We start from the raw sequence: 72,089 nt of genomic DNA on the forward strand, positions 1-72,089 counted from the left end.
AAATTTAAATAGTTTTAAAATAATGTTTAAATTGATATATTGAAAGGTTTCTGGTTTGCTCAGTTAATTTATTCAATTTCTTTATTGCTCTAAATTGAAATGTCCTTTTGCCTATTTCTCTTTTCTGTCTGGATAACGCATAGATGGTGGACAATCTATTCCTAGTATTTACGGAACGTCTGTCTCTTACCAACTGAATACCATTGTGAATAGAACTTAGCCGTTTTAAATTATGTATATTATGAAATAAAATAAGCATGTTTTTTTAAATTATCTTGTCGATTGATGACCAACCAAGAACATTGCGCATGACTGCAACAGAAGAACCATATCTCCACCTTAAAACAATCCTTGCTGCTTTGTTCTGTGCAATCTGCAGCCTCCTAACTTCACTTGATGATGCATTTCCCCAGACCACAGAACAGTAGTTCACCTGACTCTCAATTAATGCTTGTGTTATTTGCTGAAGAATTTTTCCTGGTAAATATTTAGCTATCCTTCTGATTATGCATGCTGTTTTAATAATTGTTTTACACAGATTAGTTATTTGAGACGACCATGATAAGCAGTTGTCTAGCTGTACTCCCAATAGTTTGGTTTCTGCCACTTCTTCAATTAGTACTCCTCCCATACTTAATTGTATCCCATGCCGTTTTGGCCTTTTCCTAGTGGAACAGACCAACATAACTTTGGTTTTCTTGGTGTTTAAAACTAGTTAGTTTTGGCAAACCCAGTCCGTGATATTCTCCAAATCTCCTTGTAACGCTTGCTGTACCTGTTGAACCGATTGTCTTGCTGCATAAATTGTAGTATCATCTGCAAATATAGTAGCTTGAGTTTCAGCTAGGCCATAGGGAAGGTCGTTGGTATATATTAAATAAAGAAGTGGCCCATGGCAGCTGCCCTGCGGTATTCCACAGTTTAACACGAGGGGAAGAAAATGAACCATTGATATAGGTGGACTGTTTCCTATCAATTAGATATGACTGTACCCAATTCAATGTTACCTCCTTAAAACCATAATGCATTAATTTTGTCAAAATTATTTAATGATCCACTAAATCAAATTCTGCACTGACATTTAAAAATAGTACACCCACAAACTTGCCATTATCCATAGCATTGAGCCACTGCCCACAATCAAATGGCCCAGCAGGCTCAGAACATGTGAAAGTCTGTAGACTTCAACAAACTAAAGTCATTGAACTATCATGGGACTATTCTGATAATCAACCATCTATTAGACTATTACCACTGGACTGATATATAATCAACCCTCTAGAGGACTATTACCACTGGGCTGATATATAATCAACCCTCTAGAGGACTATTACCACTGGGCTGATTGATATATAATCAACCCTCTAGAGGACTATTACCACTGGGCTGATTGATATATAATCAACACTCTAGAGGACTATTACCACTGGGCTGATTGATATATAATCAACCCTCTAGAAGACTATTACCACTGAGCTGATATATAATCAACCCTCTAGAGGACTATTACCACTGGGCTGATATATAATCAACCCTCTAGAGGACTATTACCACTGGGCTGATGTATAATCAACCCTCTAGAGGACTATTACCACTGGGCTGATTGATATATAATCAACCCTCTAGAGGACTATTACCACTGGGCTGATATATAATCAACCCTCTAGAGGACTATTACCACTGGGCTGATATATAATCAACCCTCTAGAGGACTATTACCACTGGGCTGATATATAATCAACCCTCTAGAGGACTATTACCACTGGGCTGATTGATATATAATCAACCCTCTAGAGGACTATTACCACTGGGCTGATATATAATCAACCCTCTAGAGGACTATTACCACTGGGCTGATTGATATATAATCAACCCTCTAGAGGGCTATTACCACTGGGCTGATATATAATCAACCCTCTAGAAGACTATCACCACTGGGCTGATTGATATATAATCAACCCTCTAGAAGACTATTACCACTGGGCTGATTGATATATAATCAACCCTCTAGAGGACTATTACCACTGGGCTGATTGATATATAATCAACCCTCTAGAAGACTATTACCACTGGGCTGATTGATATATAATCAACCCTCTAGAGGACTATTACCACTGGGCTAATTGATATATAATCAACCCTCTAGAGGACTATTACTACTGGGCTGATTGATATATAATCAACCCTCTAGAGGACTATTACCACTGGGCTGATTGATATATAATCAACCCTCTAGAGGACTATTACCACTGGGCTGATTGATATATAATCAACCCTCTAGAGGACTATTACCACTGGGCTGATATATAATCAACCCTCTAGAGGACTATTACCACTGGGCTGATTGATATATAATCAACCCTCTAGAGGACTATTACCACTGGGCTGATATATAATCAAACCTCTAGAAGACTATTACCACTGGGCTGATTGATATATAATCAACCCTCTAGAAGACTATTACCACTGGGCTGATTGATATATAATCAACCCTCTAGAAGACTATTACCACTGGGCTGATATATAATCAACCCTCTAGAGGACTATTACCACTGGGCTGATTGATATATAATCAACCCTCTAGAAGACTATTACCACTGGGCTGATTGATATATAATCAACCCTCTAGAGGACTATTACTACTGGGCTGATTGATATATAATCAACCCTCTAGAGGACTATTACCACTGAGCTGATATATAATCAACCCTCTAGAGGACTATTACCACTGGGCTGATTGATATATAATCAACCCTCTAGAGGACTATTACCACTGGGCTGATATATAATCAACCCTCTAGAAGACTATTACCACTGGGCTGATATATAATCAACCCTCTAGAAGACTATTACCACTGGGCTGATTGATATATAATCAACCCTCTAGAGGACTATTACCACTGGGCTGATATATAATCAACCCTCTAGAGGACTATTACCACTGGGCTGATTGATATATAATCAACCCTCTAGAAGACTATTACCACTGGGCTTGTCACAGCTGTTAGAAGGAGCGGACCAGGATGCAGCGTTTTCGTAGTTCCACATATTTATTCAACCAGGGAAACCGAATGCAACAACTGAACACTTCAAAATATAAACAAAACAACAAACCGTGACGCAGGAGGATCAAATACACTCACAACGAATAATCACCCACAAACACGTGGGACAAACATCAACTTAAAAAGGACCTCCAATTAGAGGCAACGACAACCTGCTGCCTCTAATTGGAGGTCATGCCAACCAACACCAACATAGAAATGCAAAACTAGAAACTGAACATAGACATACAAAAACAGACAAACACCCCCTGTCACGCCCTGACCACTCTACCATAGAAAATAACCACTCACTATGGTCAGGACGTGACAGTACTCCCCCCAAAGGTGCGGACTCCGACCGCGCCTAAAAAAACAACACTACAAAGGGAGGGTAGGGTGGGTGACAACTGTCTATGGCAGCGGCTTTGGTTCCGGGCGTGATACCCCCACTGCCCGCTGATCCCACTGCTTCTGTATGTCCGGAGGAACCAGACCATGGATCGTCGCCGGATGCTTCGGACCACCAACCGCCACTGAAAACTCTGGGCTAAAGAACGACGCTGAAGACTTGGGGCAGCAGGCCGCCGCTGAAGGCTCGGGGCTGCAGACCGCCGCTGGAGGCTCCAGACTGGGAGGCGTCGCTGGAGGCTCCGGACTGGGAGGCGTCGCTGGAGGCTCCGGACTGAAGAGCGTCGCTGGAGGCTCCGGACTGAAGAGCGTCGCTGGAGGCTCCGGGCTGAGGAGCGTCTCTGGAGGCTCCAGGCTGAGGAGCGTCGCTGGAGGCTCCAGGCTTAGAAGTGTCTCTGTAGGTTCCGAAATGGGGACCTTCACTGCAGGCTCCATGCCATGGATCATCACTACTGGTTCCGCATCATGGATAATCACTGGAGGCTTTGTGCCATGGATTATCACTGGAGGCTCCGGGCCATGGATTATCACTGGAGGCTTCGTGCCATGGATTAACACTACAGGCTCCGGGCCATGGATCATCACTGGAGGCTTTGTGCCATGGATTATCACTGGAGGCTCCGGGCCATGGATTATCACTGGAGGCTTCGTGCCATGGATTAACACTACAGGCTCCGGGCCATGGATCATCACTGGAGGCTTCGTGCCATGGATTATCACTGGAGGCTCCGGGCCATGGATTATCACTGGAGGCTTCGTGCCATGGATTATCACTGGAGACGTCGGACCATCATCGGACCACTCACTATGGTCACAACGTGACAGGGCAGATATATAATCAACCCTCTAGAGGACTATTACCACTGGGCTGATATATAATCAACCCTCTAGAGGACTATTACCACTGGGCTGATATATAATTAACCCTCTAGAAGACTATCACCAATGGGCTGATATATAATCAACCCACTAGAAGAAAAGTGGCCATCTCTGCTCCTGGTTAGTTGTAGTGTGTGGATGATTTAGTATAAACTTAGTACAGAATAAACTAATAGGGGTTTAACTAGAAGACAATGAGCTGATGAGTGGAATCAGGTGGGTTATAGCTGGGCGTAATCAGGTAGTATATAACTGGGCTGAATCAGTTGGGTTCTACCTGGGCTGAATCAGGTGTGGTGTACCTGGGCTGAATCAGGTTGGTTATGCCTGGGCTGAATCAGGTTGGTTCTACCTGGGCTGAATCAGGTAGTATATAACTGGGCTGAATCAGGTGGGTTATGCCTGGGCTGAATCAAGTGTGGTGTACCTGGGCTGAATCAGGTGGGTTCTACCTGGGCTGAATCAGGTTGGTTCTACCTGGGCTGAATCAGGTTGGTTATACCTGGGCTGAATCAAGTGTGGTGTACCTGGGCTGAATCAGGTGGGTTATGCCTGGGCTGAATCAAGTGTGGTGTACCTGGGCTGAATCAGGTGGGTTCTACCTGGGCTGAATCAGGTTGGTTATACCTGGGCTGAGTCAGGTGGGTTCTACCTAGGCTGAATCAGGTGGGTTATAGCTGGGCGTAATCAGGTGGGTTATACCTGGGCTGAATCAGGTTGGTTATAACTGGGCTGAATCAGGTGGGTTATAGCTGGGCGTAATCAGGTAGTATATAACTGGGCTGAATCAGGTGGGTTATGCCTGGGCTGAATCAAGTGTGGTGTACCTGGGCTGAATCAGGTGGGTTATACCTGGGCTGAATCAGGTGGGTTATAGCTGGGCGTAATCAGGTGGGTTATACCTGGGCTGAATCAGGTTGGTTATACCTGGGCTGAATCAGGTGGGTTATACCTGGGCTGAATCAGGTAGTATATAACTGGGCTGAATCAGGTGGGTTATAGCTGGGCGTAATCAGGTGGGTTATACCTGGGCTGAATCAGGTTGGTTATACCTGGGCTGAATCAGGTTGGTTATACCTGGGCTGAATCAGGTGGGTTATACCTGGGCTGAATCAGGTGGGTTATACCTGGGCTGAATCAGGTGGGTTCTACCTGGGCTGAATCAGGTGGGTTATACCTGGGCTGAATCAGGTGGGTTATACCTGGGCTGAATCAGGTGGGTTCTACCTGGCCTGAATCAGGTGGGTTCTACCTGGGCTGAATCAGGTGGGTTCTACCTGGGCTGAATCAGGTGGGTTCTACCTGGGCTGAATCAGGTGGGTTATACCTGGGCTGAATCAGGTGGGTTCTACCCGGGCTGAATCAGGTGGGTTCTACCTGGGCTGAATCAGGTGGATTGTACCTGAGCTGAATCAGGTGGATCTACCTTGGCTGAAACAAAAGCCTGCTGTTCACCCTTTCAACCCATTTGTCAAGCCCTGTTATGGAACTATTCTGATATAATTTACTATGTTCCATTTCTTGAAAAGATAATATTAGTTTCTAGACAAGGTGTTTGCTATACTTCCATAGACACATGTTCAGCCAGACAGCCCATGACCCACCTGGGTGATTTCACAGGTCTAGCAGCAGACTAGCAGATGTCCCTCTGGCTATCATCAAAGAGCTTCATGCAATCTCACGGCAAAAACACGTTGGCCATTGAAATGAGTCACATACATCTTGAATAAATATAACCAGGCTGGAATGGAACTCAGAGTAAAACATAGCAAAGTAAAACATAGCTTTTCATCTGAGTAAAATCTACTTCAAGTCATTTTTTTATTTTTTATTAAGGCTTTTATATATTTGTCAACCATTTTCTATATTAAATATTAGGAATAAGCAAAGGCTTTGATTTCTGTCCAAACACATGAGAAGGGGTCTTAGAAAACGTGTTATGATTTATGTCTAAACTGTATTAGAAATACATCAAAACACTATGATGTTGATGTAAAGACCCCTGCCAACTAATATCAACACCTATAAACTCAGCATAAAAAAGAAACGTCCCTTTCTCAGGTACCTGTCTTTCAAAGACACAAACCCAGCGTCGCTGGACCAGACAGGACTGGCAAAAAAATGCTCTTCACTCATGAGTCGTGGTTTTGTCTCACCAGGGGTGATGGTCGGATTTGCATTTATCGTCAAAGGAATGAGCGTTACACCGAGGCCTGTACTCTGGAGTGGGATCTATTTGGAGTTGGAGGGTCCGTCATGGTCTGGGGCGGTGTATCACAGCATCATCGGACTGAGCTTGTTGTCATTGCAGGCAATCTCAACACTGTGCGTTACAGGGAAGACATCCTCCTCCCTCATGTGGTACCCTTCCTGCAGACTCATCCTGACATGACCTTCCAGCATGACAATGCCACCAACCATTCTGCTCGTTCTGTGCGTGATTTCCTGCAAGACAGGAATGTCAATGTTCTGCCATGGCCAGCGAAGAGCCTGGATCTCAATCCCATTGAGCACGTGTGGGACCTGTTGGATCCGAGGGTGAGGGCTAGGGCCATTCCCCCTAGAAATGTCCGGGAACTTGCAGGTGTCTTGGTGGAAGAGTGGGGTAACATCTCACAGCAAGAGCTGGCAAATCTGGTGCAGTCCATGAGGAGGAGATGCACTGCAGTACTTAATGCAGCTGGTGGCCACACCAGAAACTGACTGTTACTTTTGATTTTGACCTCCCCTTTGTTCAGGGACACATTATTCCATTTCTGTTAGTCACATGTCTGTGGAACTTGTTCAAATTATGTCTTGTTCAAATTATGTTGTTGAATCTTGTTATGGTCATACAAATATTTACACATGTTAAGTTTGCTGAAAATAAATGCAGTTGACAGTGAGAGGAAGTTTCTGTTTTTGCTGAGTTTATTAAGTTTAGGATATTGTTTTCTGTCTTCTGTAATTTTAAGAAACATTGCCTTGTGCCTTGAAATTACGTTACCGGAAACCCGGTTGAGCTAACGTACAGTGCCTTGCATAAGTATTCACACCCCTTGGCATTTTTCCTATTTTGTTGCATTACAACCTGTCATTTAAAATGATTTCTATTTGGCTTTCATGTAATGGATATACGCAAAATAGTCCAAATTGGTGTAGTGAAATGAAAAAAATGTAACTTGTTTAAAAAAATACTACAAAATTAAAAACGGAAAAGTGGTGCGTGCATATGTATTCACCCCCTTTGATATGAAGCCCCTAAATAAGATCTGGTGCAACCAATTACCTTCAGAAGTCACAGAATGAGTTAAATAAAGTCCACCTGTGTGCAATCTAGGTGTTACATGATCTGTCACATGATCTCAGTATATATACAACTGTTCTGAAAGACCCCAGAGTCTGCAACACCACTAAGAAAGGGGCACCTCCAAAACAGGTCAGTGACAATGTACAGATCAGGGTTGGGTTATAAAAAAATATCAGAAACTTTGAACATCCCGCGGTGCACCATTAAATCCATTATTAAAAAATGGAAAGAATATGGCACCACAACAAACCTGCCAAGAGAGGGCCGCCCACCAAAACTCACGGACCAGGCAAAGACTGCATTAATCAGAGGCAACAAAGAGACCAAAGATAACCCTGAAGGAGCTGAAAAACTCCACAGCGGAGATTGGAGTATCTCTCCATAGGACCACTACAAGCCGAACACTCCACAGAGCTGGGCTTTACCGAAGAGTGGCCAGAAAAAAATAAGCAAACGTGTTTGGTGTTCACCAAAAGGCATGTGGGAGACTCCCCAAACATATGGAAGAAGGTACTCTGGTCAGATGGGACTAAAACATAGTTTTTTGGCCATCAAGGAAAACGCTATGTCTGGCACAAACCCAACACCTCTCATCACCCTGAGAACACCATCCCATGAAGCATGGTGGTGGCAGCATCATGCTGTGGGGAAGTTTTTCATCAGCAGGGACTGGGAAACTGGTCAGAATTGAAGAAATTATGGATGACCCTAAATACTGGGAAATTCTTGAGGGAAACATCTTTCAGTCCTCCAGAGATTTGAGACTGGGACAGAGGTTCACCTTCCAGCAGGACAATGAACCTAAGCATACTGCTAAAGCAACACTCGAGTGGTTTAAGGGGAAACATTTAAATGTCTTGGAATGGCCAAGTCAAAGTCCAGACCTCAATCCAATTGAGAATCTGTGGTATGACTTAAATATTGCTGTACACCAGCGGAACCCATCCAACTTGATGGAGCTGGAGCAGTTTTGCCTTGAAGAATGGGTAAAAATCCCCCAGTGGCTAGATGTGCCAAGCTTATAGAGACATGCCCCAAGACACTTGCCGCTGTAATTGCTGCAAAAGGTGGCTCTACAAAGTATTGACTTTGGTGAGGATGAATAGTTATGCACGCTCAAGTTTTCAGTTTTTTTGTCTTATTTCACAATCAAAAATATTTTGCATCTTCAAAGTGGTAGACATGTTGTGTAAATCAAATGATACAAAAAAAACTAAATCCATTTTAATTCAAGGGTGAAAGGCAACAAAATAGGAAAAATGCCAAGGGTGGTGAATACTTTCGCAAGCAACTGTAGGCTAATGTGATTAGCATGATGTTGTAAGTAACAAGAACATTTCACAGGACATAGACATCTCTTATATGGGCAGAAAGCTTAAAGTATTGTTAGTGTAACTGCACTTTCCAATTTACAGTAGCTATTACAGTGAAAAAATACCATGCTATTTTTTGAGGAGAGTGCACAACAACAAAAAACTTTTATCACGGCAACTGGTTTGATACATTCACCTCTGAAGGTAAATAATGTACTTACATTCAGTAATCTTGCTCTGATTTGTCATCCTTAGGGTTCCAGAGATAAAATTTAGCATAGTTTGTTTGATAAAATCCATTTTTATGTTCAAATGTAGGAACTGGGTTCTACAGTTTGAACCCTTGCTGTGTTTGCCCCCCACATCTAGATGTGTGAAGGTTAGTGTCTTTTCTGTAGGGAAGCTAATTGTCCATAATTTATGACATTCCTGGGAGTGTTTAAACTGATTTTTGTATTACCATATGATTGTTGTATGTTCTCTATAGTTATGTACTTGAAAATGCATCAATTGATCAATTCGGCACATTGGGGCAGACTTAATACAACATTTTGAACAGTAATGCAATGGTTCATTGGATCAGTTTAAAACTTGGCGCATACACTGCTGCCATCTAATAGCCAAAATATAAATTGCGTCTAGACTCCTAACTGATCTAATGGCCTTTCTCTTGCATTTTCACAGATGATGGAACAAAAAAAGGAATAGAAAATGCATGTTTTTTTGTTTGTATTATCTTTTACTAGATCCAACGTGTTATATTCTCCTACATTAATTTCCCATTTCCACAAATTTCAAAGTGTTTCCTTTCAAATGGTATCGAGAAAATCCATATTCTTGCTTCAGGTACTGAGCTACAGGCAGTTAGATTTGGGTATGTCATTTTAGGCAAAAATTGAAAAAAACGGTCCGATCCTTAAGAGGTGTCTGTGACCAACAAATGCATATCTTTATTCCCAGTCATGTGAAATCAATAGATTAGGGCTTAATTAATTTATTTCAATTGACTGATTTCCTTATATGAACTGTAACTCAGTAAAATCTTTGAAATTGTTGCAACATGCGTTATATTTTTGTTCAGTGCGGGGGCGCAACTTTGGTTGTAGAAGTGGGGTGGGGCATAGTATTATTGTATTTTTTAATCAAGTCGGATAAAAACTCCAAAACAGCCTGCCAACTGCTCGGAGGCATCTGCATGGTCCTAAAGTACACCGTTGCCTCATGTCCCCCCCCCCCCACATACTGAAATGCCTTGTTTTATCATTGGAATGTGATACAAAATGAGACAACGGTGTACTTGGTTCTGTGTATTATGTGTGTTCTTTGTGTGTCAGCAGCCAAGGTTGGAAGCAGTGATTGTGAACAGCAAGGCCAGGCCAGGCGAGAAGAGGAAGCAGCTGACATTATGATGTGCTTGGAGGAAGCAGCTGACATTATGATGTGCTAGCTCATCCTCCAGGGGAAGAGCTTTCCAAGGCCGTGAATTAGGAGGCAAACTGGCTGTTTCTCTATGGGTAAACATTTATAATTAGGAACCTCTTGACAAGCCTCCACAAATAATGTTGCTTATTCCCCTGAGAGTTGGGACTGCTATGTGTGTGTGTGTGTGTGTGTGTGTGTGTGTGTGTGTGTGTGTGTGTGTGTGTGTGTGTGTGTGTGTGTGTGTGTGTGTCTGGGGCCCGTGGGGCACTGGGCCTGTCTGTCAATATTCCCTGGTTGGGAACTTTCAATTTCAAATACCTCAAGATTACGACACCAATTCAATCTAGATTGGCACCACTGGGAGTACTATGGCCACCGCTGGCTGCCACTAAGGATTCTAATTGGCGTGGCAAATGGAAGGCCAGAGTAACTGTGACATTGAACACAACAAGCTAACAATAACTCCCTTCCCAACACTGTATAAGCTGTATAAACTATTATAAGTCTACAATAGCAAGTCCAGAATATTACGCACCGCTATAATGAAGAAAACATCCTCTACTCACTGATACCACACAACTCACTGATACCACACATGTTTTTACATCGCCCATTCAGAGTCACGGCATGATGGTTAAGAATAGGACCTGCACACCACCCTGATCTCACGCTCAAATCAAAAGCTCCAACGTACACCTTTATCGCCCGTTTGGATCGTAAACCTTCTCTTGTTACGAAGATAAAGGTATAAGTTGTTAGAGCATTTAGTGTACAGGCCATACATAATGGTATTCCACAGTTGCTAAGACATATGACATGTCCCATTGTTTATGCATTACTCTCTCACATAAACTAATTCAGTGAACTTGACATGAAACAAATCACACATTTGCTACATCTGTCATCTCTCTAATTCTTTCCATTTGAAATAATAACGGCACATTGAGATCTACTGCAGTAATCGTAACAGCACACTGTGACCTACTGCAGTAATCGTAACAGCACACTGTGACCTAATGCAGTAATCGTAACGACACACTGTGATCTACTGCAGTAATCATAACGACACACTGTGACCTACTGCAGTAATCGTAACGACACACTGTGACCTAATGCAGTAATCGTAACAGCACACTGTGATCTACTGCAGTAATCATAACGACACACTGTGACCTACTGCAGTAATCGTAACGACACACTTAACCTACTGCAGTAATCGTAACGACACACTTAACCTACTGCAGTAATCGTAACGACACATTGTGATCTACTGCAGTAATCATAACGACACACTGTGACCTACTGCAGTAATCGTAACGACACACTTAACCTACTGCAGTAATCGTAACGACACATTGTGATCTACTGCAGTAATCATAACGACACACTGTGACCTACTGCAGTAATCGTAACGACACACTGCAGTAAGACCTTATCCACTGTCTCAGCGGTCAGATCGCTATCGCTTAGCTAGTACGATAACAACCAGACACCTCTGGATGAGGGGCAACCCCTGCTCGCTTATATAAAGGCCCTTTCAGTTGGTACAAGCAAGGTGAAGAGGGCACCTAGGAGTCTAGCGCAGCACAAAGTAAAAGTGCAATCTACTTAAACCCCAAAGCACCCCAGTTAGTGTCGCCTGGCTCGACGCAGCCATTTATCATTCCTCCATTGAAAAACAATGGCTTGTTTTTTTGATGTCATTTGTAAGGCCCTGTTAAACACTATTGTTGCACACAGGGTGGGTCCATCCGGCATATTATGTGACTCGTTAAGCATATTTTTACTCCTGAACTTATTTATACATAATTCAACAAGTCCCTCTCCCCCTACACCCACCTCTCCCCCTCCACACACTCCAGCAATGCAGGTTTTCAACAGAGATATCCTTCCGAGAGATCCACTGTACAGAACCATCTGCTTCCTGCAGTCCTCTGCCGGCTAAGCTTCTGTTCATTTCACTAACCACCCTGGCCATCCTCTCCACAGTCATCGACAATCATCTCCCTTCATCTCTTCTCCCTCTCCTCCACTGCTGATGTGTGTGTGTGTGTGTGTGTGTGTGTGTGTGTGTGTGTGTGTGTGTGTGTCTAAATCATCCTAAAGTATCAAAAAATGTATTTTGTTACTCAAATAAATGACCTATAGATTTCAGCCAATCATTATTTTTCCTCAGAGTATTTTAGCTACGGTTTAATTATTTAGAATCATAGCATCATTGACAGGAAGTGCTACAGTGGAATTGTAATTTGTTTTATTGTAAAATTGACAGGTGATTGAACAGTTGTATCAGACAGAAATGTCATTATAGCAGGTTGATATTTGTTTATCAAATCTATGTGTTCTGTCAGTACATCTTTTGTTCACTAATTATTATTTAATAAAACAAATCAAAATATCTTAACAATATCAAAACACGTCGACAATGTGCTGCATGCATGTGCAAGATTATGCTATGACAATACACCCATCCACAGGACACGAGTAGTCACTGAATGGTTTGAGGAGCATGAAAACGATATAAACCATATGCCATCGCCGTCTCAGTCACCAGATCTCAACCCAATTGAACACTTGTGGGAGATTCTGGATCGGCGACGGAGACAGTGTTTTCCACCACCATTAACAAACCACAAAACAATGGAACTTACCGCGGAAGAATTGTGTCGCATCCCTCCAATAGAGTTCCAGACAATTGCAGAATCTATGCCAAGGCACATTGAAGCTGTTCTGGTTCGTGGTGGCCCAACGCCCTATTAAGACCCTTTATGTTGGTGTTTCCTTTATTCTGGCAGATACCTGATGGTTCTTCTATTTTAATGCACTAGTCGCTTCTTTTATCTTAATTCCTGTAAGGGTTGCACACCACTGAACCATGACATTTTAAAAAGCAATCACAATGATTGCAGTCCACCGGAGTGAAATGTACCGTGCACACACAGGTGACTGACAATGTAAAAATGCAGCTCATGTGTTTATGTGGTGCCTGTAAGTGGTTTCTGTACGTGGTTTCTGTACGTGGTGTCTGAACGTGGTGCCTGCATGTGTCTCTGTGTGTGTGTGTGTGTGTGTGTGTGTCTCTGTGTGTGTGTGTGTGTGTGTGTGTGTGTGTGTGTGTGTGTGTGTGTGTGTGTGTGTGTGTGTGTGTGTGTGTGTGTGTGTGTGTGTGTGTGTGTGTGTGTGTGTGTAAGTTGATCTCAGAGACCTGGTTCAGTCCCCAAACTCAGAGGACGTAAGGACAAGGTTATCTGGAATACACCTGATCAGCAAGACACACACAAGCTCAGCATTCCACATGGCATCGAATCCTTCTCCTCAGAGTGCTGTGGAATTCACAGAGTAGCAGAGTATAGGGAGGGAGGTGGGGAGGGAGGGAGGTGGGGAGGGATGGAGGGAGGCAGGGAGGTGGGGAGGGAGGGATGAGGGAGGCAGGGAGGGAGGGGGATGGAGGGAGGCAGGGAGGGAGGGAGGTGGGGAGGGATGGAGGGAGGCAGGGAGGGAGGGAGGGAGGGAGGGAGGGAGGGATGGAGGGAGGGAGGTGGGGAGGGATGGAGGGAGGCAGGGAGGGAGGGAGGTGGGGAGGGGTGGAGGGAGGCGGGGAGGGAGGGAGGGATGGAGGGAGGGAGGTGGGGAGGGAGGGATGGAGGGAGGGAGGGAGGTGGGGAGGGGTGGAGGGAGGCGGGGAGGGAGGGATGGAGGGAGGGAGGTGGGGAGGGATGGAGGGAGGCAGGGAGGGAGGGAGGTGGGGAGGGGTGGAGGGAGGCGGGGAGGGAGGGATGGAGGGATGGAGGGAGGTGGGGAGGGATGGAGGGAGGCAGGGAGGGAGGGAGGGAGGTGGGGAGGGGTGGAGGGAGGCGGGGAGGGAGGGAGGGATGGAGGGAGGGATGGAGGGAGGGAGGTGGGGAGGGGTGGAGGGAGGCGGGGAGGGAGGGAGGGATGGAGGGAGGTGGGGAGGGAGGGAGGCAGGCAGGCAGGGAGGGAGGGAGGGAGGTGGGGAGGGGTGGAGGGAGGCGGGGAGGGAGGGATGGAGGGAGGGAGGTGGGGAGGGATGGAGGGAGGCAGGGAGGGAGGGAGGTGGGGAGGGGTGGAGGGAGGCGGGGAGGGAGGGATGGAGGGATGGAGGGAGGTGGGGAGGGATGGAGGGAGGCAGGGAGGGAGGGAGGGATGGAGGGAGGGATGGAGGGAGGGAGGTGGGGAGGGAGGGATGGAGGGAGGCAGGGAGGGAGGGAGGGAGGTGGGGAGGGGTGGAGGGAGGCGGGGAGGGATGGTAAACAAATCTAATATGGTTGCTGTTGATAAGAACGTCAGTAAAACATACAGACCTTGTCATATCTACAATCATTTTCAACCAAACTCAAAACTGCCATTGGTAAATGTTGTCAATGATTTGTTGTTTTAAATCCTCTGCTTCCAACACTAACTAACATTTAATTACACTGATATATGTTGTCAATGATTCTGTTGCTGCTTTCTGCGTTCAAACAACTCCATGTGGTTTCTGCTGGGAGGAAGTGACTACACCCGTCGTGGGCGGAAGTGACTGTACACCCGTCATGAGAGGAAGTGACTGTATACTCGTCATGGGAGGAAGTGACTGTATACTCGTCGTGGGAGAAAGTGACTGTACACCCGTCATGGGAGGAAGTGACTGTACACCCGTCATGGGAGGAAGTGACTGTACACCCGTCATGGGAGGAAGTGACTGTACACCCGTCATGGGAGGAAGTGACTACACCCATGGTGGGAGGAAGTGACTGTACACCCGTCGTGGGAGGAAGTGACTGTACACCCGTCATGGCCTGCCTCTCCAAACCCCTTACCCCTCGTCAGGGATGTTGCGGCCTACCGGGTGACTCTCCGCTGTCTCCATGGCGTGCTCTTACAGTGTTGCTAATGAAGTCAATGAGAGATCAGACTAATTACACATTTGGTTTAGCAGAGCCACGGGGCTTCGGGCCACTTGCCCGTTCCCCACCCTGCTGTAGGAGTCTGGGTGACTCTAGCAGAACAGATTGGAGAAGGTAACAACTTTAGCCAGGAGCCAGGACACAAAAGAACCAAGCCACTGCGTTTTTGTGAGAGGGCCAAAACAGAGAGGTGAGAGGGTGTGGTCTAGGGGTGATGGGTTTAAAGAATGTTTATTAAAATTATAAATACGTCAAAGAATGAGAGATGAGTTCTGAAGGTAAAATTCCGGATCAACTGCGCTGACGTACGTGCCATTTTCCTGTGAACATCATGTAAAAGTCATGCCCCTGTCATGTGGTGGGGAGGGTTAAATGCTGCGTGCTTCTACTCTGCAGTGATACAGCAGGTATATCAGCTCTCTATACGTAGAGGAGGTTTTACAGCACAGAGGACAGTGATACAGCAGGTATATCAGCTCTCTATACCTAGAGGAGGTTTTACAGCACAGAGGACAGTGATACAGCAGGTATATCAGCTCTCTATACGTAGAGGAGGTTTTACAGCACAGAGGACAGTGATACAGCAGGTATATCAGCTCTCTATACCTAGAGGAGGTTTTACAGCACAGAGGACAGTGATACAGCAGGTATATCAGCTCTCTATACCTAGAGGAGGTTTTACAGCACAGAGGACAGTGATACAGCAGGTATATCAGCTCTCTATACGTAGAGGAGGTTTTACAGCACAGAGGACAGTGATACAGCAGGTATATCAGCTCTCTATACCTAGAGGAGGTTTTACAGCACAGAGGACAGTGGTGCTGCAGCACTAGACAGCAGTACAGAGGCCCCTCATGTACTGGATAAAAACCTGAATGGCCAAGGCCATTATGCCACACAAAGAGAACGCTGCATTCCAATAGATAGAGAAGGATCTTGAATGGAAAGCTATTCCATAGTGACATCACATCTATTCGATCACTGCCTGCACCAGCCCGCCCGTCCAGCATCACTACTCTGGACGGTTCTGACTTAGAATATGTGGACAACTACAAATACCTAGGTGTCTGGTTAGACTGTAAACTCTCCTTCCAGACTCACATAAAACATCTCCAATCCAAATCTAGAATTGGCTTCCTATTTCGCAACAAAGCATCCTTCACTCATGCTGCCAAACATACCCTCGTAAAACTGACCATCTTACCGATCCTCGACTTTGGCGATGTCATTTACAAAATAGCCTCCAACACCCTACTCAACAAATTGGATGCAGTCTATCACAGTGCCATCCGTTTTGTCACCAAAGCCACATATACTACCCATCACTGCGACCTGTACGCTCTCGTTGGCTGGCCCTCGCTTCATACTCGTCGCCAAACCCACTGGCTCCAGGTCATCTACAAGACCATTCCAGTGTTTTAATTGCTATATTGTATTTACTTCACCACCATGGCCTATTTATTGCCTTTACCTCCCTTATCTCACCTCATTTGCTCACATTGTATATAGACTTATTTTTCTACTGTATTATTGACTGTATGTTTGTTTTACTCCATGTGTAACTCTGTGTTGTTATTTGTGTCGAACTGCTTTGCTTTATCTTGGCCAGGTCGCAGTTGTAAATGAGAACGTGTTCTCAACTTGCCTACCTGGTTAAATAAAAGTGAAATAAAAAAAAAATAATAATAATATTTTTACCATGAATGGAAGTCACAATTGTAAGCCATTCCATTGGTGCTGGATTGTGAGGTCACATTTGATCCACTGTGAAGCCAATGTGGCAAAGTAATGGTGATTCCATCACCACTGTGGCATCACAGATGTTCCTTTTTGATTAAACAGCTATTCCATTGTGATGTCACAACCACTCCACTGTGATGTCACCGCCTTTCCACTGTGATGTCACAACCATTATATTTTTAGTATGATGCCACTTCCATTCATTCATGATTCCATTGTGATATGACAATATTTCCACCACAAAACCAGTTGATCTTAAACTAGCTTTTCAGAAACATATTCAGAATATTATAGTAAACCATTACAGACCAACATCTAAGACATTGTCCTCTGTGTTAGCCTTCAGGTATGATACAGTAGAAGCAGGGTTGGGGAGTAATGGATTACATGTTAGAGATTACAAAAAAACGGTAACAGTTATCTGTTACGTTACCAGCTAAAATATTGTAATCAGATTACAGATACTTTTTAAAAAGTTGATGATTACTTTGAGGATTACTTTTAAATTCAGAAAGGATGTTTGTGAACAAATTATCTTTGACACTTCTCTGTTTTCTAAATGACATTCAAATCAGCATTGAAAAAAGGTCAAGTTTAAGTTTGACCCACCTGAGTGAGTCAGACCACAAGTCAGAGACCACTATGATGACACGCCAAATGGGTTTGATGGATTGTGGGAAAAGAGCAGGAATAGGCTTTTATTGGCTGCAGTCCAAGCCATGTCTTCCAATGGTGCAACTGCTGTCGGCATCCAAAGATTATCCAACTTTAATAAACGCTTGGAGGTAAGGATGACAGCAGTCGTGTAGTCTACAGCAATACGGATATCACTTATTATTGATATCTACATAGCGCATTGATGTGAATCACACTGCTGCTCTCTCATTTAGCTATTTGCACCTTGCAGATTGTGGTTGTTGTGGATGGCTGTTCACAAATCTAAACCCAATAATGGTTGAATTCAAGTAGTTTAAGATGCCTATCAATCATTGTTTTTTAAACCAGTGGACAGCCAGTGAAAAATGCGCTCTTGCAACAGCTGCATATTGCGGATCCCAGCCTATGGAATAAAAGTGGGGCTTTTATTGCTCAATCTAATTCATGGGCTAATGGACACATGATCAAACTCACACACTTTGATAGACTCAATCTGTAGTTGCTACATCCATTTTTGGACTTATAAATTATATGTATACTGCTCAAAAAAATAAAGGGAACACTTAAACAACAGATCCTAGATCTGAATGAAAGAAATAATCTTATTAAATACTTTTTTCTTTACATAGTTGAATGTGCTGACAACAAAATCACACAAAAATAATCAATGGAAATCCAATTTATCAACCCATGGAGGTCTGGATTTGGAGTCACACTCAAAATTAAAGTGGAAAACCACACTACAGGCTGATCCAACTTTGATGTGATGTCCTTAAAACAAGTCAAAATGAGGCTCAGTAGTGTGTGTGTGGCCTCCACATGCCTGTATGACCTCCCTACAACGCCTGGGCATGCTCCTGATGAGGTGGCGGATGGTCTCCTGAGGGATCTCCTCCCAGACCTGGACTAAAGCATCCGCCAACTCCTGGACAGTCTGTGGTGCAACGTGGCGTTGGTGGACGGAGCGAAACATGATGTCCCAGATGTGCTCAATTGGATTCAGGTCTGGGGAACGGGTGGGCCAGTCCATAGAATTCTTCATCTTGCAGGAACTGCTGACACACTCCAGCCACATGAGGTCTAGCATTGTCTTGCATTAGGAGGAACCCAGGGCCAACCGCACCAGCATATGGTCTCACAAGGGGTCTGAGGATCTCATCTCGGTACCTAATGGCAGTCAGGCTACCTCTGGCGAGCTCATGGAGGGCTGTGCAGCCCCCCAAAGAAATGCCACCCCACACCATGACTGACCCACCGCCAAACCGGTCATGCTGGAGGATGTTGCAGGCAGCAGAACGTTCGCCACGGCATCTCCAGACTCTGTCACGTCTGTCACGTGCTCAGTGTGAACCCGCTTTCATCTGTGAAGAGCACAGGGCACCAGTGGCGAATTTGCCAATCTTGGTGTTCTCTGGCAAATGCCAAACGTCCTGCACGGTGTTGGGCTGTAAGCACAACCCCCACCTGTGGACGTCGGGCCCTCATACCACCCTCATGGAGTCTGTTTCTGACCGTTTGAGCAGGCACATGCACATTTGTGGCCTGCTGGAGGTCATTTTGCAGGGCTCTGGCAGTGCTTCTCCTGCTCCTCCTTGCACAGAGGAGGAGGTAGCGGTCCTGCTGCTGGGTTGTTGCCCTCCTACGGCCTCCTCCACGTCTCCTGATGTACTGGCCTGTCTCCTGGTAGCGCCTCCATGCTCTGGACACTACGCTGACAGACACAGCAAAACTTCTTGCCACAGCTCGCATTGATGTGCCATCCTGGATGAGCTGCACTACTTGAGCCACTTGTGTGGGTTGTAGACTCCGTCTCATGCTACCACTAGAGTGAAAGCACCGCCAGCATTCAAAAGTGACCAAAACATCAGCCAGGAAGCATAGGAACTGAGAAGTGGTCTGTGGTCCCCACCTGCAGAACCACTCCTTTATTGGGGGTGTCTTGCTAATTGCCTATAATTTCCACCTGTTGTCTATTCCATTTTTTGTCAATCAGTGTTTCTTCCTAAGTGGACAGTTTGATTTCACAGAAGTGTGATTGACTTGGAGTTACATTGTGTTGTTTAAGTGTTCCCTTTATTTTTTTGAGCAGTGTATATTAATGTAAAGATATAATTGAATCATATTATATGTAATAGAACGCGATGGGTTAGAAGAAGCCTACATAACCAACTCATAAAGTATAATTTAACATCCATATATGGCCAGCTTTGTAAACTTCAACATTGATTTATCCTGCAATAGATGTCGTTCAATTTGTAACAGACATTTTGGTCTTCTTATAATCCCTCTTAAGGGGAAAGTAATCGACAAGAACCTGAATGTAATCAGATAACATTGCTGAGTCTGGGTAATCCAAAATGTACATTACTGATTACAATTTTGGACAGGTAACTAGTAACTGTAACAGATTACATTTGGAAAGTAACCATGCCAACCCTGGACTGGAGGATCACAGAGCCCCAGGTGTGATAGGAGGATGGAGCCAGCCAGTCACAGAGCCCCAGGTGTGATAGGAGGATGGAGCCAGCCAGTCACAGAGCCCCAGGTGTGATAGGAGGATGAAGCCAGTCACAGAGCCCCAGGTGTGATAGGAGGATGAAGCCAGTCAGTCACAGAGCCAGTCACAGAGCCCCAGGTTTGATAGGAGGATGGAGCCAGTCAGTCACAGAGCCCCAGGTTTGATAGGAGGATGAAGCCAGCCAGTCACAGAGCCCCAGGTGTGATAGGAGGATAAAGCCAGTCACAGAGCCCCAGGTTTGATAGGAGGATGGAGCCAGTCAGTCACAGAGCCCCAGGTGTGATAGGAGGATGGAGCCAGCCAGTCACAGAGCCCCAGGTTTGATAGGAGGATGGAGCCAGTCAGTCACAGAGCCCCAGGTGTGATAGGAGGATGAAGCCAGTCAGTCACAGAGCCCCAGGTGTGATAGGAGGATGGAGCCAGTCAGTCACAGAGCCCCAGACAGCTAACATAGCATAAAGGGCAGCTCCAATATTTGCCCATGGTCAGAGTGTCTCCATTCTCCTGGCCGTCCTGTTTAATGAAGTAGCAGTGTGTTGAATGACAACCAGATGGGGCTGTATTAGAGCAGACAGACCGCTCTGAGAATCACTAACAAGGTTAATTTGAGTCCCACTGGGCACCAGGCATTAGCCTCTGGGTTTATCAGCATTAGTGGCATCTCTGCTAACCAGTTAGCACAGCAAGAAGGAAACACTGTGGCAGTGTGGCTGATGACAGCGGACGGATGGTGAATGCTTGATTTGTTCACTGTGTTTTTTCATTTAGTCTAAGAGGAAGCATTCAAGTGCAAATTTGCATGTGGACTGGGGGAGTGGGGATTGTGGGAGTGGGCACTGGGGGAGTGGGGACTAGGGGCTGGGGGAGTGTGGACTGGGGACTGGGGGAGTGTGGACTGGGGACTGGGGGAGTGTGGACTGGGGGAGCGTGGACTGGGGACTAGGGGAGTGGGGACTAGGGGAGCGTACACTGGGAGTGTAGACTGGGGACTGTGGGAGTGTAGACTGGGGACTGTGGGAGTGGGCACTGGGGGAGTGTGGACTGGGGGAGTGTAGAATGGGGACTGTGGGAGTGTAGACTGGGGACTGTGGGAGTGTAGACTGGGGACTATGGGAGTGGGCACTGGGGGAGTGTGGACTGGGGGAGTGTGGACTGGGGACTGTAGACTGGGGGAGTGTAGACTGGGGGAGTGTAGACTGGGGGAGTGTAGACTGGGGACTGGGGGAGTGTAGACTGGGGGAGTGTAGACTGGGGACTGGGGAGTGGGCACTGGGGTGTGTGGACTGGGGGAGTGTGGACTGGGGACTGTGGGAGTGGGCACTGGGGGAGTGTGGACTGGGGGAGTGTGGACTGGGGACTGGGGGAGTGTGGACTGGGGGAGTGTAGACTGGGGACTGGGGGAGTTGGGACTGGGGACTGTGGGAGTGTGGATTGGGGGAGTGTAGACTGGGGACTGTGGGAGTGTGGATTGGGGGAGTGTAGACTGGGGACTGGGGGAGTGTAGACTGGGGACTGGGGGAGTGTAGACTGTGGGAGTGTAGACTGGGGACTGTGGGAGTGTGGGAGTGGGCACTGGGGGAGTGGGGACTAGGGACTGTGGGAGTGTGGACTAGGGGAGTGTGGACTGGGGGAGTGTAGACTGGGGACTGGGGGATTGTAGACTGGGGACTGTGGACTGGGGACTGTGGGAGTGTGGGAGTGGGCACTGGGGGAGTGGGGACTAGGGACTGGGGGAGTGTGGACTGGGGGCTGGGGGAGTGTGGACTGGGGAGCGTGGACTGGGACTAGGGGAGTGGGGACTAGGGGAGCGTACACTGGGAGTGTAGACTGGGGACTGTCGGAGTGTGGACTGGGGGAGTGTAGACTGGGACTGTGGGAGTGTGGACTGGGGGAGTGTGGACTGGGGACTGTGGGAGTGTGGACTGGGGATTGTGGGAGTGTAGACTGGGGACTGGGGGAGTGTAGACTGGGGGAGTGTAGACTGGGGACTGGGGGAGTGTGGACTGGGGGAGTGTAGACTGCGGACTGGGGGAGTGTGGACTGGGGGAGTGTAGACTGGGGACTGTGGGAGTGTGGACTGGGGGAGTGTAGACTGGGGACTGTGGGAGTGTAGACTGGGGACTGGGGGAGTGTAGACTGGGGACTGTGGGAGTGTGGACTGGGGACTGTGGGAGTGTGGACTGGGGGAGTGTGGACTGGGGGAGTGTGGACTGGGGACTGGGGGAGTGGGGACTAGGGACTGGGGGAGTGTGGACTGGGGGAGTGTGGACTGGGGGAGTGTGGACTGGGGACTGAGGGATTGTAGACTGGGGACTGGGGGAGTGTGGACTGGGGACTGTGGGAGTGTGGATTGGGGGAGTGTAGACTGGGGACTGTGGGAGTGTGGATTGGGGGAGTGTAGACTGGGGACTGGGGGAGTGTAGACTGTGGGAGTGTGGACTGGGGACTGTGGGAGTGTGGACTGGGGAATGGGGGAGTGTGGACTGGGGGAGTGTGGACTGGGGACTGTGGGAGTGTGGACTGGGGGAGTGTGGACGGGGGACTGTGGACTGGGGGAGTGTGGACTGGGGACTGTGGGAGTGTGGACTGGGGATTGTGGGAGTGTAGACTGGGGACTGGGGGAGTGTAGACTGGGGGAGTGTGGACTGGGGGAGATAAGTGTTTTGAGATAAATTGTTTAAGGTGTTAAAGATCTATTACATGAGAATACATCATTTGATGCTAGGTTTAGGGTGAAAATTGTGTACTTACGTTTTTGCTTGGTGAGTGATATACACTATATATACAAAAGTAAGTGGACACAACTTCAAATTAGTGGATTCGGCTATTTCAGCCACACCCGTTGCTGACAGGTGTATAAAATCGAGCACACAGCCATGCAATCTCCATAGACAAATGTTGTCAGTAGAATGGCGTTACTGAAGAGCTTAGTGACTTTCAACGTGGCACCGCCACCTTTCCAACAAGTCAGTTCGTCAAAATTCTGCCCTACTAGAGCTGCCCCGGTCAACTGTAAGTGCTGTTATTGTGAAGTGGAAACTTCTAGGATCAACAAGTGGTAGGTCCACACAAGCTCACAGAACGGGGCTCAGATTTCCCCCATTCTTTCTTGTTCCCCCCAGTTTTTCAAAGTTTTTAAATAGAAAAACAACAAAATTGGATATTCTGTGTTAACAACAATGCTTACAACACACCAGGACTTTTGTGGTCTGGAAAAAAAATGTATTTTTATTTTTGAGTGTCATTGCCCTTTAACAGTGTGCATGCCCTGTTTTTTGGTTAGCGGATTTTCTAAGGTTTTCTGTTTTGCAGTAAGCGCAGATGTGATTCGGCTGCCAATGGGATGGGTAAAGTGAAAGGCCAGCAACACTCAGTATTATTGCCTGGAAGGCCAGCATCCCGGAGTCGCCTCTTCACAGTTGACGTTAAGACTGGTGGTACTATTTAATGAAGCTGCCAGCTGAGGACTTGTGAGGCGTCTGTTTCTCAAACTAGACACTCTAATGTACTAGTCCTCTTGCTCAGTTGTGCACCGGGTCCTCCCACTCCTCATTTTATTCTGGTTAGAGCCAGTTTGCGCTGTTCTGTGAAGGGAGTAGTACACAGCGTTGTATGAGATCTTCAGTTTCTTGGCAATTTCTCGCATGGAACAGCCTTCATTTCTCAGAACAAGAATAGACTGACGAGTTTCAGAAGAAAGGTCTTTGCTGATGCTCCAGATACTCAACTAGTCTAAAGGACAGTTTTATTTATTTACAGTTTTCAGTTGTGCTAACATAATTGCAAAATGGGTTTCTAATGATCAATTAGCCTTTTAAAATGATCAACTTGGATTAGCTAACACAACGTGGCATTGGAACACAGGAGTGATGGTTGCTGATAATGGGCCTCTGTACATATTCCATAAAAAATCTGCCGTTTCCAGCAACAATAGTCATTTACAACATTAACAATGTCTACACTGTATTTCTGATCAATTTGATGTTATTTTTAATGGACAAAAAAATTGCTTTTCTTTAAAAAAAAGGACATTTCTAAGTGAACGGTAGTGTATATATATATATATATATATATACATTTATACACTACCGTTCAAAAGTTTGGGGTCACTTAGAAATGTCCTTGTTTTGAAAGAAAAACTATTTTTTTTGTCCATTAAAATAACATCAAATTGATCAGAAATACAGTGTGAACATATATATGTGTGTGTGTGAGTCTTCCTGCCACTGCATAACCTCCTATAAATGGATCACTAGTCACTTTAATGATGTCACTTTAATAATTCTTACATATCTTACATTAAACATCTCATATGTATATACTGTATTTTATACCATCTATTGCATCTTGCCAATGCCACTCAGTCATTGCTCATCCATATATGTATATGTATATATTCTTATTCCATTTCTTTACTATGCTGTGTGTGTGTATTAGGTAGTTGTTGAGGAACTGTTAGATTACTTGTTAGATATTGCTGCACTGTTGGAACTAGAAGCACAAGCATTTCGCTACACTCGCATTAACATCTGCTAACCATGGGAATAACATTTATTTGATATAACATTTGATAACATTTGATTTGATTTGATATGTGTTCATCTATAATACATGTCTTCCTGCCACTGCATAACCTCCCATTTACATATGGGCTCCCGATTTGGCATGGGTCCTCAGATTCTCAAAAGGTTCTACAGCTGCAACATCGAGAGCATCCTGACTGGTTGCATCACTGCCTGGTACGGCAATTGCTCGGCCTCCGACCGCAAGGCACTTCAGAGGGTAGTGCGTACAGCTCAGTACATCACTGGGGCTAAGCTGCCTGCCATCCAGGACCTCTACACCAGGCGGTGTCAGAGGAAGGCCCTAAAAATTGTCAAAGACCCCAGCCACCCCAGTCATAGACTGTTCTCTCTACTACCACATGGCAAGCGTTACCGGAGTGCCAAGTCTAGGACAAAATGCCTTCTCAACAGTTTTTACCCCCAAGCCATAAGACTCCTGAACAGGTAATCAAATGGCTACCCGGACTATTTGCATTGTGTGCCCCTCCCCCCAACCCCTCTTTTACACTGCTGCTACTCTCTGTTCATCATATATGCATAGTCACTTTAACCATCTACATGTACATACTACCTCAATCAGCCCGACTAACCGGTGTCTGTATATAGCCTCGCTACTGTATATAGCCTCGCTACTGTTATTTTTCACTGTCTTTTTACTGTTGTTTTTTTTTCTTTACTTACCTGTTGTTCACCTAATACCTTTTTTGCACTATTGGTTAAAGCCTGTAAGTAACAATTTCACTGTAAGGTTTCACCTGTTGTATTCGGCGCACGTGACAAATAAACTTTGATTTGATTTGAGTGGCGCAGCAGTCTAAGGCACTGCATCTCAGTGCTAGAGGCGTCACTACAGTCCCTGGTTCGAATCCAGGCTGTATCATATCCGGCTGTGATTGGGAGTCCCATAGGGCACCGCACAATTGGCCCAGCGTCATCTTAGGTTTGGCCAGGGTAGGCCGTCATTGTAAACAAGAATTTGTTCTTAACTGACCTGCCAGGTCAATTAAAATACAATGAATCTATAAAACATGTCTTCCTGCCCCTGCATAACCTCCCATTTCCCCTAAAGTGATTACAATTACAAATGTACCCATGCAGAGGCAGCACAATGGTTATCTCTACCCAATTGACAAACTTCCTTAATTAAAAATAGCAGTTTTTGAGAAGAGCTCTGGAATGAATTATTTTCTTTGGAGATGCTCTCTCTCTCTCACACTCTCTCTCTGCTATTCACTCTTACACAGTCAGTTTATACATGCTGGAGCGGTGCTAAGCTGTAGGCTGCTGTTCAATTCGCCACCAGAGCTAGTGTTGCATACAGTGAGGCCAGATAAGCCCTCATTTGAATAATTCCCATGTTGCCCTTATTTATCTCTGAGTTTACCAATCAGGAAACGTGGCTGAGTGAGCGACTGAGTGAGTGAGTGTGTTGTTTAGGTTACAAAGTTGTCTGACTGTATGTTGATAATGCTAATCCATCAACAGCTAGTTTTGGAGCGCTATGTTATGTTTTTGTTTAAATGCTATTCACTGTCATCGCCTCAGACTATAGAAGATCTGTAATAGGCTTTCGACTTTGCACAGAAATTGGCATTTGGGTTCTTTTCAGCCGTGTCTTTGTGGGGTGTCAGAGCGAGGATTTGTGAGAGTCAAAGAGAGGCAGCGAGTACACCATGTTACCATGTAGGATGCCAGTTTATTCAGATCATAACCTCAGAGAATGCCTATAGAACCTGAGAGGAACCTTTTGAACCCCATAGGAGCATATAAAACCTCAGAGGAGCCTATAGAACCTCAGAGGAGCCTATAGAACCTCAGAGGAGCCTATAGAACCTCAGAGGAGCCTATAGAACCTCAGAGGAGCCTATAGAACCTCAGAGGAGCCTATAGAACCTCAGAGGAGCCTACAGAACCTCAGAGGAGCCTATAGAACCTCAGACAAACTTATAGAAACTCAGAGGAGCCTATATAACCTCAGAGGAGCCTATAGAACCTCAAAGGAGCCTATAGAACCTCAAAGGAGCCTATATAACCTCAAATGAGCCTATATAACTTAAAAGGAGCCTATAGAACCTCAGAAGAGCATATAGAACCTCAAAGGAGCCTATAGAACCTCAAAGGAGCCTATAGAACCTCAGATGAGCCTATAAAGTGAGGGAAAAAAGTATTTGATCCCCTGCTGATTTTGTACGTTTGCCCACTGACAAAGAAATGATCCGTCAATAATTTTAATGGTAGGTTTATTTGAACAGTGAGAGACAGAATAACAACAACAAAAATTTAAAAAACGCATGTCAAAAATGTTAGAAAATGATTTGCATTTTAATGAGAGAAATAAGTATTTGACCCCTCTGCAAAACCTGACTTAGTACTTGGTAGCAAAACCCTTGTTGGCAATCACAGAGGTCAGACGTTTCTTGTAGTTGGCCACCAGGTTTGCACACATCTCAGGAGGGATTTTGTCCCACTCCTCTTTGCAGATCTTCTCCAAGTCATTAAGGTTTCGAGGCAGACGTTTGGCAACTCGAACCTTCAGCTCCCTCCACAGATTTTATATGGGATTAAGGTCTGGAGACTGGCTAGGCCACTCCAGGACCTTAATGTGCTTCTTCTTGAGCCACTCCTTTGTTGCCTTGGCCGTGTGTTTTGGGTCATTGTCATGCTGGAATACCCATCCATGACCCATTTTCAATTCCCTGGCTGAGGGAAGGAGGTTCTCACCCAAGGTTTGACGGTAGATGGCCCCGTCCATCGTCCATTTGATGCGGTGAAGTTGTCCTGTCCCCTTAGCAGAAAAACACCCCCAAAGCATAATGTTTCCACCTCCATGTTTGACGGTGGGGATGATGTTCTTGGGGTAATAGGCAGCATTCCTCCTCCTCCTCCATACACGGCGAGTTGAGTTAATGCCAAAGAGCTCCATTTTGGTCTCATCTGACCACAAAACTTTCACGAAGTTGTCCTCTGAATCATTCAGATGTTCATTGGCAAACTTCAGACGGGCATGTATATGTGCTTTCTTGAGCAGGGGGACCTTGCGGGCGCTGCAGGACTTCAGTCCTTCACGGCGTAGTGTGTTACCAATTGTTTTCTTGGTGACTATGGTCCCAGCTGCCTTGAGATCATTGACAAGATCCTTCCGTGTAGTTCTGGGCTGATTTCTCACCGTTCTCATGATCATTGCAACTCCACGAGGTGAGATCTTGCATGGAGCCCCATGCCGAGGGAGATTGACAGTTCTTTTGTGTTTCTTCCATTTGCGAATAATAGCACCAACTGTTGTCACCTTCTCACCAAGCTGCTTGGCGATGGTCTTGTAGCCCATTCCAGCCTTGTGTAGGTCTACAATCTTGTCCCTGACATCCTTGGAGAGCTCTTTGGTCTTGGCCATGGTGGAGAGTTTGGAATCTGATTGATTCATTGCTTCTGTGTACAGGTGTCTTTTATACAGGTAACAAGCTGAGATTAGGAGCACTCCCTTTAAGAGTGTGCTCCTTATCTCAGCTCGTTACCTGTATAAAAGACACCTGGGAGCCAGAAATCTTTCTGATTGAGAGGGGGTCAAATACTTACTCCCCTCATTAAAATGCAAATCATTTTATAACATTTTTGACGTGTTTTTCTGAATTTTTTTGTTGTTATTCTGTCTCTCACTGTTCAAATAAACCTACCATTAAAATTATAGACTGATCATTCTTTGTCAGTGGGCAAACGTACAAAATCAGCAGGGGATGAAATACTTTTTTTCCCCTCACTGTATGACCTTAGAGGAGCCTATAGGACCTTAGAGGAACCTATAGAACGTCAGAGGAGCCTATAGAACTTTAGAGGAACATATAGAACTCAGAGGATCCTATAGAACCTCAGAGGAGCCTATAGAACCTCAGAGGAGCCTATAGAACCTCAGAGAAGCCGATAAACCCCATAGGAGCCTATATGATCTCAGAGGAACCTATAGAACCTCAGAGGAACCTATAGAACCTCAGAGGAGCCTATAGAACTTTAGAGGAACATATAGAACCTCAGAGGATCCTATAGAACTTTAGAGGAACATATAGAACCTCAGAGGAGCCTATAGAACATTATAGGAGCCTATAGAACCTCAGAGGAGCCTATAGAACTTTAGAGAAACATATAGAAACCCCAGAGGAACCTATAGAACTTTAGAGGAACATATAGAACCTCAGAGGAGCCTATAGAACTTTAGAGGAACATATAGAACCTCAGAGGAGCCTATAGAACTTTAGAGGAACATATAGAACCTCAGAGGAGCCTATAGAACTTTAGAGGAACATATAGAACCTCAGAGGAGCCTATAGAACTTTAGAGGAACATATAGAAACCTCAGAGGAGCCTATAGGACCTCATAGGAGCCTATAGAACCCGAGGAACCTATAGAACAGTGTCTTTGCAGTCAGTGTTTCATTTATTTTTATTTTAACAAACTGGCAAACAATTGTGTTGTTAGTAAATACAATCATATCAATGGATTATGTACGGGTAGAGATATAACTATTTGGTTTAGGCATTTGTTAGAAAGGGAGGGGTGGAGAAAGGATGATCAGCGCTTTCATTGTCCATTGTGTTTTTCTGCATCATCTACAACAGCAACACATCAACGACAGTTAAATAGTCAGCACTAGCTGGCCTCCGTCCAGTGCCGAACCCTGAACTTTAGTAACTGCTACTAGCTGGCTACCACGCGGTACTCAACCCTGCACCAACGAGACTGCTGCCCTATCTACATCGTCATTGAACACTGTTCACTTGAATAATGTTTACACACTGTTTTACCCACTTTATATGTATATATTGTGTTCTAATCATGGCTCATCCTATATAACTACTGCCGTACACACCTGTCCATAATGTCTATACACACCATTAAATACATGTTCCAGACATATATTCGTATATTTGTTTGTGACTGATAACATTTTATTTGAGACAGTGAGTGAGAAAGAGAGTGGGAGAGTGAGAAAGTGAGAGAGTGAGAGAGAGAGTGAGAGAGACGGAGAGAGAGAGAAAGATGGAGAGAGAGAGACAGAGAGAGAGAGAGAGAGAGAGAGAGAGAGAGAGAGAGAAAGAGCAAAAGGTGGAACAGCCAGTATTTATATAAATATACAGTAACATACCAGAGCCTATCTACCATATCCAGAACTAGCCATGGTCTCAAAATGACATCATCCTCTCTCTCTGCACCACCAGCCGTGTCATACAGTGTAGCTCATGCTAATCCAACCCACCCAGTAGAATGCTAACGAAGGTATTAGCATGCACACAGGGGGGCAAAGTCTGGGTCTGGATCCAATGGTGAGTGGGGAGGTGGCGCTGGCCTCTCCTCTGCAATGTGATCTATATCTGAAAATGGATATTGTCCACCGGTTGCCAAGACTATTTTGAGCGCAAGCTGGCTGAGTGGCTGGCGAATGTCCCCCAAGCGGATGGACGGACGAACTCTCCGATCAGCCATGTCATCAGGTATGACAACAACTAAACACTTCCTTGATCATACAGGGATAGGATCTCATCTAACGGAGGTGGTAAACCTGGTAGAGACCCTGAGGATGTGTATTAGCTCCTTGAGGTATGTCTTGGGGCATACAGGACACCCAAGTTCAGGAAATTGCAATGGCACAGTACTAAAAAGTAACTGAAAAATCATGGAGCTCTCTCTCCCTCTCTCTCAATTCAATTTCAATTTCAAGGGATTTATTGGCGTGGGAAACATAACATTGCCAAAGCAAGTGAAATAGATAATAAACAAAAGTGAAATAAACAATAAAAAATTGACAGTAAACATTACACTCATAAAAGCTCCAAAAGAATAAAGACATTTAAAATGTCATATTATGTCTATATACAGTGTTGTAATGATGTACAAATAGTTAAAGCACAAAATGGAAAATGGATAGGTTGTATTTCCAATGGTGTTTGCCCTTTTCTTGAGGCAACAGGTCACAAATGTTTATTTTTTAATTGTATTTCACCTTTAATTAAAAAGGTAGACCAGTTGAGAACAAGTTCTCATCTACAACTGCGACCTGGCCAAGATAAAGCAAAGCAGTGCAACAAAAAAACAACAACACAGAGTTGCACGTGGGATAAACAAAAGTACAGTCAATAACACAATAGAAAAAGTCTATGTACAATGTGTGCAAATGGAGAAAGGAGGTAAGGCAATAAATAGGCCATATTAGCGAAGTAATTACAATTTAGCAAATTAACACTGGAGTGATAGCTGTGCAGATGATGATGTGCAAGTAGGGATACTGGGGTGCAAAAGAGCAACAAACAAAAAATGTAACAATATGGGGATGAGGTAGTTGGGTGTACTATTTACAGATGGGCTATGTACAGGTACAGTGATCGGTAAGCTGCTCTGGCAGCTGATGCTTAAAGTTAGAATGGGAGATATAAGTCTCCAGCTTCAGTGATTTTTGCAATTCGTTCCAGTCATTGGCAGCAGAGAACTGTAAGGAAAGGTGGCCAAAGGAGGTGTTGGCTTTGGGGATGACCAGTGAAATATACCTGCTGGAGTGCGTGCTACGGGTGGGTGTTGCTATGGTGACCAGTGAGCTGAGATAAGGCGGAGCTTTACCTAGCAAAGACTTATAGATAACCTGGAGCCAGTGGGTTTGGCAACGAATATGTAGCGAGGGCCAGCCAACGAGAGCATACAGGTCGCAGTGGTGGGTAGTATATGGGGCTTTGGTGACAAAACGGATGACACTGTGATAGACTACATGCAATTTTCTGAGTAGAGTGTTGGAGGCTATTTTGTAAATGACATCGCCAAAGTCAAGGATCGGTAGGATGGTCAGTTTTACGAGGGTATGAGTGAAGGATGAGTGAAGGATGCTTTGTTGCGAAACAGGAAGCTGATTCTAGATTTAATTTTGGATTGGAGATGCTTAATGTGAGTCTGAGAGGAGAGTTTACAGTCTAACCAGACACCTAGGTATTTGTAGTTGTCCACATATTCTAAGTCAGAACCGTCCAGAGTAGTGATGCTAGTCGGGCGGGCGGGTGTGGGAAGCAATCGGTTGAAGAGCATGCATTTAGTTTTACCAGCATTTAAAAGCAGTTGGAGGCCACGGAAGGAGTGTTGTATGGCATTGAAGCTCGTTTGGAGGTTGGTTAACACAGTGTCCAAAGAAGGGCCAGATGTATACAGAATGGTGTCGTCTGCGTAGAGGTGGATCAGAGAGTCACCAGCAGCAAGAGCGATATCATTGATATATACAGAGAAAATAGATTTTAACCCTGTGGCACACCCATGGAGACTGTCAGAGGTCCAGACAATGGGCCCTCTGATTTGACACACTGAACTCTATCTGAGAAGTAGTTGGTGAACCAGGTGAGGCAGTCATTTGAGAAACCACGGCTACTGAGTCTGCCAATAAGAATGTGGTGATTGACAGAGTTGAAAGCCTTGGCTAGGCCGATGAAGACGGTTGCACAGTACTGTCTTTTATCGATGGCAGTAATGATATCATTTAGGACCTTGAGCATGGCTGAGGTGCACCCATGACCAGCTCGGAAACCAGATTGCATAGTGGAGAAGGTACGGTGGGATTCGAAATGGTCGGTGATCTGTTTGCTAACTTGGCTTTCGAAGATTTTATAAAGGCAGGGCAGGATGTATATAGGTCTATAACAGCTTGGGTCTAGAGTGTCTCCCCTTTGAAGAGGGGGATGACTGCAGCAGCTTTCCAATCTTTGGGGATCTCAGACGATACGAAAGAGAGGAACAGGCTAGTAATAGGGGTTGCAACAATTTTGGCAGATAATTTTAGAAAGAGAGGGTCCAGATTGTCTAGACCAGCTGATTTGTAGGGATTTGGATTTTGCAGCTCTTCCAGAACATCAGCTGTCTGGATTTGAGTGAAGGAGAAGGGGGGGGGGACTTGGGCAAGTTCTGCAAGGGGTGCAGAGCTGTTGGTAGCAAGGTGGAAAGCATGGCCAGCCGTAGAAAAATGCTTATAGAAATTATCGATTATCATAGATTTATCGATGGTGACAGTTATTCTCCATGGACATGACAGTGTCCCAAAACCTTTTGGAATTAGTGCTACAGGAGGCAAATTTCTGTTTGAAAAAGCTAGCCTTAGCTTTCCTAACTGACTGTGTATATTGGTTCCTGACTTCCCTGAAAAGTTGCATATCGCGGGGGCTATTCGATGCTGATGCAGAATGCCACAGGATGTTTTTGTGCTGGTCAAGGGCAATCAAGTCTGGGGTGAACCAAGGGCTATATCTGTTCTTAGTTCTACATTTTTTGAATGGGGCATGCTTATTTAAGATGGTGAGGAAAGCACTTTTAAAGAGCAACCAGGCATCCTCTACTGACGGGATGAGGTCAATATCCTTCCAGGATACCCGGGCCAGGTCGATTAGAAAGGCCTGCTCGCTGAAGTGTTTTAGGGAGCGTTTGACAGTGATGAGGGGTGGTCGTTTGACCGCGGACCCATTACAGACGCAGGCAATGAAGCAGTGATCGCTGAGATCCTGGTTGAAGACAGCAGAGGTGTATTTAGAGGGCAAGTTGGTCAGGATGGTATCTATGAGGGTGCCCATGGTTAGGGTGCCCAGGGTGAGGGTGCCCAGGGTTGTACCTGGTAGGTTCCTTGATAATTTGTGTGAGATTGAGGGCATCTAGCTTAGATTGTAGGATGGCCGGGGAGTTAAGCATATCCCAATTTAGGTCATCTAACAGTACGAAATCTAAAGATAGATGGGGGCAATCAATTAACATATGGTGTCCAGGGCCCAGCTGTGGGCTGAGGGGGGTCTATAACAAGCGGCAACGGTGAGACAAATTTCTGGAAAGGTGGATTTTTAAAAGTAGAAGCTCAAATTGTTTGGACACGGACCTGGATAGTATGACATAACTCTGCAGGCTATCTCTGCAGTAGATTGCAACTCCGCCCCCTTTGGTAGTTCTATCTTGACGGAAAATGTGGTAGTTGGGGATGGAAATTTCAGGATTTTTTGTGTCCTTCCTAAGCCAGGATTCAGACACGGCTAGGACATTGGTGGAGTGTGCTAAAGCAGTGAATAAAACAAACTTAGGGAGGAGGCTTCTGATATTAACATGCATGAAACCAAGGCTTTTACGGTTACAGAAGTCAACAAATGAGAGCGCCTGGGGAATAGGAGTGGTGCTGGGGCTGCAGGGCCTGGGTTAACATCAACATCACCAGAGGAACAGAGGAGGAGTAGGATAAGGGTACGGTTAAAGTCTTTAAGAAATGGTCGTCTAGTGCGTTCGGAACAGAGAGTAAAAGGAGCAGATTTCTGGGTGTGGAAGAATTGATTCAGGGCATAATGTACAGACAAGGGTTTGGTAGGATGTGAGCACAGTGGAGGTAAACCTAGGCATTGAGTGACGATGAGAGTGGTTTTGTCTCTAGAGGCACCAGTTAAGCCAGGTGAGGTCACCGCATGTGTGGGGGGTGGGACAAATAGGCTATCTAAGGCATATTGGGCAGGGCTGAGGGCTCTACAGTGAAATAAGACATTAATAACTAACCAAAACAGCAATAGACATTGCATATTGATATTAGTGAGAGGCATGTGTAGCCGAGTGATCATAGGGTCCAATGAGTAGCAATAGGTGAGTCAGGGAGCCGATTCAGTAGTCGCTACTACGCTAGGTGAGCTGGAGACACGGCAATTCAGACAGCTAGCGGGCCGGAGCTAGCAGATGGGCCTTCGGTGACGTCGCAACGGAAGAGCCTGTTGAAACCACCTTGGACGATTATGCCGGCAGACCAGTCGTGATGGATTGGCGGGGCTCCGTGTCGGCAGTAAAGGGTCCAGGCACATTGGCAAAAGAGGTATTGTAGCCCAAGAATTAGCTGGTGGCCCTCTTTGGCTAGCCGGGAGATGGGCCTAGCTCAAGGCTAGCTCAAGGCTAACTGGTGCTTGCTTCAGGACAGAGACATTAGCCAGGAGTAGCCACTCGGATTGCAGCTAGCTTGCTGCGATGATCCGCTTGCGGTAGGAATCCAGAAAAGTGGTAGGGAAAAAGCAGTCCGATATGCTCTGGGTTGATATCGCGCTGTGCAGACTGGCAGGTATTGACCGAGCTGAGGCTAGCTGGTGTCCGAGTTAACGGTGAAGACCGTTAGCAGTGGCTCACTGACTACTAGTTAGTAGCTAGTTAGCTGGCTAGCTTCTGATGGGGGTTCCGGTTCTAAAGTATAAAAATAGCAGATCCGTACCACATAGGGTGAGGCGGGTTGTAGGAGAGTATATTCAGTCCGTAGATGGAAAGTGAGATTAAAATAAATACTAAATACAGTATATACATAAAACGAGGAAAACGATATTTACACGGGACAGGACGGGACAAGACAATGAAGATCTGTGAAGTTATTTAGGATTTTTTTACGAATTATCTTTGAAAGACAGGGTCCTGTAAAAGGGACGTTTCTTTTTTTGCTGAGTTTATTTTATTTGGTGACTTTTACTTTTATTTGTGTCATTTTCTATTAAGGTATCTTTACTTTTACTCAAGTATGACAATTGGTAACTTTTTCCACCACTGGCCCTTCTTGCCTTGTCTCTCAGATCTTTCACAGCTTTGTGGAAATTACCTGTGTCACTGATGTTTAGGCCGAGGTTTGTATAGTTTTTTGTGTGTGCTCTAGGGCAGTGGTTCCCAAACTTTTTATAGTTTCGTACCCATTCAAACATTCAACCTTCAGCTGCGTACCCCCTCTATAACACCTGGGTCAGCGTACTCTCAAATGTTGTTTTTTGCCATCATTGTAAGCCTGCCACACACACACTATATGATACATTTATTAAGCATAAGAATGAGCGTGAGTTTTTGTCACAACCCGGCTCGTGGGAAGTGACAAAGAGCTCTTATAGGACCAGGGCACAAATAATAATAATATAATAATAATCAATAATTTTGCTCTTTATTTACTTACATAGGTACGTGGTTGCAAAGGGCATCAGTGTCTTAACAGCCGATTTGCCAAAGCAGGATACTCTGAGCACAGCCCTATGCAGAAATGATGTCACAAAGCTGTCCAGTACTTTAAGAATATCCTCTCCTGTTGTCCTGGTTTCCAGTGGTTTGCAGAAGAGAATGTCTTCCTTAATTGACCCCCCATAAACGTAACGAACATATACCAGGAGCTGTGCCAGGCCCGCTACATCTGTTGACTCATCCAGCTGTAATGCATAGAATTCACTGGCTTGTATGCGAAATAGTAATTGTTTCAAAACATCTCCTGCCATGTCTCTGATGCATTGTGAAACAGTGCTGTTTGATGAAGTTATTGTCTGTGCAGTTTTTTTGGCCTTTTCCCCCAGCATTGTCCCAGCCATATCCGCGGCAGCAGAAATAATTAAGTCCTCCACAATAGTATGGGGCTTGCCTGTCCTAGCCACTCGGTAGCTCACCAAACAAGGACATTTCTAAGTGACCCCAAACTTTTGAACGGTAATGTATAACACACTGTGGCTGAGGAAAGGCACTACTCCCAATATAGGTGAACCCCATATCAATGTATTTCTCATCATATTTGCGCCTCTTTGATGGTCCACCGTCCCTGTCTGTTGTTCGGTGCTTTCCCGAGTAAGGGGGCAGTAGCTCTTCGGCTGCATCAGATTCACAACTGTCAGTGTCCATAATAGCTGGGCTAACAACAAATGTAGAATTACTGATGCTAGCATTGGATGTGCTCATGGAAGCAGAACAACTTGTGTCGTCGACAGGTGCAGGTGTAGTACTGCTGGTAGTAGCAGTACTACCAGTAGAGCTTGTATGTGTCTCTATGGATGCGGACCTTACTTTTTTTTCACCATTCATCCATTTTCGAGCAAACGGAATGAGCAGCAGCTACGTTTGGCTACATACGGACCGTTAGTGGAATTCCCGCGAGAGAGTAACGGTTAATGTGATTGGATTTTAATTATTTGATTAGGCTATCTCAATGGGCTGTTTGAAAATGTGAATCACATTTTTATTTGGCGTATCCCAGACGGCATTGCGCGTACCCCTAGGTTTTGGGGATAGCCGCCCTAGGGCCTCGGTATCTAGATGGAATTTATATTTATGGTCCTGGCGACTGGACCTTTTTTGTAATACCATTATTTTGTCTTACTGAGATTTACTGTCAGGGCCCAGGTCTGACAGAATCTGTGCAGAAGATCTAGGTGCTGCTGTAGGCCCTCCTTGGTTGGGGACAAAAGCACCAGATCATAAGCATTCTAGTAGGGTGAGACCAGGTGCTGCAGACTGTTCTTGTGCCCTCCTCGCCAATTCGGTGATATATATGTTGAAGAGGGTGGGGCTTAAGCTGCATCCCTGTCTCACCCCACTGCCCTGTGGAAAGAAATGTGTGTTTTTTGCAAATGTTTATTTTTTGCCTCTCTTCCTTTCTCTCTCCCCATTTCTCTCAAAATGCAAAGAGTGGCGTAATGAAGACAAACCCAAGATGCTAAGTTAAAACAACTATTTTTATTCTACTGTCAGAGCACATTTTAAACAGCAGTCTTCCTCATACACCTTCAGTTCATTCGTAGTTCAGACATCTCTAATAAAAAAATTACATTTGCACCACGGCATCAACACTTCCCTCACCTGGGACTAAATTAATGGAGCTTGCTTACTCTCCTCTGTAACAGCTGATTCAAGATCAGTTATCCTCAGTTCTAAACGACACTGACTATCACCTAAACAACAAAACTGTCCTTAGACCAGTTAGTTGTATATCAATTGTGGGGGAAAACAGAGGTTGAACGTGATGCTGCGGTTACAGGGCAAGTACACTCCTGTGCCATCTTGTCAGAGGACCTAAACAACAAAACTGTCCTTAGACCAGTTAGTTGTATATCAATTGTGGGGGGAAACAGAGGTTGAACGTGATGCTGCGGTTACAGGGCAAGTACACTCCTGTGCCATCTTGGCAGGGGACCTACTACTAGGATGCAGTGATGGTGTAACCTATCAGCATGGCCTGAGCAGAATCTGGACTTGTTGAGTCAGTTATTATAATGGATGAAACAGCATCACTAATATGTTATTCTGTCTGGTTCAGTTCTCTGACCTTGCTCACTAAATTGTCAAGATCCAAGTTAGAGCAGAGACATGGGCAACTTCAATGACCTCAGTTGAACTGCTGTTGTCATGCCATGCAGAGTTGAGTAGGGAGAGAGAGGATCAGGGGGAGAAGGCATTAATGCAGTTAATTGGAAAGGCAGTGAAGAGATGAGTATTGTTAATAGAAAACAGGTTTAATCAACAGCAAAATCGTGTGTGGAGAATGATCTTGTTTTAGCTCCATAAGCACTAGCAATGATTGATGTCATTAGGCTAGGTTACCTAAAACACAGCAAGGAGATAAACAAGGCTTAATTCTCCCTGCAGACAACAGAAAAGTATGGAATGAATGTTGGTGTTTTTCTGTGGAAGATAAATATTTAGATGGATTTACAGCCCTACATATAATGTTCATGTGAGCTATTTCATTTATTATAAATACACTAGAAATACCCAGTAATGCTGAGTAAATGCATAATGAGAACCAGGATTTACCTATAAATGGAACATTATAGAAAAAATCAACATTCGGTCAAAACAGAACATAAAAACCCGTCATAGTGGATGTTCAGCAATTCCCGAATGCATTGAGCTGTAGTGTCCGTATGCACCTCTACTTTCTAATCCACCCGACCTCGCCATGTTGGCGGGAGGCAGATAGTCACTCAATCTATTCCATGCGTCAGGTGTTCCTACCTGGAGTTGTTGATATAGTTTACGGTATCCTGACATCTCTCTGCTTTCGCTTGTTTCTTCCATTTCCTCTCACAGGGTGCGTTTTTCGTTTCATCTTTTACATTTTCGCTCAGAGCACCACCGACTGAGGTGTTGGATTCTGCAGTCTCCTTGCAGAGAGAAAGAGCGAGCGCGTCTTAAAGAAACACCCACCACTTACTGCCGGTAGTTTGTTTTTTTCTCCTCCGTGGCGCTAACATCGGGGAAGTTAGATTATATTCCTGAAACAAAGTAGCCTAGTGTTCGTTTTCGTACTGTATTGTTTGCATGAGTGTGGTCCAAATGTAATGAAGGTGGTTTGTAGGCTTGCCCAGTTGTTAGAGGAACGAATAGATGACCCAACGGTTGGAGGATAATGTGCATCAACTCTTTCTTGGTGGGTGCAGAGAGAGAGAGAGAGAGCGTGAGAGAGCAAGAGAGAAACCAGCCAGTCGCCGGAGTAGACTGGAGGATGCTGTACAAACACTGCTCTACGAACACTCCTCTTAGCTTGAGGGAATAGATGAAGAAAGGATGAGATAAACACTATAATTCACGTTGCGACTTTTGTTATCTAAGTTGATAGCCCGAGGCTTTACGCATCGCGGAACAGTGCAAGCAGTTCGGAGAATGTGTTTAGGAGGATGGATACCCAGGCATCAGTAGGATTTTTGTTTCCAGGTAAAGGGATTGAAGAATAATAACTAAAGCTACATTTTTTTTCACCCTGAATCTGTTTCATCGCAAGATTGTAAAGGTGCAGCGATCAGGGAAGGCTGATGACGGACCTATTCATTCGGTCAGTGCAGCAGAAGCACCAAAAGGTTCTGGAACCATTTGGATGGAATTCGGGCAAATGTTTAGACTTGCTTTTGGTTTTATATGAAACTGGTGACTAGTATTTGCGATTTTTCTCTCTCTGGAATTTTGATATTCTCATTCAATAAATTAGAACTGAGAGGAAGACATTTGCCAGGTTATCAATTGTATACATTTTTTTTTATTTTTGGGAAGGTGGAATGATATTGCGGTTTGCTGTCCATTTCGCATCTCCCTTAGATCTCAATCGTTTTCTCTTGAAGTATTCCTTTATCTAAATGGAATTAGTTGAGCCTAAAGCCCCTTGTGAAAGGTACAGACATGGTATATGGGCACAGCCTCCTTCACGGTAAGTCACTTCTATTGAACATAATACACTGCCTTGCGCCTTCCTCGAATACCTTATTTTGTGTAGCTTAGACTAGCCCAATAATCATGATTTTATGAGTTGACGTAGAATTCTGGTTGCCTATAGCTGTCAATTCACGTATAGTGGGAGATGTGTAACGAATGTGATATTCATGCAACCATACCCCTTAACACTTTGTATGGCATCTACTGTACTATTAAAGCAGCATACGTAGGCTACTTATCCATAGCATTACATGCAGATACATTATGGTATAGCCTGAAGACTGCAGGTGAATAGCTTTTCAATGTGTATGATGAATAGGGCATTAAAGCCCAGTTATGTGTTGCCCGGGTCTGCTCTATGGTGCGGTGTAATAGATATGTATGCTTGGCTGTTCGTTCCGCATCCAATCTATTAAAAAAGTTGAGAAACTTTGGAGAGTCAATTGTTTCCAAATGATATCTTTTTGATTTAAAACCCCGTTTTAAAAGGGCAATGTAACATTCTAGCCATGCATGATAAATGCAATATTTGGAATTATTCAGGGTATTATGTCATAGGCCTAGCCTACATCTGTGTTGAATGAATGCAAATAAAGACGTGTATTATTCACAAAACAAAGTGAATGTGTTTATCTTGTTGCAGTTGTTGCAAGCCTACTCATACTTGGGTTGTCTGGGGCAACGAAGAAGGAAGCATGTAAGGCTCTCTCTCTGTCTCTCTGTCTCTCTCTCTCTCTCTCATATAAAAAAATTATAATGTATAAATCTATATAATCAACTTCACTCTGCTATTGGGTTTTCAGTGAAGAACAATTCGGGAGTGAAGCCTGCAGGTCAATGTGGCACCTGGGTGAAGGAAGGAGACGGGGGACTGTTCACTTCTCCCAACTACCCCAGCAAATACCCCCCAGGAATAGAGTGTGTTTACATCATTGAAGGTGAATAGTTGGCACAGTAACTAACGAACTAACCTCAATGTAAAGCCATTTATGTCATTTGTTCAGATCAATAGATGCCATCCTCTAAACAAATAGTGCATTTTTTCAATTCACCGGCAGGAATAACGAATACAGAGTTTGATCCCTTGATTTTGATAGCCTTTTAGCACTGAAATCAGACTCTGAAATAGTGTTTCAGGAACCTTAATCTTTATCATCTTAGTTCCAGGTGAGAAATTAAAACCATCTGTCTGTTAAACTGCTCGTTTGTCTCCTTGAGTTCAGACGTCAGTGAATATGGTTGGGCTCAAGTTGCTCTGTGGATGGATGTCTCTCCTCATGTTTCAGAGAGAAATCTGGTCCAGCTGTTGAGGTGTGTTCATAGTATAACTGATGGGATTGGCCAGTTCAGTTGCTGTGCTGTTGATGTTTGTCTGACGATGGTAATGAAATCAGACGGCGAGTTGCAATCTCAGGCGTTTAATTTAAGTTCTGGGAGGTTTATATGTGATTCATCAGTGGGGGAGATTAGGTTACGGTCCTAATGATATTAACAAAATGAATACACGAAAGAGCATTTCTATTGAGAGACTATTGCTGGACTGGAGGAACTATATTAGAACAATATTATCTGGTTTGTAACTAGACTGAATTTATAGATTACATGTGAATGATGTTCCAGACTTTTAGCCTGTTCCACCATCCTGACCTGACCGAATATAAGCTGGTGAGATCAGCATGGTGGAACGAGGCAACCGGACTTTACCCATACTGATAATTAGGATAGAAATAGAAGATGCTTGTTTGAAATACTTGAACGTTGTTCACCGATAAATACATTTTAAAAAAACAACACACAACATTTTTTATCAGAGGTTGATCAGTGGTCACTAAAAAAGTCACAACTGTTGGGATTGTGTTTTATTAGTGGTTCATTCAGGTCACTCCAAGACAACATACAGTGTGTATCTGTCTACATTGTGAAGCTAAATGATTCAAAATGAGTTAACGTCCAAAGGGGCATTTACCGGAAGAAATCTTAATATCACCCTGCTTAATGGCGCTTCACGTGTTCGCCATGTGTTATATGCCTTATTTAACCTTTATTTAACTAGGCAAGCCAGTTAAGAACAAATTCTTATTTACAATGACGGCCTATACCAGCCAAACCCGAACGGCGCTGGGTCAATTGTGCACCGCCTTGTGGGACTCCCAATCACTGTCGGTTAGGATACAGCCTGGATTCGAACCAGGGTGTCTGTAGTGTCGCCTCAAGCTCTGAGAAGCAGTACCTTAGACCGCTGCGCCACTCAGGAGCCGCTGCGCCACTATAGGCCTACAGCATTATGTAATATAGCTAGGTATACGATAAACAGTATGAGCATTATATTCACTATCTGTGTTATCTATTCTCTCTGTCTCCTCCAGCTCCTCCCAGGCTGTGTATTCATCTGTTCTTTGATGAGAGGTATTCTATCGAGCCTTCATGGGAATGTAAATTTGACAACATTGAGGTGCGGGACGGCCCCTTTGGCTTCTCCCCAATAATCGGACGCTACTGTGGCCAGACCATCCCTCCCTTCATCAGGAGCAGCGGACGGTACCTCTGGGTAAAATTTGTTTCCGATGGCGAACTGGAGGCGATTGGATTTTCGGTGAATTACAACTTCACTGCAGGTAAGAATCAACACTAAGTATTCACACTACATGAGCAATCTCAACATGTCCAATGGCAACAGAGTGATGGTGTTAACATGGCAAAGTTCAGGAGTTGTCACACCCTGACCATAGAGAGCCTTTTAATTCTCTATTTTGGTTAGGTCGGGGTGTGACTAGGGTGGGTAATCTAGGTTGTTTATTTCTATGTGGCCTGGTATGGTTCCTAATCAGAGGCAGCTGTTTTTCGTTGTCTCTGATTGGGGATCATATTTAGGCAGCCATTTCCCCACTGTGTTTTGTGGGATCTTGTTTATGTGTAGTTGCCTGTAAGCACTTCATTTGCGTCACGTTTCGTTCATTCTTTATTGTTTTTGTGCGTTTCATTCAATAAACACGTGGAACCCATATCACGCTGCGCTTTGGTCCGAATGTTCTTACAACGATCGTGACAGAAGATCCCACCAAACCAGGACCAAGCAGCGTGCCCAGAAGGAGAAGGTATCCTGGGCTTGGGAGGAGATCAAGGAGGAGAAGATATCCTGGACATGGGAAGAAATCATGGAGGGACACAAAAGCCTTCCTTGGAAGCAGACACAAGGAGATAAGGGAGGTCAGCCACGACACCGGGGTTCGCGGCCACAACGAAAGCCCAAAAAACAGCCCCAAAAATGTTCTGGGGGGGGCACACGGGGTGGTCGGCAGAGCCGAGGAGTGAACCAGAGCCAGTCTGGGAGAAGATGGAGGAGAGTGAGCAGAGGGATACCGGAGAATGGAGTTGGCTAGGAGTATGCGGCAGCGCAGGCGGGCAGAAGATCGGGTCTTCAGTCCGGTGCCACCTGTGCCTGTGCCTGCTCCTCGCACTCCCTCTAAAGTGCGTGTCCCCAGTCCGGTACGTTCTGTGCCTGCTCCTCGCACTCGCCCTGAAGAGCGTGTCACCAGTCCGGTACGTCCTGTGGCTGCTCCTCGCACTCTCCCTGAAGTGTGTGTCACCAGTCCGGTACCACCTGTGCCGGCTCCACACACTAGACCTCCAGTGCGCCTTCCCAGTCCGGTACATCCTGTGCCTGCTCCTTGCACTCGCCCTGAAGTGCGTGTCACGAGTCCGGTGCCACCTGTACCGGCTCCACGCACTCGGCCTCCAGTGCGCATTCACAGTCAAAGAGCTTCCGGCGACGGTCCACAGTACGGAGCTTCCGGCGACGGTCCACAGTCCGGAGCTTCCGGCGACAGTCCACAGTCCGGAACCTCCTGCGACGGTCCACAGTCCGGAACCTCCTGCGACGGTCCACAGTCCGGGACCTCCTGCGACGGTCCACAGTCCGGGACCTCCTGCGACGGTCCACAGTCCGGGACCTCCTGCGACGATCCACAGTCCGGGACCTCCTGCGACGATCCACAGTCCGGGACCTTTTGCGACGATCCACAGTCCGGGACCTTTTGCGACGATCCACAGTCCGGGACCTCCTGCGACGGTCCACAGTCCGGGACCTCCTGCGACGGTCCACAGTCCGGGACCTCCTGCAACGGTCCACAGTGTGGAACCTCCAGCGACGGTCCACGGTCCGGAACCTCCAGCGACGGTCCACGGTCTGGAACCTCCAGCGAAGGTCAACGGTCCGGAACCTCCAGCGAAGGTCAACGGTCCGGAACCTCCAGCTCCATGGCCGGAGCCCTCCTTTGTGCCCGTGCCCAGTCCAGGCACATTGTCCAGTCCAGCTCCAAGGATGGAGCCTTCCCCTGCGCCAATGCCCAGTCCGAGCACGGCATCCAGTCCAGCTCCAAGGCCAGAGTCTTCTTCTGCGCCGATGCCCAGTCCAGGCACGGCGTCCAGTCCCACTCCATGGCCAGAGCCTTCTGCTGCACCGGTGCCCAGTCCAGGCATGGCGTCCAGTACAGCTCCATGGCCGGAGCCTTCTTCTGCGCCGATGCCCAGTCCAGGCACGGCATCCAACCTCGCTCCAAGGCCGGAGCCTTCCTCTGTGCCGGTGCCCAGTCCAGGCACGGCGTTCAGCCCAGCGCCTTGGCCGGATCCGGGGTCTGGGCGGGGGTTACGACCTATACCGGAGTCGCCACCGACGCTAGATGCCCACCCGGACCCTCCCCTATAGAGTCAGGTTTTGCGTCCGGAGTCCACACCTTTGGGGGGGGGGGGTACTGTCACGCCCTGACCATAGAGAGCCTTTTTATTCTCTATTTTGGTTAGGTCAGGGTGTGACTAGGGTGGGTAATCTAGGTTGTTTATTTCTATGTTGGCCTGGTATGGTTCCCAATCAGAGGCAGCTGTTTTTCGTTGTCTCTGATTGGAGATCATATTTAGGCAGCCATTTCCCCACTGTGTTTTGTGGGATCTTGTTTATGTGTAGTTGCCTGTGAGCACTTGATATGCTTCATGTTTCATTCGTTCTTTATTGTTTTTTGTGCGTTTCATTCAATAAACATGTGGAACCCATATCACGCTGCGCTTTGGTCCTAATGTTCTTACGATGATCGTGACAGGAGTTCAATTGGCTCACAGAAATGTCTAACAACAGTGTGTTCACACACTCTCTACTAAACAACATCCCATATTTCCTTAGCACAGAAAGTATGGTGCTATCAGCTCCTAGCCTCCAGCCATGGTGGCAGGCAGACAGGAAGGCTAACGACATGTGTTGCTGTAGTAACATATATATATATAAAACTGACGGTGTGGAGATTTAGTTTGATAGCTTTCGATCAGAGTTCTCTAGGAACTGTGTTGTTTGCGGGGGTACTGGAGGGGGTAGCAGAGGGAAGGTGAATAAGCGTGACAGGCTAATCTGTACTGTTGAATACAATCCTCCCAATTACCTCCCTCTGCGTGCCGCGAGAAGCCTTGACTGTCTTTATGTGACTCATCTTTTGGCTGGTTTCCCATTAACCGAGCAGCTCATGATTTATGACCACCTTGGTTTGATATCCACTCTGGTCTCCTATAGGCTGTATGGAATGTACCCTTGGTCATGGTTTAATAGCACTATCAACTTTAGTGTGTGGTCGAGGGTTGATGGGAACACTGCCCGCAGCACTGTGATATGTAGGAGCATTTTTAACTTTGGAAGTCATCTGCAGAATCATGATCCACAGAGAGAGAAAAAAATATCCCTTTTCTAACCCACATTCTGTGTGTAGCCATCCCTCTTTCCCTCCCTAAAATACACTGCCAAAAACGTATTTATGTATTGTTTTGCCATTAGCCCACAACATTGTCCTCGGACACTGTTTTACTTTTGAACAAATAGCTTTGGTTGTGTTTCAGATGATGTTGTGCCCCAATGGAAGTGAATGGCAAATAATGTATTGAGTCACTTGCATTGTAAATAACACTATGTTTCTGATCACTTCTACATTCATGTGGATGCTACCATTGTTACAGATACTCATGAACAAATCTTGAATAATGATGAGTGGGAAAGGCATTTAAATAGCATACCCCGTCAAGAAATGCTAACCTCCTCTATTATTGGTAATGGTGAGAGGTTAGCATTTTTTGGGGGGTATGATCTTTGTGCCTTTGTAGCTTTCTCACTCATCATTATTCATGATTCATTCATGATTATCCGTAATCATGGTAGCATCCACATTAAAGGTTCACAGCAGTTGTTTTTATGCCACTATTAAATCATTTCTGGGTTACAATTAAGTACCTTACTTTAATAGCAAAAAAAAAATCTCTAACAATATTTTTCCTAGGACTGTCTGAGAGTGGTCTGAATGGGGAAGGGAAAAATGAAAACTAGCTGTTATTGGCAGAGAGGTTTACAACTCTTTGTTTTTAGTCTATTAACTAATTTACCAATGGTGATGTCACCATGGAAAGCCGAAACTCCCGCTCATGCAAAGCTGCTGATTAGAAGGTTCTGTGTAGATGGAATTTTCATCCAGCAACTGTCAGGAAATAACACTGATCAAATGTTTTCACACTTTTACATTGTTGGTTTCATCAGCTGTTGTACAATATGATATAAAACACAGGTAAAACTGAATTTTGACTGCACTGAACCTTTAATGTCGAAGTGTTTAGAAACATATTCTTATTTACAATAAAGGTGATTCCGAAATTGACACAATACATTATTTACACACTAATTTCTATTGGGCACAACATAATCTGAAACACAACCAAAAAAAACTGCAAATGCATCCAGCAAGTTTGTAGTCACAAGCTTGATGTAGTCATTGCGTGCTATGAATATTGGTCCAAGCGATAAACTTTTGACTGCTTTAATACACGTATGGCTAAATTTGTCCAAACACTTGTAAAACTTCAGACTGGGGGGATTAGATACATAAAGTGGGTTCATTTCTAAACGGTAAAACAGAGATGTATGAAAATATCCTGAAATAAAAGGTGACATTCTGTTCTGTCAACCTCATATGAAACATCTGATTTCAAATCCAAAATGCTGGAGTATAGAGGCAAATTAAAAGTTGTAGCTTCACTGTCCAAATAAATACATAGAGGAGTGTGCCTCTTTTTACCACACACTTTCCCATAGACCCAAATACACTGACCTTTCATCCTAGATCAATTGATTAGACTTGATATAATGGGGTTCAGATTGCTGCGATCAGATTGCTGTTCTGTACGTTAAAGGTCATTCTAGGTCATGAAGAAAGATGGGAAATGGTGGGTGAAGATGGGGGAGGGGCGATTGGTGTAGTCCAGTTAGAGTCAGGTTGATGGAGTGTAAATGTTTTCCTATAATGTTGGGGTTATCTTTGAAAAACTGCTGTTTGCTGGTGGAGCCTCTTCTCAGATTCCTGAGTGAGAGAGGGGGAAAAAACATATCTCCCTCTGTCTTGATAAGAAATAGCTGTGGCATATGATTAGCATAATTAAAGAAGATAAAAGTCTTGGATTCACTCGACTTGATGCTCCAAAATCTGGCTGTGCGGAGAGAGAGGCTCACATCTGCCTCTGCTTGGCTAATGCTGCTAGCACATGCTAATTCACACTGGGCTACTCAAGATGAATGAAAAGCAAAGGGAGAGGAGGAGGAGGAGGAGGAGGAGAGAGAGAGAGAGAGAGAGAGAGAGAAAGGTTCTACACCTTTTCCTCACCTTATCTTCTCCCTCGCTTTTCATTCATCTGAAGTGTCCTATCTGAGGAGAGGGGAGAGGGGAAGAAGGAGAAGAGGCGAGGGAAAGAGAACATAAATAAAAATGTGATGAAGAACAGGTTTTTTCATTCCCGTCCCACCTGGAGATGAAAGAGATCAGCCACTCCTTCAGGTTCACATGATTCCAGCCTTCGTACTGTACAGAAGAGTACTAGGACTGGATGGAACTTGACGGGAAATATCACTATTGACTATTGTAATCAATGTAACAGAAATTAGTCAAAAGTATTTTCTGGCTTTTGGGGTAGATTAGAACTCTTTACACTTTTATCCATTATTTATACAGGTGATCCCATAACAATTGAACCTAGAAGTCAGCAATCAGACATTTATAGAATTTGGCAAAAGCATAGAAAATAATTCAAAGCATGTTTTGGGAGTTTACAGAAATTCTACAGTGATACCTTTAACACTGATCCAGTAGCTGGTTAGAACCCTTTCCTGCAGTCAAATGACTGGTGGCCTCATGGGTGGAATGTTATTCATATTTTTCATAATTGTATAATTAAGCAATAAGGCACGAGGGTGTATGGTTTATGGCCAATATACCACGGCTAAGGGCTGCTCTTAAGCACGATGCATCGCGGAGTGCCTGGATACAGACCTTAGTCGTGGTATATTGGTCATATACCACAAACCCCAGAGGTGCCTTATTGCTATTATAAATGGGTTACCAACATAATTAGAGCAGTAGAAATAAATGTTTTGTCATTACCCGTGGCATACGGTCTGATATACCCCGACTGTCAGCCAATCAGCATTCAGGGTTCAAACCACCCAGTTTATAATTAACTTTTTCTTTTTACAGATGTTTCTATGCCAAACGACTTTGTTATATTTCAGCCTTCTGTCATGTATATAAAGTGTAATATTGGGATGCAAACTCAAAATGTAAGACATTCCAACTCTATATCTGACACGGTCTTCTTTTTCTTAAGCCCATAACCATGTGTGTGAGGTGTATACTTTTGTTTCAAAGTAGATTTGACTACCTAGAAACCCTCTGTGTGACACTGATTTAGCCCACTACAGTAAAAGGTTTTAAGTGAGGTGAGGAGACTGAACTGATGTAGAGTGTCTGGAATCCTGTCATGTTAGGTTCTGATGTACACAAGGTGCCAAACTAAAGGTGCTGGTACAGCAGCACACTCACTGTCATTCCATTCCAATCACACTGTCAAGTGCATCATCAGTAGGATATGCTGTCTGAATTATAACTATCAAAGGAGTTAGGGAATAGTTTGTCTGAACAGCTATGGTCCTGTATGGCTCAGTTGGTAAAGCTTGGTAGAGCATGGCGCTTGAAACACCAGGATTGTAGGTTTGATTCCTTCGGAAAATGTCAAATTTATGCACGCATGACTGTAAGTCACATTGGATAAACACGTCTGCTAAATGGTAAATATTACTATGTATTTATTGTTATCGTCAGTTAAGTGGAAGAGTAACACATATTGAAAATAAAAGTGTGGCTAAGACAGTGCTGTATTAACTTCTTATAGTCTACAGTTTGACAATCAAGTCAGCATTTCGAGAATTTGGGACTATAAGGTTACATCTGTATTTTTGTCAAAATGTAGTTATTGATATAGCCTTGTTCTGTTGAATGTTCTCTACCTATATAAACTCAGCCAAAAACAGAAACGTCCTCTCACTGTCAACTGCGTTTATTTTCAGCAAACTTAACATGTGTAAATATTTGTATGACCATAACAAGATTCAACAACTGAGACATAAACTGAACAAGTTCCACAGACATGTGACTAACAGAAATGGAATAATGTGTCCCTGAACAAAGGGGAGGTCAAAATCAAAAGTAACAGTCAGTATCTGGTGTGGCCACCAGCTGCATTAAGTACTGCAGTGCATCTCCTCCTCATGGACTGCACCAGATTTGCCAGTTCTTGCTGTGAGATGTTACCCCACTCTTGCACCAAGGCACCTGCAAGTTCCCAGACATTTCTGGGGGGAATGGCCCTAGCCCTCACCCTCCGATCCAACAAGTCCCAGACGTGCACAATGGGATTGAGATCCGGGCTCTATGCTGGCCATGGCAGAACACTGACATTCCTGTCTTGCAGGAAATCACGCGCAGAACGAGCAGTATGCCTCGTGGCATTGTCATGTCAGGATGAGCCTGCAGGAAGGGTATCACATGAGGGAGGAGGATGTCTTCCCTGTAACACACAGCGTTGAGATTGCCTGCAATGACAAGCTCAGTCCGATGATGCTGTGACACATCATCCCAGAGCATGACGGACCCTCCACCTCCAAATCGATCCCGCTCCAGAGTACAGGCCTCGGTGTAATGCTCATTCCTTCGATGATAAACCTGAATCTGACCATCACCCCTGGTAAGACAAAACTGCGACTCGTCAGTGAAGAGCACTTTTTGCCAGTCCTGTCTGGTCCAGTGATGGTGGGTTTGTGCCCATAGGCAACATTGTTGCCGGTGATGTCTGATGAGGACCTGCCTTACAACAGGCCAACAAGCCCTCAGTCCAGCCTCTCTCAGTCTATTGCGCACAGTCTGAGCACTGATGGAGGGATTGTGCATTCCTGGTGTAACTCGGGCAGTTGTTGTTGCCATCCTGTACCTGTCCCGCAGGTGTGATGTTCGGATGTACCGATTCTGTACAGGTTTTGTTACACGTGGTCTGCCACTGCGAGGCCGATCAGCTGTTCGTCCTGTCTCCCTGTAGCGCTGTCTTAGGCGTCTCACAGTACGGACATTGCAATTTATTGCCTTGGCCACATCTGCAGTCCTCATGCCTCCTTGCAGCATGCCTAAGGCACGTTCACGCAGATGAGCAGGGACCCAGGGCATGTTTCTTTTGGTGTTTTTCAGAGTCTGTAGAAAGGCCTCCTTAGTGTCCTACGTTTTCATAATTGGAACCTTAATTGCCTACCGTCTGTAAGCTGTTTGTGTCCTAATGACCATTCCACAGGTGCATGTTCATTAATTGTCTATGGTTCATTGAACAAGCATCGGAAACAAGCATGGATTTTTGCGAATTATTTTTGAAAGACAGGGTCCTGAAAAAGGGATGTTTCTTTTTTTTCTGAGTTTAGTACTATAAATACCCCAATTCTTGTTGTTAATTCCAAAGTATACAAGATAAAAATCGCTGACACCATTCAAACCACTGAGGGTTCGGAACTTCAATGCCAATTATCTCAGAATAATATTTTTGCAGAAAGACCCTGATCGTCCCAAGTTCTCAAAATATCTCTACATGTTCTCTACAAATATCTCTATATTTTAGATATTTAATCTGCTCTGTAGCCAGGGAACACGTCTATTATTTCTCCCAACGACTACTTGTGGCTGCCCTGCCTGCCTGTCTGAAATACAGCCACAACTCCCCATACCATAACCCTCGTAATTCCTCGTCCTATTCTGTTCAGGCAGTGCTGCGGTCACCCACACCTGCAACCAACATTCTCCGCTCTGAAAGATGACCGTCATGATCTGGCCGTGCTCCCTGACCTTAGACATAACTCTAATTCTAGATTGAGAATACACATATGTAATATACTTGGCTTATCATTGTTGGTGGCGTCATGCCGGGTTTTGCCCTTTCTAGCATGGCTATCTGTAGTGCTGGATTCTGGGTTAAACTTGGAACATTGTTATAATCAGAAGTGAATGGTTATCTGTAGGAGCCAGATGGGTTTGGAATGTGTAGTGGAGACGGGTGGAGAGCTTGGAACATAATGTCACTGAGGGAGAGAGGGTAATGTATAATGTTTACATTATGTCAGGATATGTTATTATTAGCCATCAGGGTTCCTCTGGGAGGAGAAGATACATAGTCTGGTATCAGTCACCATGACAGCCTTGAGTTGGGGAGGAGTGACCACTTTGAAGGGTAGAGGTCAGGTCAGTTGAAGTGAGGAAGAACAGACATCACTAAGGTTCTGTCTAGCAAGAGAGATGCATTGTCTGTTCAGATGTGGAGGAGGAGACTCAGCCTAGGAGAAAGGGTTAAATATCAGTGCTTGAGTGAAATGTCGTTGTCTGAATGCAGCTGTATTGACCCTTTGGGAAGAATTAGACTTGGTTAAGCTTTTCTAGTGTCCGTTGAGTTATTGACCCTGAGAACCTAACAGTAGTGAGTTTGACAAGAGACCTTGGTTTGGACCATGTTCTGAATTGTAATAGGGAAGTAGGAATGTATCTCTTTATCTCTGGGGAACTGCAGTAAGGAACATTGTTGTTACCCTCCACTCTAACCTTACAGTGTCTGCTGATCAGTAATATGAAAGAGCACTAGACACAGGAAGTAAAACTAAATGCAATCCAGAAGGGGTTGGCCTGAATGTGTGTGTGTCTGTGTGTGTGTGTGTGTGTGTGTGTCTGTCTGTGTGTGTGTGTGTGTGTGTGTGTGTGTGTGTGTGTGTGTGTCAGCATACGTTTGTGTCTACCTCACACCCCTTCCAATAAAACCATTACTTATCTTTAATCACACACATCCCCCTCACATACTTACCCCCTCACACACTCCCACCCTCACACACACCCACCCTCACACACCTCCACCCTCACACACCTCCACCCTCACACACTTCCCCCCTCACACACTTCCCCCCTCACGCCTCCCCCTCTCACATTTCCCCCCTCACACACTTCCACCCTCACACACTTCCCCCCTCACACACTCCCCCCCTCACGCCTCCCCCCTCACACATTTCCCCCCACAGTTCCCCCCTCACACACTCATCTCACTGTGATCAGTGTGTGTTTGAAGATGGGGCCGTCAGTAAGGTAGAGGCAGCCATGGAATCCCCCAGACTGCTGCTTGTCTTGATTCAACGGCTGCTGAATACTGTTGTTTCACACAGAGAAGAGAAGCATCTCATGTGGGCCCTTTTAGCTTTTCAACTGCTTTGTTGGATGCCAAGTGAAATCTATTTTGTGGCTCTGAGTTTGAGAATGAAATATAGATATACTGTTGCTGTATGGTGGAGTCTTCGGGGCCGTTAGGATGAGAGGGATTGTTGCGTTGTTTCTGCAGTGTGATAACATTGGGAAATATTACATATTTTATTTCAGATGGTCTGTCCAACTGTTTGTCAATGTTCAGTACCATTCAAACATTTGGACACATCTAGTCATTCAGGGTTTTTTTTGTATTTTTTTTTACTATTTTCTACATTGTAGTATAATAGTGAAGACATCAACACTGTGAAATAACACATGGAATCATGTAGTAACCAAAAAAGTGTTAAACAACTCAAAATATATTTTAGATTCGTCAAAGTAACCACCGTTTGCCTTGATGACAGCTTTGCATACTCTTTGCATTCTCTCAACCAGCTTCACCTGGAATGCTTTTCCAACAATCTTGAAGGAGTTCCCACATATGCTGAGCACTTGTTGGCTGCTTTTCCTTCACTCTGCGGTCCAACTCATCCCAAACCATTTCAATTTGGTTGAGGTCAGGTGATTGTGGAGGCCAGGTCATCTGATGCAGCACTTCATCACTCTCCTTCTTGGTCAAATAGCGCTTACACAGCCTGAAGTTGTGTTTTGGGTCATTGTCCTGTTAAAAAACAAATGATAGTCCCGCTAAGCACAAACCAGATGGGATGGCTTATCGCTGCAGAATGCTGTGGGAGCCATGCTGGTTAAGTGTGGCTTCAATTCTAAATAAATCACATACAGTGTCACCAGAAAAGCACCCCCACACCATCACACCTCCACCTCCATGCTTCACAGTGGGAACCACACATGCGGAGATCATCTGTTCACCTACTCTGCATTTCACAAAGACACTGCGGTTGGAACTAAAACTCTCAAATGTGGACTCATCAGACCAAAGGACAGATTTCCACTGGTCTAATGTCCATTGCTCGTGTTTCTTGGCCAAAGCAAGTCTCTTCTTATTATCGGTGTCCTTTAGTAGTGGTTTCTTTGCAGCAATTTGACCATGAAGGCCTGATTTACGTAGTCTCCTCTGAACAGTTGATGTTGAGATGTGTCTGTTACTTGAACTCTGTGAAGCATTTATTTGGGCTGCAATTTCTGAGACTGGTAACTCTAATGAACTTATCCTCTGCAGCAAAGGTAACTCTGAGTCTTATTTTCATGTGGCGATCCTCATGAGAGCCAGTTTCATCATGGCGCTTGATGGTTTTTGCAACTGCACTTGAAGAAACTTTAAAAGTTCTTGAAATTTTCCAGATTGATTGACCTTGATATCTTAAAGTAATGATGGACTGTTGTTTCTCTTTGCTTATTTGAGGTTCTCTTGCCATAATATGGTCTTGTAACCAAATAGGGTATATTCTGTATACCAACCCTACCTTGTCACAACACAACTGATTGGAAAGAGTGTGCAAAGCTCTCATCAAGACAAAGGGTGGCTACTTCGAAGAATCTCAAATATTTATTGTTTTGTTTTACATTCTTTTGGTTACTACATGATTCCATGAAAAACCCTGGAATGAGTGTGTCCAAACTTTTGACTGCTACCTTATGCTTGATTAAGTGTGAATGATTTCATAGCAAATGTCTCAAAGTTAGCTGCGTAGGTGAAACGTATCGCTCTATGTCCTATAGTTGATATATGGTTGGGCTATCTGCCCCTTCTTGAAATGCACGGTCAACTTTATACTGTGACCTCGCACTATCATGACTTCCAACCTCATCTCCAGCTTTCCGGTGTGAACATAGTGTTTTCTAATGCTAGGAGGTCAGGCCGACCTCATCTCCAGCTCTCCGATGAGAACATAGTGTTTTCTGATGCTAGGTCAGGGCGACCTCATCTCCAGCTCTCCGATGAGAACCTAGTGTTTTCTAATGCTAGGAGGTCAGGCCATGACTAGTGAATCCAAAATCTAGATGAGATTTTGATTGATCCTAGGCACTACACCCCCCCCCCCCCCACCTCATTATAAGTGTACTGGGAATCATTTGGATTAAAATCAGTCCAATGACATTGGAGATTAGAGCTGAAATAGTATGGACCCCATCGTACAGTAGGCAACTCCATGAGATTGGATTGAGATGGATTCAAACTGGAAAATTGGAATTTGAACCAGAGCAAACGACCCTCATCACTCCTTGGAGAAGCTACACTTCACAGCCAGTTTCACTGGATAAATGGTAAGGAAGAATCAGAGTTAACTTTCCACCCTCAGTTTCAGGACTTTCTATCATCACTGAATAAAGACAAAACACTTTAGTTACTTGATATTTAAGTTGTTGGAACTGATGTTTTTTTATATATTTTTTTTCTACTTATTTTTTTTCTAATAAAGTTACTAAGAGTGAGCAGTGGCAATCGAAAGCTTGACAGAGGAAGAGAGGGATAATCACTCATGATTATTTAGAGACAGGTGAAGCGAGCGAGCACACTTGCACCCTGTATAATTTGAGAGATGAGGAATGAACGGCACCCCCAGAGTCTAGCTAATGAAACGGCAGGCGAGGCGTGAGGGGAGGCAGCAGGAGTGGCATGAGGGAGGGTGAGAGGTGAAGAGGAGAGAGGCTGGACAAGACTGGCTCTCTACTCTTGAGACTGGCGCTCTAGTCTATTCCTACCAGCAGAGAGGATTTATGAAGACAGTAGGAGAGGAGAGGAGAAAAGGGGAGTAGAGTGGAGGGAAGGGGAGGAGAGGAGAGAGGACAAGGGGATGTTTTATTTATTTGTCCCTTCTGTTGGATAAGGGACAACGTAGAGTGTAAAAACAGTGATAAATCTGGCGTTATTGCATCTCTCTCGGCTTTAGTAATGATGTGGACCTAGTCCCTGAGATCTTAGCAGAAAATACATTGAGAATGTAGCCCACAACTGAAGCACTGAGACTTTCATTTATTTTGGAGGGCCCAAGACTCTGCAGGGTGCCTGACTTACAGAGGAACACAGTAAAACATGGATAAAATGAACAAGTGGAGAGAGAGAGAGAGAGAGAGAGAGAGAGAGAGAGAGAGAGCGAGAGCGAGAGAGAGCGAGACCACAAACACCTACCTGGAGGTGACAGCATTCCTTCCCCCATATGCCCCCCTAGGCACAACTAAAACAACATAACCAAAATAAACGGGTCACAACTCCTGCAGCTCTGTCGGCCGCTGGGCATGTACATAATCAATGTTAGGCTTCGAGGGGACTCCTACGGTAGGTACACCTATACCTCGTCTCTTGGCAGTAGTACTGTAGACTACAATACTGAAATACTGTCACGCCCTGATCTGTTTCACCTGTCTTTGTGCTTGTCTCCACCCCCCTCCAGGTGTCGCTCATGTTCCCCATTATCCCCTGTGTATTTAAACCTGTGTTCAATGTTTGTCTGTTGCCAGTTAGTTTTGTTTCGCCAAGCCTACCAGCGGTTTCCCTTCTGTTCCCGTCTCTTGATTGTTCCTGTTTTTCCCGGTTTTGACCTTTTCTGCGCACCCTGAGCCTGCTGCCGTCCTGTACCTTTGCCCCACTACTCTGGATTATCGACCTCTGCCTGACCTGACCCTGAGCCTGCCTACCGTCCTGTACCTTTGCCCCACTACTCTGGATTACCGACCTCTGCATGACCTGACCTGTCGTTTGCCTGCCCCTGTAATAAACATTGTTACTTCGACACAGTCTGCATTTGGATCTTACCTGAAACGTGATAGTACAAACTGGCCATGACTGACCCAGCAGACTTGGACCAGCTAGCGACCCGCTAGCATCCCACCTGCGGGACACAGCCAGTGAAATATCAGGGCGGAAAATTCAAAAACAAGAAAATGTCATAATTCAACTTTGTCAAACATACGACTATGTTACACCATTTTAAAGATACACTTCTCGTTAATCTAACCACATTGTCCGATTTCAAAAAAGGCTTTACAGTGAAAGCAAAACATTAGATTATGTTAGGAGAGTACATAGACAAAAATAATCACACAGCCATTTTCTAAGCAAGGACATGTGTCAATAAAACCCAAAACACAGCAAAATGAAGCACTAACCTTTGACGATCTTCATCAGATGACACTCCTAGGACATTATGTTACACAATACATGTATGTTTTGAACGATAAAGTTCATATTTATATCCAAAAACAGCATTTTACATTGGCGTGTGATATTCAGAAAATGTATTCCCACCAAAACGCCCGGTGAATGTGCACATCAATTTACAAAAATACTCATCATAAACGTTGACAAAATACATAACAATTATTTTAAGAATTATAGATAAACTACTCCTTTATGCAACCGCTGTGTCAGATTTTAAAATAGCTTTATGGAGAAAGCACATTTTTCAATATTCTGAGTACATAGCTCAGCCATCACGGTGAGCTATTCGGACACCCGCCAAATTCGGGGCAACCTAAACTCAGAATTAGTATTAGAAATATTGTATTACCTTTGCTGATCTTCGTCAGAATGCACTCCCAGGACTGCTACTTCCACAAGAAATGTTGTTTTTGTTCCAAATAATCCATATTTATGTCCAAATACATCCGTTTTGTTTGTGCGTTCAGAGCACTATCCAAAGGGTAACGCACGAGCGCGGAACGAGAGACAAAGTCAAAATGTTCCATTACCGTACTTAGAAGCATGTCAAACGCTGTTTAAAATCAATCTTTATGGTATTTTTTACGTAAAATTGCGATAATATTCCAACCGGACAATAGCATATTCATTCAAGAAGAAAAAGAGGGAGGGGCGCCCTGGCAGGACCGAGCATATCCAATCACTTTGTTGCCAGGCAGACCACTCAGTAACTGAGCTCCTATACTCTGCCCAGTGACAGCAAAAAGCTCAAACCACTTTCTGAAGGCTTTAGACAGCCATTGGAAGCCTTAGGAAGTGCAACTTCACCCCACAGACACTGGAGCTTGGATAGAGAATCAAAAGAAGAACTACAATTCCCAGACTTTTCACTTCCTGCTTGGATTTCTCTCAGGTTTTTGCCTGCCATATGAGTTCTGTTATACTCACAGACACCATTCAAACAGTTTTAGAAACTTCAGAGTGTTTTCTATCCAAATCCACTAATAATATGCATATTCTAGTTTCTGGGCCAGAGTAGTAACCTGTTTAAATTGGGTACATTTTTCATCCGGCCGTGAAAATACGCCCCCCTAGCCCAGACAGGTTAAAGACTACCAGAACCCACTGGATTCTCCAATTACATTGAATGAACTACAGGACAAAATACAAACCCTCCAACCCAAAAAGGCATGTAGGGTTAATGGTATCCAAAATGAAATGATAAAATATACAGACCACAAATTCCAATTGGCTAAACTTAAACTCTTTAACATCATCCTCAGCTCTGGCATCTTCCCAAATGTTTGGAACCAAGGACTGATCACCCCAATCCACAAAAGTGGAGACTAATTTGACCCCAATAACTACCGGGGGATATGCATCAACAGCAGTCTTGGGAAAATCCTCTGCATTATCATTAACAGCAGACTCGTACATTCTCTCAGCGAAAACAATGTACTGAGCAAACGTCAAATTGCCTTTTTTTTACCAAAATTACCGTAGGACAGACCACGCATGTCTTCTGCACACCCTAATGGACAAACAAACAAACAAAAACAATGGTTTTTATGTTATCATGCTTTGTTGATTTCAAAAAAGCTTTTGACTCAATTTGGCACGAGGGTCTGCTATACAAATTGATGGAAAGTGGTGTTGGGGGAAAAACATAGGACATTATAAAAGCCATGTACACAAACAACAAGTCACACATTTCTTTCCACAGGGCCGGGGGGAGGGGGGGGGGGGGCAGTGATTGGCAGGGGCACTAAAACAGTCTGCAGCACTCGGCCTCACCCTACTAGAATCTGAAGTCAAATGTCTACTGTTTGCTCATGGTGCTTCTGTCCCCAACCAAGGGGGGCCTAGATCTTCGGCACAGATTCTGTCAGGCCTGGGGCCTAACAGTAATCTCAGTAAGACAAAAATAATGGTGTTCCATAAAAGGTCCAGTTGCCTGGACCGTGAATACAAATTCCATCTATAGCACACAAAAAACTATACATACCTCGGCCTAAACCTCAGCGTCACAGGTAACTTCCACAGAGCTGTGAACGAGCTGAGAGACAAGGCAAGAAAGGCCTTCGATGCCTTCAAAAGGAACATAAAATTCAACATACCAGTTAGGATCTGTCTAAAGATACTTGAGTCAGTTATCGAACACATTGCCCGTTATGGTTGCGAGGTCTGGGTTCCGCTCACCAACCAAGAATTCACAAAATGGGACAAACACCAAATTGAGACTTTGCATGCAGAATTCGGCAAAAATATCCTCAGTGTACAACGTAAAACACCAAATAATGCATGCAGAGCAGAATTAGGCCGATGCCCGCTAATTATCAAAATCCAGAAAAGAGACGTTAAATTCTACAACCACCTAAAAGGAAACGATTCCCAAACCTTCTATAACAAAGCCATCACCTACAGAGAAATTAACCTGGAGAAGAGTCCCCTATGTCACGGTTGTCGTAGGATGAAGCGGACCAAAGTGCAGCGTGATTATCGCTCCACATATTTTATTGAACTGTGAAACTATGCAATACATACAAAATAAACTGAATAAACAAAAACAACAAATCGTGATGAAGAGTTAACATACACTTACTCAAAATCAATCTCCCACAAACCCAGGTGGGAAAAACACCTACTTAAGTATGATCTCCAATTAGAGACAACAATGACTAGCTGCCTCTAATTGGAGATCATCCCAAACAAAAACCCCACATTGAAATACAAAACGAGAACATAACAATATAGAACTAAACTAGAAAAGAAATTGTCACGCCCTGACCTACTCTACCATTTTATTATTATAATTTGTTTAAATTATTTTTTACTCATTTAGCAGATGCTCTTATCCAGAGCGACTTACAGTAGTGAATGCATACATTTCATTTCATGCATTTTTTTTGTACTGGCCCCCCGTGGGAATCGAACCCACAACCCTGGCGTTGCAAACACCATGCTCTACCAACTGAGCCACAGGGAAGGCCCTACCATAGAAAATAACAGCTTTCTATGGTCAGGACGTGACACCCTAAGCAAGCTGGTCCTGTGGCTCTGTTCACAAACACAAACAGACCCCACAGAGCTCCAGGATAGCAACACAATTAGACCCAACAAAATCATGAGAAAACAAAAAGATTATTACTTGACACATTGGAAAGAATTTACAAAAAAACTGAGCAAATGAGAATGCTATTTGCCCCTAAACAGAGAGTACACAGTAGCAGAATACCTGACCACTATGACTGACCCAAGATGGAGGACATATTTGACTATGTACAGACTCAGTGAGCATAGCCTTGCTATTGAGAAAGTTCCTCTGTCTAGTGTCTGTGTTCTTTTGCCATTCTTAATCTTTTCTTTTTTTGGCCAGTCTGAGATATGGATTTTTCTTTGCAACTCTGCCTAGAAGGCCAGCATCCCGGAGTCGCCTCTTCACTGTTGACATTGAGATTGGTGTTTTGCGGGTACTATTTAATGAATATACCAGTTGAGGACTTGGGAGGTGTCTGTTTCTCAAACTAGACACTCTAATGTACTTATCCTCTTGCTCAGTTGTGTACCGGGTCCTCCCACTCCTCTTTCTATTCTGGTTAGAGCCAGTTTGCGCTGTTCTGTGAAGGGAGTAGTTCACAGCGTTGTACGAGATCTTCAGTTTCTTGGCAATTTCTCGCATGGAATAGCCTTCATTTCTCGAATAGAATAGACTGACGAGTTTCAGAAGAAAGGTCTTTGTTTCTGGCCATTTTGAGCCTGTAATCAAACCCACAAATGCTGATGCTCCAAATACTCAACTAGTCTAAAGAAGGCCAGTGTTATTGCTTCATTAATCAGTACAACAGTTTTCAGCTGTGCTAACATAATTGCAAAATAGTTTTCTAATGATCAATTAGCCTTTTAAAATGATAAAATGGATTAAGTAACACAACATGCCATTGGAACATGGTTGCTGATAATGGGCCTCTGTACGCCTATGTAGATATTCCATTTAAAAAAATCAGCAGTTTCCAGCTACAATAGTCATTTACAACATTAACAATGTCTACACTGTATTTCTGATCAATTTGATGTTATTTTAATGAACAAAAAATGTGCTTTTCTTTCAAAAACTAGGACATTTCTAGATGACCCCAAACTTATGAACGATAGTGTATGTTTCCCATGCCAATAAAGTCCCTTAAATTGAAATTGAATTGAGAGAGAGCGAGAGAGAGAGAGAGAGGGAAAGAGTGAGTGAACCACCTGCGGCCCTGTTTATGTGAACTGGGGTGATCTGTGTGATTGGCACACAACTCTCAATGAGCATTCAAAGGACACACAACTCTCAATGAGCATTCAAGGGACACATAACTCCCCTATGAGCATTTCATAGGCCATATATCTCCTAATGAGCATGCATAGGGCATACAACTCCTAATGAGCGTTCATAGGGCATACAACGCCTAATGAGCATTCATAGGGCATGTAACTCCTAATGAGCGTTCATAGGGCATACAACGCCTAATGAGCATGCATAGGGCATACATCTCCTAATGAGCATTCATAGGGCATACAACTCCTAATGAGCATTCATAGGGCACACAACTCCTAATGAGCATTCATAGGGCATGCAACTCCTAATGAGCATTCATAGCTCTTCCTCATTTATCACAAACACTGTGAATCATCATCGTAATGTCCAGTGCTTCTCATCATTACTGTTTCACTGCAATTATGAATGCAGCAGCAGTGAAATATCTCTCTCCCTTGGAATGTGTTTATCCCCTTTCAAGGAATATATTTCCTTTAGTCACAATAGTCCCCCCTATGGGTGTTTTTGTAATGCCAGAGTTGTCAGTTTGGTTTCTGTAGTAGTACCAGGAGTTTCCCATGGTAAGGTCATCTAAAGAAACTGTGGCCCACATATTCTACAGGATGTGTGTTTACTGCTTATGTGCAAACTGTATTAGACCCTCGTGTTTGTAACTAGTTTGCTTTGTCTTATATGGCAGTACTATTATATAATACTGTTGTCTCTCTGTAGCTTTTATCTTTTCCTGCGAAAGTAAATGTGAAGGTGTCATCCGCAGTGGAGCTATGCAGCACTATACAGCTCTAATGTAATTTCCCAAAGTAATGCCATCAGACTGAGGTGTTTGGCAAAGAAAAGCCCCTGGCCAAGGTGGAACACAACTCAACACAACACCCTTCACTCATCTATTATTTCTGTGTGTTTCAGAGACAAGCTATTTTTGACTTTGACTCATTTCAATAAAAGGCACTTTTCGATAATAACCGTCTAGACAGGGGAATAAACTTTTATGACAGTTAAAAATAAACCTTTTCAATTGTACCATTTTCAGAAACCTCTCTGTCTTAATCTGATTCACACAGTGTGCGTGGGTGCGTGGGTGCGTGTGTGTATGTGCTGCTACCACTACCAATCTCATTTGGTGTGTCTTATGTTGTTATCTTGTGGTTGTATCTGGAGGGAGTGACATTGGGCCACTGTGAGAACCTTCTCTTATCCTCTCTGTGTGTTTTACTGAGGTGATCTGGATGGAGAGTTTGCATTGCAGGCACATAACCTCTTGCAGCTGTGAGAGAGTTCTCTCTCTTGCTCTCTTGCAGTGCATGCTGTGAGTTTTTTGGAGTTTGAGTGTTTGGTGTGGAGGGCTCTGTCCTAACCTATTTTCTGGATTCTGTCTTGGTCTTTTCTTTAAATTTGTATTTTCTATGGTGGAGGGATAATGCACTATTTGTTTTAGCGGTATCCACAGCTTTTTCAAAGTTAGGGTGGAAGAGGACAGAGTTAGTTTCCTGGGGTTTGGAAGGTAGGGTGTGCGCGATGGCTTCTCAGCCTAGCGTGGAGGAGACGCTGTCGATACGGCATGGATTCAGGTGTGTTCCTGAGAATGGAGTTAAAGTGGAGGAGGTTCTGCTCGCAGTCGGTGAACAGGTAGGAGCTGAATTTATACATTCTGCTTCTAGAATGAACAAAGCTGTGGTTGTGTTCATGAAAAGACATTTGGTTGGTAGGCTAATTGCTAGTGGAATATTTGTAAGGGGTGTGCTGGTGCCAATTTTGCCTCTTTCTACCCCTTCAAGAAGGGTGATAGTTGCACATTTGCATCCTTTTATTATGGATGATCAAATCAGGAAAGAGCTGAGTCGTTTTGGTAAGTTTGCTAGTGGTTTTCGTGTACTGTCGGCAGGTTTTCAGGTAGATGCCGTTAAGAACGTTGTTTCGTTCAGGACGCAAGTGTTCATGTTTCTGAATAACAATGAGCAACAGCTAAATGTGCATTTTAAAGTGAGGCTCTATGCAGGGTTTGCCAGCACAGATAGTCTACGGTGTTTTGAGTGTGGGGATTTGGGGCATAAGAGCTTTGCGTGCCCACATAAAGGCCGTAGACAAGGTGAGGGTACAAGCGCCAGTGGGGGAAATTGAGGTCAACGTGCAGGGGGCAATGAGACGCAGAGGCTGGGCCTAGTCATGCCAGGGATGGTGGTGTAGATGAGGCTGGGTCTTGTCATGCTATGGATGGTGGGGTAGCTGAGGCTGGGTCTAGTCATGCCAGGGATGGCGGTGTAGATGAGGCTGGGTCTTGTCATGCTATGGATGGTGGGGTAGCTGAGGCTGGGCCTAGTCATGCTATGGATGGTGGTGCAGATGAGGCTGGGCCTAGTCAGGCTATGGAGGGTGGTGTAGATGAGGCTGGGTCTAGTCAGGTTATGCTGGTGGATGAGGCGAGTATAGTAGGGAAGTAAGAGACTAGGAGGGCGGAGGGTGTCAAGCGGAAAAGGAAAAAGGGGGAGAAGAAAGGAGGTGGGAGGGGAGAGGCTGGTGTGGTCAAAGGCACCAATGAACCTTTGCCTGGTGCTGGGGGGGAGGCCCTGACAAGAGAGGAAGGGCAGGTGGTCTGGATGGGAGATGGAGATGAGGAAAGTGAGTCTGAGGAAGAGGATGATGAGGCCTTTGTTTCAGACTCCTCTTCAATGGGTCCGGAGCTGACAGCCAGTCAAGCAGAGGGGTCAAAGTACACATTGAAGGAACTAACAAGGTTCCTGAATGAGACCAAGGGGAAAAAAGTTAATCTTGAGGATTTTTTTTCTGATCCAAGAAAGATCAGTACAACATGCTATGAAAAATGAGGGGCATGGTGTTTAGGTTGAGGAAGTGGGTCACAACAGTGCGTAAGGGTTTACCTTCAGACACTGTTTAGATGTATAGCTTCTTTCTGGCACTGGGGCTGTTTGAGCTTTGTTATTGGTCTCTTTCTTTGCTGGCTTTTCTCCCACTTCTTATGGAGACTCTTCGGGTAGGCTCGCTCAATATAAATGGCGCCAGAGATGCGGGAAAGAGGAGTGAGTTGGGTGAATATGTAAAACAAAAAAAAGTACAGGTGTTGTTTCTGCAGGAGACATAGTGATGTGTTGAATGAAGTCGATTGGGGGCTCTGGTGGAAAGGGGCAAGTGTGTTGAGCCATGGGACAAATTTTAGTGCAGGGGTGGCAGTCCTTTTTGTACCGGATCTGTCTGTAAAAATTTGCTCTTCAACGGAGGTGTGTAGGGGTAGGCTGCCTGTTGTTAAAGCAGAAATTAATAACATGGCTTTTGTCTTTATAAATGTGTATGCGCCTAACACAGGGAGAGAGAGGTGGGGTTCTATTTGGGTATCTTAGACAGGAACTCTCACAGGTAGCGCCTGAGGAGATGCTGGTGGTCAGCGGGGACTGAAACTGTACAATGAATTTGACCAAAGACAGAAATGGGGAAGAGCCTCTTCAGTGTCAGTGGGAGTGTTAAGGGACATCATTAATCAGTCCGACCTAGTGGATGTTTGGAGAACTAAACATCCAAACACAAGACAGTATACATGGGTGAAGGTTTTTGGGACTAGGGTGAGTGCAGCCCGACTTGATCGGTTTTACATGTCTAGGAATCGGAGCAATAGGCTGTTGGGCGCTACCATTCTCCCAGTGGGGTTTATATGTCTAGGAATCAGAGCAATAGGCTGTTGGGCGCTACCATTCTCCCGGTGGGGTTTTCCGATCATCATATAACCATGGCTCGGCTGTCTATTTCACCAGGGCCCCGGCAGGCATCCTATTGGAAGTTCAATGTAAAGCTCTTACAAGATGCCACTTTTTTCTCAGGTTTCCAGACTTTTTGGGAAAGGTTGGGGCAGCGAAGAGAGGAGTATGAGTCTCTGAGTCAATAGTGGGATGTAGGGAAAGTCCGAATTCGGCTTTTCTGTCAACAGTACACAGCTCTCTCATCCTCAGAGGCTAGGAGAATATTGGGGGAACTAGAGCGTTGTATTAGTGAGATGGAGATAGAGATGGTGGGGCAAGGCAATGTAGGTCTCCAGGCTAATTTAGCTGAATTACGTAGGGACCTGGGCAGATTTTTCCAGGTTAAAACAAAGGGAGCACATGTAAGAGCTAGGTTCTCCATGCTCAAGGAGATGGATGCTCCTAGCTCCTTCTTCTTTGGTTTGGAAAGACAGAGCAGTGAAGCCAAGGGTATGCATTGTCTACGGCTGTCTGATGGGCAGGTGACCTCTGTGGTGGGAGAGATGCGGGAGCGAACTGTGGAGTTTTATACTGAGTTGTATAGGGCAGAAGTGTGTGATCCTATGTGTGCTCTGGTCTTGTTCGCAGAACTCCCAAAGCTCTCTCTGGCACAGAGGGATGAAATGGACATTCCTCTGTTGTCCCATGAACTGGCAGAGGCCATAACCCAGATGTCCCCCGATCATGCACCGGGGGTCGATGGACTCCCAGTGGAGTTTTATGAAAAATTCCGGGGAATAATTGGACTGGACTTCTTTTTTGTGTTGCGTGAATGCGTCGGGGTCGGAGAGTTGCCGATGAGCTGCAGTCGGTCGGCTCTGACTCTCCTGCCCAAAAAAGGGGACTTGTGTTAACTTAAAAACTGGAGGCCTGTGGCATTGCTCTGTGTGGACTACAAGATATTTGCCAAGGTCCTCTCTAACAGACTAAAGTCCCATCTGGGCTCGATAGTACATAAGGACCAAACATATTGTGTACCGGGACGCTCAATCATGGACAACTTTTTCTTAATCAGGGACATGTTGGACTTGTCGAGAGGTTCTAATGTGAAGTTTGGACTGATCTCTTTAGATCAAGAGAAGGCTTTTGATAGAGTGGACCATGAGTATCTATTTAATGTGATGTCTGTGTTTGGTTTTGGGGAAAGGTTTTTGACCTTTGTGAAGATGTATGCTGGGGCGTCATGCATGGTCAAGGTGGGAGGGGGGCTCAGTAGGCCAGTCTGGGTGAGACGGCGCATTAAACAAGGATGCCCTCTATCCGGGCAGTTATATACACTAGCCATTGAGCCTTTTTAGGGACTGCTACACAGGAGACTGTAGGGTGTGTGCTGGACAGGCATGGGTGTGGTGAAAGGCATAGCAGTGTCAGCATATGCAGATTACGTTTCTGTGATGGTCAGGGATGGTCAGGATATGCAGGCACTAGAAACCAGTCTGAAGGTGTACGAGGGAGCTTCATCAGCTAAGGTAAACTGGGGCAAGAGCAAAGCTCTGTTATGTGGGGCATGGGGGGGATAGGGCCCCTCTGCTTCCAGGGGGTTTGTAGTGGGGTTGTGAAGGGCTTAACATTTTGGGGGTGTACCTGGGCTCGGAGAGTTGGGTCAGGAAGAACTGGGAGGGGCTGTCACAGGCGGTGGTGTCAAGACTGGCCAGGTGGAGGTGGCTCCTGTACCGAGTGCCATATAGAGGGAGGGTGCTGATAATCAACAACCTGGTGGCATCTTCCCTGTGGCATAAACTGGCTGTCCTCAACCCCCCCGCCGGTCTAATTGCAGACCTGCAACGCAAGCTGGTGTACTTTTTCTGGTCGGGCCATCACTGGATGACGGCGGCAGTGTTGTACATGACCGTCTACGAAGGAGGACAGGGCCTGGTGGAACTGGAGATCAGGGTGGCTGCTTTCCGACTAAAGGCAGTGCAGAGACTGCTGTACCATACTGATGTCAGCTGGAGGGAGCCAGCATGCGCGCTGCTGAGGAGAGCTGGCGGATTAGGGTTGAACCGGCAGCTGTTCCTCATGAAGCTGGAGAGGCTGAGTATAGCAGGTCTCTCAGATTCTTACTCTGCAGTACTGAGGGCCTGGCAGCTGCTAAGGCCCACATGAGAAGGGAGTGTGGAGCCTGGGCTGTGGGTGTGGGAGGAGCCTATCTTCCAAAACCCAGCCATCCATTTGAGATTGGTTCAGTCGTCCACCCTGCAGAGGCAACTGATGGCAGCGGGTTAACAAAGGCTGGGTGACCTGAGACTGCTGGGAGAGGAGGGGTGGAAAACCCCAAAAGTCCTGGCACATCAAACAGGAATAACGTCCCTTGGGCTGCTGGAGAGATTCCTGGAGGATATCCAGGAGGCACTGTCTGAGCCGGTAAGGGGGGTGTTTGAGTGGCCAAAGGGGGAGGGGACACCAATGTTTCCACCACTGCAGGTGACGGCAGAGACTGGGGACTGGCAAGGGGGTCTGGAGGACTTGTTCGATTTTAACACTCCGAGCCTGGGGGAGTTTGAAGGGCTGGGAGGTAAAGCCCTCTACAACCTCTGCATTAAGGTAAGGAACATTAGGAGCCTAACAGGAGTAAAGGCACATCAGTGGCAGGGGGAATGTGGGGAGGAGAGTATGGTGGGTTTTAGATGGAGGGGGCTCTACAAACCCCCAGTACCAAAGAGGTCAGGGGACCTCCAGTGGAGGGTTCTACATGGAGCCCTGGCCACTAACAGCTGGTTGGTACAGGTTGAACCGGGAGTCGGACAGGGGTGTCCTTTCTGTGTAATGAAAGAAACTGTGATTCATGTGTTTTCTCTGTGCTCCAGGTTAATGTCACTAATGTCTCTGTTGGAATGTCTGTGTGAGAGGTTGGGGTGGTTTTACTGTTGGGATGTTTATAATGGGAAACAGGTATTCAAATAAGGAGAAGGCCAAATGTGTTTTGTTGAATTTTCTGTTTGCTCAGGCAAAGTTGTCTATTTGGCTAACAAGGAGGAACAGGGTCAAATGTGGGGGGATAACAGACCCTTTACTATTTAATGGGATGGCCTCTGCTCACCTTAGGGTGGAATTTGAGTTCTATAAAATGATAAAAGTTTTAGGAGATATGGTGTGTCGGGGGGGGCTGTCTGTGTAGCTGGGGAAGATGTTTCAGGAGATATGGTGTGTTGGGGGGCTGTCTGTATAGCTGGGGGAGATGTTTCAGGAGATATGGTGTGTTGGGGGGGCTGTCTGTATAGCTGGGGAAGATGTTTCAGGAGATATGGTGTGTTGGGGGGGGCTGTCTGTATAGCTGGGGAAGATGTTTCAGGAGATATGGTGTGTTGGGGGGCTGTCTGTATAGCTGGGGAAGATGTTTCAGGAGATATGGTGTGTCGGGGGGGGCTGTCTGTATAGCTGGGGGAGATGTTTCAGGAGATATGGTGTGTTGGGGGGGCTGTCTGTATAGCTGGGGAAGATGTTTCAGGAGATATGGTGTGTTGGGGGGCTGTCTGTATAGCTGGGGAAGATGTTTCAGGAGATATGGTGTGTTGGGGGGCTGTCTGTATAGCTGGGGAAGATGTTTCAGGAGATATGTTGTGTTGGGGGGCTGTCTGTGTAGCTGGGGAAGATGTTTTGTAAATACGGTTGTAGAAGTGGGTATTGTTTTGGGTATTGTGATGTTGGTTTGTATCATGTGGTAGATGGAAAGGTGAGTATGGTACATGTATGCAGTACAGGATATATTTTGGGTTTTATTTTTAAGGGGGGTGTTTTTGGTTATTGTGATACGTGGTGTTGTTTTGTATCGTGGGGTAAAGGGCAAGGTGAGTATGATACATGTATGCAGTACAGGATATATTTTGGTGTTTTATTTTAAGGGGGTGGGGAGGTTTTAATGAAATGAGAATGTTTCATTAAAGGAAGACAAAAAGTCCCCCCCCCCTCTGGCTGTGTGTGGTACAGAATGTACACTGGCCCTAATCAGTCCCAGCCCCTCAATCAAGGGAGGCCCAATCAGAGTGTATTACCCAGTGGAATTGAAATCACTATCCACCATGCAGCACACCTTCCCTGTATTTACCTTTACCTCTGCTGCTGCCTCCCCAAGCCAATTACCCCACAAATCAATCAGAGAGCTGGCTAACCAGCCTGCCTGCTTGCTGGCTAGAGCTTCCAGATCTCCCAGCCCCTGTGGTTAGCTGGCAGCCTTTCCCCTATTCAAGTTTTTTTTATTGTCACGTGCACAAGTACTGTGAAATAAAGGCCTTTCTTGCTTGCTCTTTCCTGCAGTAATCAGTATCAGTAGTGCTATTAAAAACGATAAACAAAAATGAAGAGTAGAACAGAAACACAAGAAATTGAAATAAGTAAAACACGAGAAAGTAAGTAAGCTATATACAGGGTCAGTTTCAGGGTCAGTGCCAATACCATTTTACAATGTGCAGGGATACAGGAGTGGTAGGGTTAAATACTGTATGTATAGGGGTAGGTGACTAAACCTGGTCTCAGAGCATTTCGTATTATTCTTTATGTAAATCCAGGACACTTCATTTAGTATGATATGTTACATTTGATATGGTTACATAGGACAGATGGTTACTTAAGGTAAAAACGAAAGAAGGGTGGTTTGTCTGGATTATAACACAAACGTCTAACAACCCAAAGGTTTTGAATCTCATCACGGAAAACATTAGCATTTTAGCTAATTATCAACTTTGCATCTACTTAATCTTTTTAGCTAACCCTTCACCTAACCCTTACCCTTTAACCTAACTCCTAAACTTAATCCTAACCCTTTAACCTAACTCCTAAACTTAACCCTAACCCCTAGCCAACATTAGTGAGATAGCTAACATTAGCAACCTAGCTAGAATTTGTAACATATCATACGTTTTACAAGATTCAAAAGGCACTCGCACATCTGAGCAGTCTTGTTGCAGGTGCATGGCAACAATTAAAGCAATTAAAACAGGATGAAAGAAACCGCACACTGCTCTTGATAGTATCACTGGTATTTAATAAGCTTACGTATCGGCCCAACGGCCTTCGTCAGAGCTTTTGTGAATTTTCTAAAACAGCACCTCTATGTAGACCTAGCCCCACCCACATCCGTTCCACATATGGAAAGGAGTTGGAGTTTTCATTTCCAATTCATAACATATAATACAAATTGTAAATCATAGCATATCATACTAAATAGGTGATGGAAATTCACAGATTAATACATATCATATGAAAGGTAACATACAATACTAAAAGAAGTGTCTCGGATTTACGTACAGAATAATACCAAATGCTCTGAGACCAGATTGGGTATAAGACTTTGTGGCTGTGGTAACCAGGTACAACTCTGATATATAGTTTATTTTTCTCAAAGTTGCCATGATGTCACATGTCCTACTTATATCAGTACTCTCGTAACAACCAAGTTATTTTTTTATTTCACCTTTATCTCAGCAGGTAGACCAGTTGAGAACAAGTTCTCATTTACAACTGTGACCTGGCCAAGATAAAGCAAAGCAGTGCAACAAAAAACATCAACACAGAGTTACACATGGAATAAACAAAAGTACAGTCAATAACACAATAGAAAAAGTCTATATACAGTGTGTGCAAATGGAGTAAGGAGGTAAGGCAATAAATAGGCCATAGTAGTGAAGTAATTACAATTGAGCAAATTTACACTGGAGTCATAGATGTGCAGATGATGATGTGCAAGTAGAAATACTGGTGTGCAAAAGAGCAAAAAAAGTGAATTAAAACAATATGGGGATGAGGTAGGTAGTTGGATGGGCTATTTACAGATGGACTATGTACAGCTGCAGCGATCGGTAAGCTGCTCAGATAGCTGATACTTAAAGTTAGTGAGGGAGATAGATAGAAGTCTCCAACTTCAGCGATTTTTGCAATTCGTTCCAGTCATTGGCAGCAGAGAACTGGAAGGAAAGGCGGCCTAAGGGAGTGTTGGTTTTGGGGATGACCAGTGAAATATACCTGCTGGAGCGCGTGCTACGGGTGGGTGTTGTTATGGTGACCAGTGAGCTGAGATAAGGCAGGGCTTTACCTAGCAAAGACTTATAGATGACCTGGAGCCAGTGGGTCTGGCGATGAATATGTAGCGAGGGCCAGCCGACGAGAGCATGCAGATCGCAGTGGTGGGTGGTATATGGGGCTTTGGTGACAAGATGGATGGCACTGTGATAGACTGCATCCAGTTTGCTGAGTAGAGTGTTGGAGGCTATTTTGTAAATGACATCGCCAAAGTCAAGGATCGGTAGGATAGTCAGTTTTACGAGGGTATGTTTGGCAGCGTGAGTGAACGAGGCTTTGATGTGAAATAGGAAGCCGATTCTAGATTTCATTTTGGATTGGAGATGCTTAATATCATTCGAAAACTTCTATTTGATCAGATAGGCCATATGTAGCAAATAAGCCATTACATTTTTCGATAACTAAATTTGACACTCATTGATCTCCATACAAAAACTCCTCGCTTGATGAGCGAAAAAAAATCAATAATAAGAAAAACGCCACCTGCTGGAGAAGACAGATTTTGGGCCTAGTTATCCCTCTCACTTCGCCTCTTCCACTCTGATTGAATGTGTAGTGTGCAAAGAGTCAGTGCAAAAATCCAGATAAAATAGAAGAGCCAATGCAGATACTCCGTGTAGCCATTTTGTTAGCTATTTAGCAGTGTAATGGCTTGGGGACAGATGCTGTTCAGGAGCCTGTTGGTGTCAGACACCTTGCTCCGGTTTCACTAGCCATGCGGAAGCAGAGAGAACAGTCTATGGCTTCGGTGGCTGGAGTCTTTAACAATGTCCTGTCCTTCCTTTCACACTGCCTGATATGGAGGTCCTGGATGGTAAGGAGCTCAGCCCCAGGGATTTACTGGGCTGTCCGCACCACCCTCTGTAGTGCCATGTGATTGAGGGCGGTGCAGTTGCCTTACCAAGCAGTGATGCAGCCAGTCAAGATGCTCTCAATGGTGCAGCTGTAGAACTTTTAGAAGGATTTGAGGGCCCATGCCAAATTTTTTCAAATTCCTGAGGGGAAGAGGTGCTGTCGTCCCTTCTTCATGACTGTTTGCGTGTGTGTGTGGATCCTTTTAACTTCTCTGGGATATGTCCCACCTCGACAACAGCCAGTGATATTGCAGGGCGCCAAATTCAAACAGAAATCACATAATTAAAATTCCTCAAACATACAAGTATTATACACCATTTTAAAGATAAACCTCTTGTTAATCCAACCACAGTGTCCAATTTCAAAAAGGCTTCACGGCAAAAGCAAACCATGCTATTATCTGAGGACAGCACCCCATCAAATAAACAGACAATCCGAATTCAACCCGCCAGGCACAACACAAAGTCAGAAATAACATATATTGCATGCCTTACCTTTGAAGATCTTATTCTGTTGGCACTCCAATATGTCCCATAAACATCACAAATGGTCCTTTTGATCGATTAATTCCGTCGTTATATATCCAAAATGTCCATTTATTTGGCTCGTTTGATCCAGAAAAACACCGGTTCCAACTCACGCCACATGACTACAAAATATCTCATAAATTACCTGTAATCTTTGTCCAAACATTTCAAACAACTTTCCTAATACAACTTTAGGTATTTTTTAATGTAAATA

General features: G+C 44.9%; 2 protein-coding genes across 2 annotated transcripts; one reads left to right on the forward strand and one right to left on the reverse strand.

The window, feature by feature from the left end:
* Window positions 1-21,028: 21,028 nt before the first annotated feature.
* LOC115195253 (proline-rich extensin-like protein EPR1) lies at window positions 21,029-27,494 on the reverse strand. Its single transcript, XM_029755029.1, has 3 exons — window positions 27,464-27,494; window positions 21,991-22,748; window positions 21,029-21,859 (listed from the first exon to the last, which is right to left on the reverse strand). The coding sequence occupies exons 1-3, from the start codon at window positions 27,492-27,494 to the stop codon at window positions 21,029-21,031; spliced, it is 1,620 nt and encodes a 539-aa protein (XP_029610889.1).
* An 11,213-nt stretch (window positions 27,495-38,707) lies between these two features.
* LOC115195254 (neuropilin and tolloid-like protein 1) lies at window positions 38,708-50,888 on the forward strand. Its single transcript, XM_029755030.1, has 5 exons — window positions 38,708-39,690; window positions 40,339-40,392; window positions 40,499-40,633; window positions 42,062-42,310; window positions 50,842-50,888. Exons 1-5 carry the CDS (start codon window positions 39,663-39,665, stop codon window positions 50,886-50,888), a joined length of 513 nt encoding a protein of 170 aa, XP_029610890.1. The 5' UTR covers window positions 38,708-39,662.
* Window positions 50,889-72,089: the final 21,201 nt, after the last annotated feature.

This window comes from Salmo trutta, chromosome 6 (assembly GCF_901001165.1).
Source record: "Salmo trutta chromosome 6, fSalTru1.1, whole genome shotgun sequence".
Classification (NCBI taxonomy): Eukaryota; Metazoa; Chordata; class Actinopteri; order Salmoniformes; family Salmonidae; genus Salmo; species Salmo trutta.

What these genes read in the sequence shown, in the direction of transcription:
- LOC115195254 (XM_029755030.1), top strand. Translation starts at nt 39,663, where the DNA reads ATGGTATATGGGCACAGCCTCCTTCACG. An exon ending in GTGTGTTTACATCATTGAAG is followed by an intron (nt 40,634 to 42,061) that starts GTGAATAGTTGG and finishes TGTCTCCTCCAG; the next exon opens with CTCCTCCCAGGCTGTGTATT. An exon ending in GAATTACAACTTCACTGCAG is followed by an intron (nt 42,311 to 50,841) that starts GTAAGAATCAAC and finishes TATTCTGTTCAG; the next exon opens with GCAGTGCTGCGGTCACCCAC.
- LOC115195253 (XM_029755029.1), bottom strand. Translation starts at nt 27,494, where the DNA reads ATGGACGGGGCCATCTACCGTCAAACCTTGG. An exon ending in CATCTACCGTCAAACCTTGG is followed by an intron (nt 22,749 to 27,463) that starts GTGAGAACCTCC and finishes ACACTCCCACAG; the next exon opens with TCCCCAGTCCACACTCCCCC. An exon ending in CCCCAGTCTACACTCCCAGT is followed by an intron (nt 21,860 to 21,990) that starts GTACGCTCCCCT and finishes ACACTCCCACAG; the next exon opens with TCCCCAGTCCACAGTCCCCA.